The 72,089-nt window shown below is 34.4% G+C and overlaps 1 protein-coding gene across 1 annotated transcript; it reads left to right on the top strand.

Moving 5' to 3' along the window:
* The first annotated feature begins 44,934 nt into the window (after nucleotides 1-44,934).
* LOC149410163 (uncharacterized) lies at nucleotides 44,935-64,717 on the top strand. Its single transcript, XM_089648574.1, has 5 exons — nucleotides 44,935-45,701; nucleotides 49,608-49,744; nucleotides 56,047-56,183; nucleotides 60,651-60,804; nucleotides 61,565-64,717. Exons 1-5 carry the CDS (start codon nucleotides 45,277-45,279, stop codon nucleotides 62,104-62,106), a joined length of 1,395 nt encoding a protein of 464 aa, XP_089504700.1. The 5' UTR covers nucleotides 44,935-45,276; the 3' UTR covers nucleotides 62,107-64,717.
* The last annotated feature ends 7,372 nt before the right edge of the window (nucleotides 64,718-72,089 follow it).

Raw genomic sequence — 72,089 nt, 5'->3', positions numbered from 1 at the left:
ACGGGCTCGTTGAGTCAGCAATTCCAATGGTAATTGCATGGACACAGCGCGCGGTGGCTCCATGGTTTTTTTTTTATAGAGTCATCGTTCTGTCTTTTAGCGTGTGACAAAAAAAAACAACACGAATCGTACAGTAACGTTTAAAATAATATTCCGCGTTGCGGAAATGATAAGGCATTTCAAAATATGTATCATGTATTTCAAACCTCTTACCGTACGTAAGTAATCGTAATTGAAAGATATTATTTAGAAGTAGACCCGTGAAAAAACACGGGTTATTATAATTGCCTCCGCGTTCGAAGGGTAAGGCTCTCGATTAGCAAGCCGGAAATCGCGGGTTCAAATCCGGGCATGCAATTAAAACAATGCTTAAAATTCTTACGAGAAAAGGAACGTAGACTCTATTTATGTAACTCAATTAACAAGTTTACGAAATATAAAAATACAAATATCAAATAAGTAATTTCTCAGTCTATTATATTTGTGTTAGGTCTATTGTGTCTCCTAAATGTTGACTTGAGGTAAATGGGGGTCCGCTCGTATGTACCCCCATTTGAATTTCGTGGACCTTCAAATTTTTTTCTCGTTGACATAGACCCCCAGCATGCCGACATCGACCCCTGGGGGTCCATATAGACCAATTTGGGAACCTCTGACTATACGCCCACAAAAAAATTCTTTCAATATTATACATCTTCAGTGACTAGCGTACTATTACAACATTCCTCCAAGATTATGAGAATGCGGTACTTCATCAAATCTGATTCTTTTCGAAAAAAAAATGTTTACAACATAAAACGCAACGAACATAACCATAAAAATTAATGGGAAAATAAAGTAGCCAGTGTTGGAGGAGAAATGGCTCGCACCACTCGCGTGGAAATAGAACCGAGAAAAAAGATAATTGATTGAATAATATTATCATCCCAGGGATGCTACGGTGGACCAGAGACTCGGAGAGATTCGTCTGGGACTCAAGGAACGGCACCAAAGCAATTATGATTAGCTTAATCACAAGGAAAGTAAGAAGCCTTCTAGCACTGAAGAGATCAACCGGTAGAAATGTGATGTGGGTGTTGCCAGCTCAATTCTTTTCACTTCGGGTGATATAATAATCAAACACTAGCAGATAAAAACCCTCTGCCGCGGATTTTTGCTGCTTGAAAACTTCGACAGTTCTTTTTTTTAAATAACAGAGGGCGCCACTTCTGTTTACAACAATCCTAAACTATACAGTCATTAACATAATAATACTAAATTCGGTTGTATGCGACGATGTGAAATATTTCTGCGTAATGTAATGCGCAAAATTATTCTCGTTCAATGAACTTTTAAGTTTCAAAATTGAAACTGACTGTGGTAATCAATAAAACAAAGTAGGTAGAAAACTATATTTATTTTATTAAAAATAATTTGAGAGACTATCAGAAATTTAACTTTCAAATGAACAACGTTAATAAATAAACTTAAAAATCATTAGTGATTCAGATTAATATCTTTCAAAAATATTAAACATAAGAAATACACATTTGAAATTCTATGTGTAGAATTATTATTAAAACAGAATAAATTTGGTACTGACTATATTCCTTTGGTTCCCAGTCAGTTCCAATGATATAAATTAAAAGTTCATTAAACATGAATAATTTAACACATTACATACATTACGCAGGAATATATTTCATGCACATCGTCGTAGACAACGAAAATTAGTATGTTTGACATACAGGAAAATATAATAGGATGAAGACGGGCATATTGCCAGACGGCAATTTTTGCCGATCAATCCACTGTGGCTCAGAGGAAGCTATCCAAATTGTCAAAATTTTAGATATTTATAATTTTTTGTAATAAGCATTCCGAATCGGAAGGTTTAATTTTACATAGTGGCATTCCGAGGCAAGTCCATTGGTAAAGGAAATAACTAAATAAGAAGTTGTATACAATCGTATGTGCATTCGGTCTGGACGCATAAAATCACTGTTTCTGCTGTTCTCCTGTAAAATATGCCAAAAATGTGACACGCGATAGTTTACCTCTGTACTGCAGCCCAGTTTTCTGACTTTCACATAAATTTATCACGATGAATGCAATAGAATATCATCAGTAATCATCTCCTCATACCTCGAAAATCCAAACGTCTTGGAAGGTTTAATTCTACATAGTGGCATGCTATGGTAAGTCCATTCGTTCTGGGGGCATATAATCACTGTTTCTGCTGCTTTTCTGAAAATGTGACATGCGATAGTTTACCTCTGTACCGTAGACCAGTTTTCAGACTTTTACATAAATTTATCTCGATGAATGCAATCAAATATCTTGGAAGGTTTAATTCTACGTAGTGACATGCTATTAAAAGTACATTGATAAAGGAAATAACTAGTCACTTTCTGCTGCTCTCGTGTAAAATATGCCAAAAATGTGACATGCGATAGTTTACCTCTGTTCCGTAGCCCAGTTTTCTGACTTTCACATAAACGTATCTCGATGAGTGCAATAAAATACTATAAGAAAACACCCTCTCCTCGAAAAGCCAGTAGCCTTCCTCGACCGAATGAATTAAAAGTTTAACTCTCGGTGACAGTGTCAGTGTCACCCAAACCCCATTGGAACGAAGCCAGAACTACCGTCACCGGGGATAAAGCTGCCAGTGCAGATGTTCAGTTTTATTATTACTGGTACACAAGCTTATCTGTCCAACTGTTGCACCGCGAAGCTGTGACAGCATTTTTCACTTATATCTGCATAATCTTCTATTAGACTTGGACTTGTAACGGATTAAAATATGCAGTAGTTATATGAATATTTGAGTCTTGTCGTCGATAATGCACAATACAGCAATAAAATTATTAAAAAAAAATCTAAACGTGAACTAACAGCCTCACTAAGGAAAAAAACACTTGACAACCGTTGAATGGTATTTTTGTTCCACATTGTATAAAGACTGAATGTTTTGATTTAAGTTGGTACTAATAACAAAATATCTTTAACTGGGATCCGAAAGAACTGGCAATATTGGATTTTCCGCAGAGAGGTTAATTCAGACACATCTTTCTTTAATTGACTGTTACCACGTGAATTTAAAAAGAATTTGATGATAAATTTCCGGTTTATACAACATATAAACAACCTTTTTTGGCTGTGTAAACGATGTATATTTCATTCCATGAGCTATGTCAGTTTCTTTATTAGCAATGTTTTCACATAGGTACAAGGTTTTTATCGATTGATTAAAATTTTCACCGCGTTTTTTAGTGAATATTGAATTTATATTATTATTTAATATATTATTTTGTTTGCGTATTTTGAACTCAAATCCAAAATAAATTACGTTTTGAATGAGGTTAGTTGGAACCTTTTGGAACTAAGCTTTCGGTTATTTGAAATGTTCAGATTTCAACTATTGTTGAACCTTTATCAACCCAAACCTAATCTAAATTTAGGCGCAGTTATAAACGAAAAAAATACATTTATTTTATGAATAAACATATAGACTTACTTATAACGATTCGCCGCTGCAGTGCTGGTATAGCTATACGATGAAGAGGCTCGTATAGTGCTCGGGTTAAAATATTTACTCATAATAACATTCATGCAAGATTTTTTAGACTGGCACCACTTTGTTCCAATCCTCAAAAACACCGTCATTTTCGCATTTCGCGTTTAGTTGTTAACTTAAAGTATCTTCGGATGACATTGACCCGGTCTTCTTTGAATTGATTCGAAATTTGGGCAGTTTGATATTTGCTTTGGTAAATCGATTTAAAATATTCCTCTGATTGTGTTGCCAATGGGTATTACTGCTTTTTACATTTTCATTGCGCAACCGATCGATTTGTTGATCTAACAATCACAGTATGTATGCGCGTGATCATGAGTAACGTTTCCTACTAACCTGTTCTTATCCCTCCGTATTATCTATTATGAGTATGATGAAATATATTTATTTGAAAAGATGAAAGAATAGTAATTGAGAAGAGAAATATACCAGCGTGCGTGTACCACAGATTAAATGTGATAGGAATGGATAACGGATGGGGATGTCGTAAATAGTTATGGGATATTCAATTCCGACTTGCTTCATTGCAATTGACGTATGAATCGGATAAATATTTTTTTTTACAAAATGCATCATTCTTACACTTGGAAGTTATAGAAATGAAAACCACACGGAGAAAACTTACTGATATGAAATACTGTTAATTTATTAAAAATCTGGTCAAATTATTCGTTTCACTTTAAAAACGGGACTAGAGGCCAATAACGAATGAATTAACAGGTTTCCTGATAGACTTTTATTACATTTCTAAAATATTGTTTTCGAACACGTATTGATAATGTATTTGAAATTTACTAAAAGTTTATCAGGAAACCTGTTAATTAATTCCTTCGAGGCCTGCAATCCCGTTTATAATCGGAATTACCAATAATTTGAGGAGTTTTTTTAATAAATTAGCAATAATCATTTTTCTCCGTATGGTGTAATATGATATTGATATATCGATATCCATATAAGCACCTATTACAAGTGCTCACTAAAGTGAGTGAATATGTAGGTGTGTACCGAGTGACCGTGGGACCGCAATTAAAATTTAATCCACGTAATGTCGCTGCCACCACCCCGGTGACAAATTGCCACGCCTGTCATTACTGCCTAAACACGGTAAATATACATATACAACACATATTCAGCATTATAAGGGACTAGCTGAAGTCCAGGTCGTTTTTAAAAATCAAATGTAGATGTAATTTTCCCTTATTTTGATCGTCAAAAATTCAGAATTTCATCAAGAAGTGGCAAAATTCTGGTTTAAGGCGATGCACTACGTCGTGTAAATTGAGCCGCTATCAATAACAACCCTTACGTAGATGGCGATAAGGTTTAAATTCCCGCATAACACCATCCGCCTGTTTTGATTTATGCAGGAAAAAAACATGGCCAAAAAGTGCCTTTTATTTTATTTTGTGGATGTTCAGGCATAAATATTTAATTTTTTTTTCGATCATTTTATAGATAACTTAATTTGCCATATTATACAATAAAATCGTAACTGAAAATGGGTTCGTAAGTAGGAGATTTTGAACTTTAAAGCAGTTTTCATAGGTCTTATACATTATTTTTTTCTGGGCTTATAAAAAGACTTATCTAAAAAATACTCGATTATTTCAAAGGCCAAGATGTATTCTACTCGCAGTATTTAATTAAAGCATCTGAAACATTTCTAGGCGACCAAATTTTCAAACCAAAAACACATGATTTTGCATTACTACGTATGGCATCGCCTTAAGGGGGTGGGAAATGTAGATGGGAATGGTTTTCGAAATCTCACGTAGACAGTGACCTTCCTCTTGTTTTGAAAACCAAGCGTGCAAAATTTCATCAATAAAGGAATAAAACTTTAGATTTGCATAAAAACCAAAACCACCCCCCGCCCGCCACAGACACTCTTCTTTATATAAATAGACAGATAATAGATAAAAATCTTAATTTTATTTTTTAAATCAGTTACAGAGGTAGCTCATCTTACTAACACTATGAGATATAAAGGAACCGAAGTTCATAAAGATTTTTTTCGATATTATCAACGAACAAACAACAGTTTACGTCGACTAAATCTGCTTAATTTAGTCTACTTAAGCTGATGTTTTCTACTCGCGGATCGGAGAAGTATATTTAGAGTCAGTTATTAATATTATTATTATTTTTTAATGTTATTACTGTTTTATACTAGTAGTTTTACTACATATATATATAGGGTTTTCCAATAAGAGGTGTTATTTTGATATTCAATCGTAAAAGATCAATGGTTTCGTTGCTTGTGTGGCACGTAGCGCCGTCTTGTTGAAAGCAAACGTTGTCCAGATCAATACCATCCAATTCCGGCCATAAAAAATCATTAATCATCTCTCGATAGGGCAATCCATTCACCGTAACTGTTGCTCCAGCCTCATTTTCGAAAAAGTAAGGTCCAATGACTCCGCCGGACCATAAATCGCGCCAAACAGTCACACGTTGAGGATAGAGAGGCTTTTCAACAATAACTCTTGGGTTTTCCGAGCCCCAGATGCGACAATTTTGCTTGTTGACGAAACCACCGAGGTGGAAATGGGTCTCATCACTCAAGATGAGTTGCATTTGATTCACTCAAGTGAATTTTAATAATTTCAATGCGTTGTTGAAGCGTGTATCGTTCCATTTTTATTAATAGTTAGTTTATAGCGTAGTTTCTACTTGTCAAATGTCAAAAAATGACAGCTTCAAAAGTAACATCTACCGAAATAGCGGGCTATTCAAAATAACACCTCTTATTGGAAAACCCTGTATATTCTTATTTGTTCTATGTTACCACCATAATAGGGCATTTGCCTAGTTTGGGGAATTTCAAAAAAAAAATATATAAATAAATATTATAGTTAGAAGTTCTTGCGCTAGCGACCTCAAATATGCTAAGTTTTACCAAATATGTACGTTCTTTTTTTAAATTTTAACATTCATAATTCGAAAATCCAGTTTTGTTGTTGGTTGTTAAGCAAAACATTCGAAAAAGTTCCAAAAACTATAAAATGAAATATGTACAAATAAATTATCAAAGGACTTGGCTCAGTATCACACGGAGTCTGCGTATTTTTATTAATTTAATGCGTCTCCTCTGCGGCATATTGTCACGTACAGTCCATCCCTCCGGCGGACGTACAGTAATCAATTTTAATTTCCTAGAGCTGAATAAAAATCCAAGAACAGCCATAAAATAACGCATTAGTAAAAAAAAAAAAGTATGATTCAGCCATGAGAACTAGTGTTGAGTACCTCCTACAATATACACTACAAAGGTCCCGTACAAAAACATAAACTATCCCAAACAAATAATTCGTTAATATTGTAAAGCATATCTTGCAAAAAGCGTATTTTAATAAAATAATTTAATTAACGCCACCTATGAACACGTCGAGATTAACCTTAATGAAAAATTACAATAATAATTAACCAACAGACAGACCGAAAACCGGTGGTTATTGGGGATTCTTCAAAATATTATAAATAGCACAGACCGAAAACCGGCGGCGATTGGGGATCCTTCAAAATATTATAAATAGCACAGATCGAAAACCGGCGGTTATTGGGATCCTTTAAAATATTATAAATAGCAGTGATCGAAAACCAGCGGTTATTTAGGATCATTCAAAATATTATAAATAGCACTGATTACCGGTCAAATGACTGGCCCTAACATTTCCAACCGTATCTATCCATCGTGACTTTCTGACCCGAACGAATTAACAACAGTAATTAAACCTAGCAAATTGATACCAGGCGTAATAAAATAGTTATAGTTCAGTGTAAAAAACGGCCATAATTTAGGATTTGATGCAATTTACAATCGCTGCACGTCCGAAAGCTTTTAAGTCGAGATAAGACACGGTGGGAGTTTAACAAAAGTCTGGCCTTAGCTTTTTCACGGATTAGCGAAGCGGGCCGCACAGTGGCGCACACACTGCGGTGAGACGGACAATCTTAATTTTAATCTATAAATACTATGAATTAAAGTCGCTTTGCGCGTCTGTCTGTTTGTGCGCTTAGTTCTTCTAAACTACGCTGGCTAAACCTTATGATATACATCAAAATAATGTACTACGGAATTGGATATCTTAAAAGGCCTACAGAAAATTCCTTGACGGTATATGTCTATCTCCTAAGGATAACCCCCATCAACGCCGGGTACATGTCAGCTAGTATTTAAAAAATTAAAACTAAAATTTGATGTGAAATCATAAAATTTGCAAGTACTTATACCTACCTACTTGATTATAAACCATTAATTTTTATTTCAAATAAGGAATTATTATACCATTTGTCCAAAAACGTTACTATCTCAAAGACAATTAATTTTTCTACAAAAGTTTAAATTTTTTTCAAGCAGGCGGGTAGGTACCATAAAATTGAAAAAATGCTAATAAGATAGTCCAAATGAACACGACGATTTCCCATTTGAAAAAATAATCTTTACTAAACCAATAAAATTGCAATCTTAAGCCGGAAACGGAGCGTACAAACAAATTTACATACAGAATTTACAAATTTACAGAATAATGCAAATCGGTAGAGTTAAAACAGGATTTCGTTACGCTCAGTCTAAAAAACGATTGCATGCACGAAAAAAAAATATTTATCGATAAGAAATCAGAAAAGCAAATAGCACATGGTCTAGTTCAAATTTCGCCACACTGGGCGTCAGCAAATTTCACGCTTGCATTTATCAAAACCGCTACGGAATTTTCTGCTGACTGCACGCGATGTCAACTTTTTCCACCGTCCGCGTCCCCTTGATAATAAAAATAATTCCATGGAGCGCCGAACCAGGAATGACAAATGGAGAGGAAAATCACCTTATTTTATTTGACTACGGCACAGCCCCAACTGCTCTCAATCGTCTGTAGGAAGTATTGTTCTTCGTTAAGGCGAAGCTTAATGCCAAATCACTATTTTGATTAATCTTTATAACTAATTGGTGTACATTATGAATATCAAAAAATATGCTTTAAATAGATTGAAGGTTTTTCTATCGCTTCGCTAAAAATATGCTTTGGATAAATTGAAGGTTTTCCTATCGTTTTGCTTGAGTAGAATACAAATAAAAAAATAAATTACTAAATAAAAAATATAAATGTCAAGTACTAAAAAAAATATTTTTTCAATAGAAATGTATGAACGCATAAAGGAAACAACTTTTAAAAAACACAGTATTATAACTAAGATTATCTGTGACAGTTTCACTTGATTAACTTTTTTGCTTTCTTATAAAATTATTTACAAAATAAATAAAAACCAGTTTTGTGCTTGAAATCGAGCGTTTCTAGACTCCGTTTGTCAAGCCATTTTAATGTCTATTACCTTCAATATAAGGTATACTAAGAATATACACATTTTTGGCTTGTAGCTTCCTCTTAAGAATGTGACCATTTGAGATAATTTAAGGTTAGACCACTTTGCGTCAATGGCCTTTTTTATATTATTGCATTAGCGCAGACCCGTAAAAATCACGGGATATTATAATTGTAGGATTTCTAAAGCCGAAAGTATATATAAAAAAAGTATATATTTGCTTCAGGAACATTGCCCTTCTAAAGAAGAAATTTCCCTTTCGAAAAATAAGACATCTGTCAAACATTTCAAAGCTAAAGAAATACACATTTCAAATAAAGAATTATTGATTAATAAAATATTATTCTTGTAGAATACATTATACAGGGTGTATCGGCACGTAATTGAAAAAAAAATGTTACCGGACAGCAAAGTGCCCATAACATTTTTTACTCCAAATGTGCTAAGGAATAGCTGGTTAAAGTTTGTAGGGTACGTGCCGATACACCCTGTATATGTTTATTACATTTATTCCCCTTCCATTTTTACACTTGTTACTTATTTCGGCTTTTAAATTAGTTACTTAGTCCTGTTTTTTATATTTTAGTCTACATTCACTAAATACTTAGTGTATATTACCAAATCAACCATCTGTGAACATTTATAATTGGTCTGTTTCTTTTCCATCCTCTTTTGTATATCAAATTAATAGACTGTTTAAATTCCTTAAAATAAATTAATAAAATAATGTTGATACCTACTACATCACTTGTCTATGCTAATGATTTATACAACTTATCAGTTCCGATTTTGAAAATAAAAAGTTTAATGAACATCAATAATTATACGCACTATACAGGAATACAATTACAAATAACGAATTCACTGACAACCGAAATTAGTACGTTTAATCATTTGTAAGGATAATATAGATACAAAATACGTTTTTTGTTAATATTATTAAAAATGGCTAATAATTAAATATGTACATACCGCATTCTTCAAAATAAAGCACAACGGAACTTTTGCAAATATTATAAAATAGTAGAAGAACAACAAAGTTTTATTTTCCAAACTTTTGATAAAACAGATCACACGTCTCGGCGGACCAATTAATATGACGTGTATCCACAGCTGCTCCGTAAATCGTACTACTGGTATATTTAATTTTCCTGAAGTAAGTTCTAGTACAATATTTATTGTTTTCAATTGAAAGAAAACCGCAAATTATATCACAGAGTTTTGGTTTGGTATTCTCAACATTAGTCAAGTGAACTTTATAAAATGTTCTTAGAAAAACCAAATAATACTGCAGATAAACGGAACAGGGTCGCTGCCGCCAAACAAACTGAGCGACCGCCGACATTACTAAAAACTGACATTATAAAAATACAAGACACGTTATATTCATAATAATCGAACAAAAATGCGGTACGGCTTATGAAAAGGATAACCTATGAATAGATTTGTGTACGAATGAGATAGATATATGAACGGTTCACTAAAGTATGTGCACTGGACCTAGTTTCGTGAAACCACGAGCGTTATCTCAGTAACGCAACTGGTAAAGTTAAAATATTATTTATTTATAGGTATTTGGTTGTATTCTATTCTGCGCTTTTCCTTGATTTTTCAATTTTCTTTTCTTTGCATTATTAACAGATTTTTATAAATGGATTGTTATCATATCACCCTCATTCAAATTTTCATCCGCCGACAAGCAAAAAAGCTTGGCAGTTGAGCTTTTCTGCTGATAACAAAAAAATGTTCAAAAGCTGAAACGGGAAGAGAAATTTTTAATTCATTCTAATTTTCACACCCATAATGACGGTATTTTTTTCTTTCTTCTAATTTATTAATATTTAAGACGTTCTTAACATTATACGACGTAGTATCTTTATTTAATTTGATTTAACGTTTCGTACCTACGTATATATTTATAATTCGTTTAAATTAGTATTTCTCTCGTAAATGGCATGAGCCGTCGCTTGCGGTTGATTCGTTCCTTTCCCATAATTCGTGGTTCGGCTCGCAAGTGTAAACGCAGCATTATAAACTCGATGAATAGATCATTTTATTTATTATTTAATTTTTTCAACTTCACAGTCAATATGTTGATTTCCATATTTTTATGGGAAAATTCACTAGTCGATGCAACGAAGCAAACAACGTCATAATGTGGTTTCAACTGAGAGTTTTTTTCGCAAATAAATACCAATAAGATTCAGCGTATAATGTGGACCTTCAAAATGTGAAAAAAAATGGCGCTGATTGGTCATTTAATGACAATGTTACATGTGAATTTCAGTGAAAAATACCTCAACCTAGTCAACTGTCAACCTTACACGACCGCTAACCCAAAACATTCGTCTCGCTGCGTTTCAAACAGTCATTAGACGAGCACCAAGTCATAGATCACATCATGGCACAGAGAGGACCGAGGACTGGAGATGCACGGATCGGGAATGAAGCGTGAATCAGACGACAGGCTTAAGAATAGGCAGCCGCTAGGGCGGACGCGGCACAAGTGGGGTAAAGGCACCGCCCTTCGCGTCAAGGCGGTTCCGCGTACACAAATAACACACACTTAAGAGCAGACATGCTGTCAGAGATACTCAACCATTGGTATAAGAGCCATCACACATAATACCTATACAGTGGTGGGTACATTAAAAGTTATTAATCATTATATTATAGATTATATTTTAAATATGAAACCGCACAAGAGATACTCACAACCGTCTGGAGCCGGCGAGACTTGCATTCTAAAATGCGGTATGTTGTGAAGCTGAAGGTTGTGGGGAGGGGAAGGAGACGGGGAAGAGGAAGGTAGGGAAGTACCTGATCTGGTCACCAAACACAACCAAAGCCATTTTACAACGTTTTAATTCCGATTGGGGATACTTTGGAACGTGCCGCAAGTATACTATATATTATTTTAAATAAGTAAATTGTGAAATATTTATTTATTTATTGGACAGTTTGTATAGCACTGCTTTTGTGAGATATCACCTCAGGGGCGCTTTACAGTTAATGCAGGTATTACAAAAAATATAAATATTACAAAAATAAAGTGAAGCTAAGTTAAGTAAAATGAAGTATAGGAACAGGTGACACGAAGATAGAAAGTCTGCAGCAAGAAGCCTAGGTGGTGAAGAAACTGGACCAGTTGCTGCAGCGAAATAGTCCACCGCGTCCATCAATAGTGCTAGCACGAGGTTCGTCATCCGTCCAGGTATGTGTCTGCTGATAATTAAGCGCTGACAGAATATCCTCTCACAGATACCACACCTTGGCAGCACCGCATAATATAAATTAATCCAATAATATTTACTTGCGCACGCCGGGGTTCGAACCCGCGACCACGGAAGTCGTCAGATGCAAAAGTGGTCAAATAATTCATATTAAGTAAATTACAACACATTTATAAAAATGTCTAACTAAATAGTGTTACAACATAATCTCTTTTCAGTTGAGGTTTTTACGCAGCCAGCAATTTGCGCGGAATTGCAATTCTAAAACGGATTACTTATTCTTAATCAGATTTTATTTTCGAACACTAGATACTGCTAGGACAATGCCGAGTTACCCGTAAACTATTAGATTAATTTGTTGACAAATCATTTAAAAGAGTGACGGTCTCGCCGCCTCCCCGCTCCGCGCAACATGTTTTGGTCCACTTTCCATCGTGGTTGCACATGTCTATTGTTTTCTTATGTCTATGCATATTTATATAAAATCTTTAATTGAAACCAAAATGGCGACTTGTTTGGAGTGCCGTCAGGCAAAATCTTTGGCGTCAAAATAGTATTTAAATAATTCAAATAATAAGACAAAGAAATTTAAAAAAAGGTAAGCATGCGACAAAAGGTCGAACATTGAATCTTTCTCTACACAGGAAAATGCAATTGCCAGTTGTGCCAACGAAATGTATACCGTTTTGCATATCATGTGTCTGGAAATTTGTTTGAATGTTCCGCTTCTGAAAGATTTATTTTCACATGTAATCGTCATGTTTATTTGGAATTTCTTGTTTGCATTTTTTCAATATTATGGTACCTACCTGCCTGAAGGATGTTTGAAAAAAGAATTAACTAATTAACAAATTAATTAGACAAACAAATTGTACAATACTTTATTTAATTTTTTTAAATGTTACATTAAAAAAAATATTGCTTATAATTAAGTAGATAAGAATTTCGCTTACAAATCTTGTGACTTAACAGATTATTTTGGTGTTGATTTATTGAATAAGTATTGTTCATAGAACTACTAATTATAAAAGGTTGCAGACCTCTGTGAAAACATCTCGATGTATGTTGCAAGAAATATAGAATTGTAGGAAGATGTGATGCGTAGACGGTTCTAATTCATCTCCAGACGGGAAAGGAGAAAAGAGATACATAAATAGATGCATAGGTACTAAAGCGATGGTGTAACAGTGGCGTAACAATTGCTCGGTTGCCGCCCCGGTGTACGGTTCAAACTAAATATTAAATATATAATAATATCTATTATATACATATTCAATTGTAATTGATTAGCTAAGTTAGAATAAATACCTACTTATATTGAAGTTTGGATTAGTGTACTGTAGAAGAATCCGTGTGCCCGAAGTAACTTGTTCAGACGAATTTGACCGTGGTCTGAGACAGGCATAAAGCCTAAGACACATTACACTATACGCATCAACGCTTATTTGGGCGTGGCCTATGCAGATTATATATTGAAATGACACACCACGCTATTAGCTTTCTCTCCCTATGGCAAGAGAGGGGGTTCGATTAATTTGGGAGCTGCCGCGGAATATCAATTATTTGTATGGGATCTGTCACCTTGACAGCTGACAGCCGCGTGATCACGGCGACCTCCTCTCCTGCCTACCTGGTAGAATCATTTTCAAATATCGCCTGGCTAGCAGATCAGTGCATCTCATCGAGGCCACGTCCACACTTATAACACATCATCGCTTATGCGCGTGTTCGGATTAAAAAATGACCACCATCACAAACATTAAATAGAACAGCTAACAGAGCGGGAAGAAACAATAGTTTCGCGGTATGAGCGTGGAAAACGGTGTATAAATTTGATTGCATTGTCACAGCTGTAGAAACGAACAATTATTAGTAAATAAACGGCCTTGAAAGGTCGAAGACTTTTTCCCACATAGTACTTAGCTGAAGAGCTTATTGAGTGAGTGCTAATTACACTGGTCGACATTTATTTTTTTAAGTGCTGTCCCTTAAGCATAGCTAATTTTTTTATATGTATTTAGTATCCATAAACACGAAATGAAACAAAAAAAAATTTTAATTGGTCAGGTTTTTTTATTATTTAACAAAGTTTTTTTACATAATTCTTCCATAGTATGACGGGTACTTACTTAACAAAATTTCAAAACTAATTCAATTTAATTTTTTTGCTCCTGATTTGCGCTTGTGAGTATTTTGAGAGTCTCTCTGCAGGGTCCAGCAATAGTCTGCTAGCATAGATGGACTCCACTTTCCTTGGTATCACTTTTCCATATCCGCAATGTCCTGGTGAAATCGTTCGCCGTGCTCGTCACTGACATCTCTCATATTTTCGGGAAAAAATTCAAATGAGAGTGAAGGAAGTGTATTTTTAGTGACATGTTTTTATAGACTATGAGCATTTCAGACACAATGCTGATATAGTCTTCACTTTTATGACTTCCAAGAAAGTTCTCGACAACATTCTTGAAGGCTGACCAAGCGGCTAGCTCGACTGGTCTCAACACTGTTATAAAATTCGGATCAGTCAAGACCTCCCTTATTTGTGGTCCCACAAATATTCCTTCTTTAATTTTTGCGTCGCTGACCTTATGAAACTTTTGCTTTAAGTAAATCATGCCATTTCCATCCTTAGAGAAGCTTTTTGAAAAAATTTAATCAAACCCAATTTAACGTGTAAGGGTGTAAGTAAGATATCTTTAGATTTTACTAAGGGAGCATGTTGAACATTCTTCGTGCCAGGTTTAAGGTGCTTTCTAGTAGACCAGTCCTTCTTGGGAAAATGGTTTTTCCTGTCTCTGCTGTCCCACTTGCACAGAAAACATAATACTTTGTGTATCCCGCTTGCAGTCCTAGTAGGAGCCCTATTATTTTTAGATCACCACATATTTTCCATTCGTATTTTACAAATTTATTTTTTGTTAACAGCAGCTTCATGTTGTCATAGTTCACTTTCATGTTTGCAGCATGACCAAATGGAATGGATGGTCAAAAATCAAAAAATCAATAATAACTCACGAATAAAAATGAATTAATACACATTTTAGTAAAACTTAAAACCCATAAAAACCTGACGTGATAGAAAAAAACTAATCACATATCTGAAATCAGCGTGAAATTTCCTGTCAGATTTGGCTACTTTCGTTAAAGGGACAAAAAATGTGTTGACCAGTGTTATTGGAAATGTGAGAAAATATCGCAATTGCCCGACCAAATAACGTCCTACCAGAACACTTATGAACGAGCTGTTTATCGAAAGCACACACTTTTAGACTAGTGGTGTCAAGTTCGATACGAATTCGATACTTCAATATGAATCAATTCATTTGATTCGATTCATTCAATTGAAAAAAAAATCGTACATACGATATTATTATACTTTTGTAGATGACTAATCTATGCATTTATAATATCGACGTCGGAAAGGCAAAAGGGCGTAAGCGACAATTTAGTCAACAATGAGTTAATCATACAGTTTTGATTGGAATTTTTGTCTGATCAAAATTGTATATTCAACTATTTTTTTAACTAAATTGTCGCTTACGCCTTTTTGCCTTTACGGCGTCGATATTATAAAAATAATCATTTCAGTGTTGTGTCTCTGTGTACCTCTAGTACAATGACCTCTGGAACTGGGATTTGATTTGAATTTAAAAATTGGAACTGATCGTGAGAGCGATTAGGTGAAGCATTAAATGAGGTACAAACATTATATTATTAATTAATAATTTCATATTTGAAATGTCTTATACAGTGGGTATTTTTTCATGCCTATAACATAAACGTGTTTTTAATAATTTGGAACATAAAATTTAAACATAGAGAAACTTGTTATAAATCGGTAGAAATTGAGTGTGCGGGGGCTTAATAAATTAAAAATATTCAATATCTGTAATATTTCTTCGTGCAGTTTGTACAGGTTCCTATATAATTAAATTATAAAAATAAATCAACATTTTATTAATTGCAATTAATCATCACTTCATAATTCATAACATTTATGACAGCAGTGCACATTGAAAAATAGCAATTTAACTAAATACCTGCAATGCCAGGGGCGTAGAAGCAATAAAGAATTGTGCCACGTTACGCGATGTTGGAATTTAAAAAGGTTCAAATTCGACTTCCAGTAGACTTATAGAATTTCAATGAATAGATGAATAATTATTACATTTTGGGGTCAGAAACGAATGCATACCAATTATTTATTACTCCGGTTGAATCAATAAGGAACCTACCTAAGTATTGATTAAAACCTAACCTAACCTTACCCAATGTGAATGGAACTGGTAGAGTGTAGAATAAAGGTAAAAGCACTGAATACTTAATCCCAAGAAATGTGATCTAAACCAATTTGAAAGAAAGAGATTTAAATATTTTATAGTGGGACAACTTATTGGGTAAAACCTCAAATTGCAATATTTAATCATTGACAATAACATAAACCCTTTAACCCCCACAGTACTATCATCACATTTGTTCAGTTATTTTATTTTTTTTGATTTTCCGTAAAATCAAATACTGTCTAAGGCGATGCCATACGTAGCAATGCAAATTCACGTTTTTTTGGTTTGAAAATTTGATCATTTAGAAATGTTTTAGATGCTTTAATTAAATACTGCGAGTAGAAAACATCTTGGCCTACTAGATAATCCAGTATTTTTAAGATAAGTCTTTTAATAAACCTAGAAAAAATAATGTATCAGGCCTATAAAAACTGTTTTAAAGTTCAAAATCTCCTACTTACGAACGCATTTTCGGTTACGGTTTTATTGTGTAATGTGGCAAATTAAGTTCTTTATAAAATTATTGTAAAACAATTAAATATTTGTGCCTGAACGTCCGCAAAATAAAATAAGAGCCACTTTTTGGCGATGTTTTTTTCTTGTATTTATCAAGAAAGTCGGATGGTGTTGAACGGGAATTTAAAGCTTATCGCCATCTACATAAGGGGTGTTTTTGTTAGCGGCTTGATTCAAAATGTCACACGACGTTTGGCATCGCCTTAGAAACTAGATAAAATTATCTTTCCGGCGTATGCATTAAAAATAAATATTACTATTTCTAAATGATAAAAATTTAATATCAAACGTGAAAAATGTTATCAAAAACGCTAGCCACATTTATACTTAATTTTTTACTACATTAATAGAAAATTTGAGAGAACTCGATATTTCGAAAACACATTCGTTTTGTTTGGGGAATTTGTAAGAAAACTGTAACTTCACTTTTATCTCGTTCATATATAAAAAAAAATTGAAATAATTTTTAAAGTCAAACCGATTGTTACGATAGCGATGCGAAATATAAAAAAAATCATTTTGGATATTTTTTTGTATTTTAATAATGGATTCCAGTGTAAATATTTGAGGCAAACTGTAAACAATTATTATTTCTCTTTCTAACAGAACTTATAGAAAAAAAAAGATAAAAATACTTTTACAAAATATGGACGTCCGGTCATATATGACCCTCAAATCCGGAGAGGTTAACCACTCTTATCGAAACATGTTGAACCAGAAAAGATTCATTCAGAATCCCAGAATTGAACCTCTTCCTTGCCGGGGCTATGCTCACAGAGGTAATTCGAACATATCTACTTCAGTAATTTTTAACTGTATCATACCTCTATCATTATTTTCATTTTCTTAAAGCATATTTTTTGTCTGCTATCTGTATGCATGATTAAAGATTCTACCCGATTTAAATTGCAATCTAGATAGTGTCTTTAATAAATATATCTGACTTTTTCATTTTAATGTGCGACATCTGTCGACGTTTTTGCAAGTCTAGGACGAATATTCAATATTTTATTGCGGAACAACGTGATAAGTATTTTTTTTAATAAAACCTTTCTACTCCCAGGCTATTAAGACAAATGTTAAAATGAGCTTAATTTGGGCACGGACACGTCCTCAATACACTTCTATCGGTTTACTTCTTCAGTGGATACAGCGGAATGGTAAACGTATTTGAGAGGATGTTCATTCAATTCAAATTGTTAGATTAGGTTAGGTTTATGGTTAGAATTTAGGTTGGGTTTAGTAAGGAAAAATTGAGCTTACTTCAAGACGTGGCCATTATCACAACACACCTCTACCGGGAGGTAAAAATTGTCGGAGTGTATTAGGAAACGATTTGGAATTTGGTTGAGAGGATACCTAATTTAAAGGAAAATTTACAACGGGAATCTGCCACCAGCCAATTGGAACAAATTTTAAAAGATCTATAATAAATTATTATTAACGTTCAAGCCAAGGAGCGAAGGCGTACAAGGAAAATCTATAACAGAGGACGATATAGTGTCCTTAGAGAAGCAAATAAATGTAAACTGGGACGAGGAAAATGGATAAAAATCATAGACATTCAAATTAATAGACTTGCACTGACATGAAATCCGGGCATCATTTCGAAGAGCTTGAGGCAAACCACGTGACCGTATATTTGGCACCAGGAGGGTTCCAGAATGTTTTGAATAATCTACAACATCAATTGTACGTTGAACGCTGAAGAGTGCACAATGAAATAACCAGACCCTGCACAGAAAAGTAAAGATCGCTAAAGTAAGGCAACGGTTTGCAGCGTAGTTCATTGTGGGACTTTTCTGCTCAGGATCGGAATGTTCGTAAAAATGGTTAAAATATCGAACCACCTTCAAATCTGGTTGCGTAGCGACAGTAAAAATGAGTGAGGTGGGTAAATTATAACACATTTGTATAACTAAATAGTAACAAAATATTCAATTTTGATAAACAAGCCCGGACTTTTGTTCACCCGATTTGCGATTTGATTAGCGCCATCGTAAAAGGACTAGTAATTCGTAAGCAAAATTTATTTTTCGCGGAATAAATGGTGATATTACAATGCGAGTTGCCTGTACACGAAACGTTGGCTAAAGAAGGTGGTAGCGAAAAACGGCATAATACCCCAAAAACAAATCACTACAATACTTTTGGCCGTGAAAATCTCAAATAATACCCATAAAAAAAAAAAAAAACAAATATATCGTTAAGAATTAGTTGATAGCATCTCGTAAACCTTTATAAAATTATTTTACTACCGTAGAAAAACACGTTCCAAAAGTAAAACCAGAAAAATCCCAGAGGGCATTATTCGAAGTTGGTCTTAAATTCATACGCGTAATTGTTATTTACCGCTGCGACCTCCGAAGTAATAACATATCGATTGAAATCTAGGAGTACCAACTTACTTACTTACTTACTTTATTATTTCATGCTGTGTATATTAGATTGATATCTGAGTGTTCCTTGATGTGATATAAATAACACAGGAAATCGTTTAGCTATTCTACTGCTGCGCCGATGGAAGTCTTCCGTATACACTTTCGGAATTATTATGTTTACGGTTTTGACTATCGAAAATATTCATATTACGACTAGTTGACTGGCGTGTACCCGGCGTTAATAGAATTTTGTCTACTTTCTATAAATATAATATGCATGTATTATACATGTAAACCTTTTGGAAGAAATTCTCTAAATGATAGTGAAAACCCATAGACATATGAATATTAGTAGACCTGCCCTAAGTGATTAAAAGCGTATTATCCCCACTCCCCATACCGGTTCCATTGGAGCCGGCTGGGCTCGCGTATGGCCTCAAGTGAAATTTGAAAACGTGACGTCATCATTCTTGTGCGAACTATGGTCGAGGCATCATCGGTTCATTTTACGAAATAACACGGCAAAATGTTGACTTGTGATATGAAAACTTGTAAAAATAGATGTGAAAAAGAGAATAAACCCAATTGTCGTATTACATTCCATAAGTAAGCATTATTTTACTCTATTTTAAGCTTATTCACACCGTATTATATGGATCAGTTTTAGAAACATATAATATCACATCACAATGTAGCGATTCTCAAGTGTGCTCATCGTTGTTTACTGGGGTAAGTAAATTATGAAACATTTGTAAAAGTGTCTTAACTAAATACTCTGAAACTAACTACGACTCTGCAAACAGAAGAAATTTACTTTGCCGAATTTGGACTTCGCAAATTAGTTCATAACGTGGCGAGTAATTTGCGCTCCCATGTAAAAATGTCTATTCATTCAAAAGCAGATTTTACTTTTAAGAAGTAAATGGTGATATTATAATGCGAGATGCCTATTTACTGTCAGATTGATTTATTGACGAATCACAGTCAGCTTCACCCCCTTCGTTCTTCAACAGTTGATTTTACCCCTCGCCATTATCTTCTCGTCTATTAATTCCTATGTCTGTGTGTAGACCTTTTCAAGATATACAATTCCATAGTACATTATTTTTAGGTATCTCATAAGGTTTAGCCAGCGTTGGAAAAAAACTACATAATTTATTTGCATTTACTTTACATTATTCATACTATTAAATTTTAATATATATAAATAAAAATGTAAATGTTCGTTTGTTCAAAATCTTAAATCTACGAAAGTTCTTCAACGATTGCTTTGAAATGTTGACAAAACGTTGCATTCCAATATGCGTGTGTTTTTACATACCTTATATAGATCTCACTCAACTTTAACAGGTATAAACATGCTCGTTTAAAAAACAGCGCCATCTGTCATACGTAAAAGCAACACGCGCTATTGTTTCTCTATCTGCACATACATATTGAGCCAAAAAAACGCGTGGCGGGATACAGCTAGTTTAAAAAATAAAATAAAAACAATATTTTATTTGAAAAAATTTTAAGATTTATAAGTAGGTAAGTACTTAAATTCCTCTCAAATATAAACCATACATTTCACGTAATTTCTTTTTATTTCAAACAAGAAATTACATAGTTTGTCCCAAGAAATGTCACTATCTCAATTATAATTCTTTTTTCAAACTTTCATCAAGTAGGTACCATAATAATGATAAAATAATAAGTTAGTCCAAAATTTTTAGTTAGTCCAAAACACGATTTCACATTGGTTTTTTGAAAAAAAAATTTTTACTGAACCATCAAAATGAAAACCATCTTGAAAAACAAATTTGCAGACAGACGAAATGCTAAAACGATGGAGTCAGTCAATTAGCAAAAAAGTAGCGCCACTTTCGCAAATTTCAGATTACATGTATTGCAGACATCGCAAAGAATGCCCCGAAAATAATTTAAAACACATTTCGTTCTGTTATTTAATATGTTACAGGCATGAAATAATTCACAGTGTATCTTTAAAGGTAACTTAAGAATTTGTCGAAAGATGTTTGCTGTATTGTAAACGAGTCGAGTTTTATTAAATGTTTTCGTTATTTTCGCTTAATTATTGTCGTTTTTTTTTAAATATACGGTGCCATCACTCTAACATTCCTATTTACATATATCCCGTTCAAACCATCTTCTTCTTCTTTTTGAACGCTTCCTACGGAGCCTTAAAACTGACCGACCAATGATGAGTTTCGTTCTGAAATCTGCTCCCTTTAATTTTATCAGACGTATTCATTTCGCGTGGCTGAATTTATATTATTATTGCAATGTTTACTTTAAATTCGAGTAAATCAGATAGAAATAATGTTAAATAAATAACTTATCGTCAAGAATTATAAATTATGATGTCATAATATGTAAATTTTTTAATGTTTTGCTCACAATAATTGTTCTATAGGCATTTAAATTTTTACAGGAGTGATAAACTATTCACCTTTTGACCAAGATTTATTCGATCTATGCAAGTTTAAATTAGGCGTGCCCAACCTGCGGCCCAATTGAAGATTTTTTGTGGCCCAAAATGAAGTTTTCAGCTTTCAATGTTATGATTTTGGTATTCATACAAAAATCGCTCTCGTAAGTTTATCACATTTACATAATATTTTTTGATATGATTGAAAAATGTCTTGTTATTAGACCTCGGACTCTCGATGGGGGTTTTTGATTTATGATCGATAGCAATTGACCGGATTTTAATAAATGGAGGGTGACTGCAAATGACACACATTGGCGCGTGTATAGTGTGGAGAGAGAGAGAGAGAGAGAGAGAGAGAGAGAGAGAGAGAGAGAGAGAGAGAGAGAGAGAGAGAGAGAGAGAGTACGCCGGTTAAACACGTGCCATTTTTGAAAAATATTTATAACGCGCCAGGTGTAAACAAGTGGAAGATGCAATGTTTAATCGAGAACAATAATTCTGTGAAAATATAAAACGCATCACCAATTCGTATTTGGAGATGTTAAGCAATAAATCAAAACCCTCATCGAGGGTCCGAGCAATACTTGTTATGCTTATGCAGTTTCCAACACTTAGCGAGGATGTGGAGCCGGCAATACAATAGTGAGCAACTGTTTGTATTGTTTACTTGAGTTAGCAGTGATGCCATCCCTACCGAAATTTCGGTAGGTCTACCGATTTCGGCAAAAATCTACTGATCTACATAGAGATTGATAGAAAATCTATAATAAGTTGTGAATTTGTGAAAAACAACATTTTTTTAAATCTATCGAATTCAAAATCCACGACATATTCTAGTCCCCACCCCTCCCCAACTAATAAATAACTAACTATTCACAATCTGGCACCATATTCACATTTTGACGACCTACCGATTTTTGTCACCAATCTACCGATTTTTCCGTTCTACCAGCTCTTTGCCCAGTAAGGCTTTTCTTAGGCCCACCTAAGCTCAGTAATATTTGTTGGCTCACCAAATGATTTGGGTTAGGCACCCCTGGTTTAAATGAGCTAAAAAATGCACTATACTAAAAATACAAGTAAAAATAATTCTTCAAAAACTAGACTGTTTGAAATGGCAGTACTATTATTTTGATGATACTTCATAACAATAAATATATAAACAACATTACGAGGGCGATTACGTAGGTATCTAACTATAATCATTATAACTAAGTTACATAGAATTTGGATTTGCTTTGAATTTAAGTATCATTTAAAAAAAAATAAAAGTGTAGGGAGAATTCAGACATGCGATAAAGTACATACGAATAAAATAATATTTTTCATGGAAAATTATTTTAATTACCATTTTCAAAATTGGTACTGATTTGTCGAGAATTCAGACTATCCGTGACCCTTAACGGGTCTGCGCTGGTTATAAAATAATACTAAAGAATTAATTAATCGAACTTTAATAAACCTATTGCATTATCTTTAAAAATTATATTACGTAAATAACATCGTCCATCGACAAGTAATTCAAAATAGCTAGACGTACAGTTTTGACACACTAAAGAACGTATACTATGCATATAATAGAATTAGTAAAAAAAACTGGGTTAGCGTTTTGCAATTCGCAACAGACGAAATTGCACATACTATAATGAAATTCCTAGAAAGCCTGGTAAAATTCAACGGTCAGTCAAAATTAGCATTGAATGCTAACATTGTCTACATGATTAGAGTGTTAATTTCTTCATTGCAGTACCCAAATAAATTATTAATTTACATGAAGAGTTGACAACGGATGCGTTTTGAATATTATGTATGAATATTTAGCTGAATTTGAAAAAGTGAAAATTACTGGAAATAAATATTATAATTTTAAGTGAAAACTATTTTCACTTAAAATTATATATTTATATTTTTAAGTTCCGGTAAGGTTAAGTTATTTAAAAACGTAACAGCTGTTTCAACTTCCAAATCTTCTTAGAAACGTCGAATATGCACCTAAAAGTCATGTGAAAAAATATATGAATTTGATTCAGGTATTAAACGGAGTTCTACAAAATGAACACAATACAACAAATATGACACCTGAAATCCCAACACAATTGCGGCACCAAAAATACAACTGAAATAACTAAGTACAAGAACACCATCACAAAATAACACTGACGAAAACTTGATGTTTCAAGCTAAAACTAAACAGCACAGCGATAAAAAATCACTAAATACACGAACACAAAAACAATATTTAAAAACGTTTTATTTAATTGGAATTATTTTTAAAAACATTGTATTTAGACACTATACTAGTGGTAAAAAAAATAAAACGTTCCATTCAGAAAACTACTATTCTTAAAACAAATATTTAAAAAAAACGTTCTACTTAGAACACTATTCTCGGTTATTTAAAATAAAACGTTCTATTTAGAACACTATATCCGATGATATTTTTTTTTAAATCGTTCCAATTAGAACACTGTTCCCGAGGAATTTTTAAAAACCTTCCATTTACATCACTATTCCGGTTGATTTTTTTTTAAATTGTCTATTTAGAACACTATTATCGAACCTTGGAGGGGGGTTGTAGCTAGATAATGGGGTGTGTGTGAGATGCACGCGCGTGTTTGTTGCAGCGACGGTGGACGGGAGCGGAGACGCTTGACACTCACCACCGCGGCGCTAGGACTGAGGGAAGTAGCGCCGACGTCGGTGCAGCGGCGGCTGGACGGAGGGAGGGGGCGTGCCGCACTCTGACGTCGCTTGTCAAAATAAGAGGACAATCCCAGGACTCAAAGTTGAACGTACGTTATCTACATAAGTACAGGAGGAGTCTCAACACTAGTTGAAACCGAAAATATGATATTATTTAATGATTACAACAATGTAATAAAGAAAATCTACTTTAAACTAAATATCTTCTTTATTTAGATAACACTATAACATTGTGACCTGAATCTCGAATCGGAGGCGGTCAGCAAGTCAGGTGGTCAGTCACATGCCGTACCCATAAAAAATAACTAAGTTGAGTTCAAGGAGTGTTGAATGATAAACTTTTCCAAATAGAAGATTACATAAAATAAATTTTATTGGTAGTAATCCACACGAATGTGTCATTTGTAACTTTTAATTGAACTAATGGTAAAATTGCGGAATTCAGTCTCACTAAATACGCATTAATTACGTTTCAACTTAATTACTACAAGACACAACTATTTACGTAGGGGGAAATGGAAAAAAAATGCACAAAATAGGTTATTAGGTCCTCAGTTTGGGTTATTTTAATAATTTATTCGTATTTTCCAACCTTCAAACATAACCTACGACCAACTTCTGATCTTTTTTTTATTTTTAAAATATATATTATAGAAACAAACAGTACATGATTTACAGAGATGAAAAAATATACAAGAATAAGATACTTCATGTTGGGTACCTATGATATGTTTCCTTGTAATGTCTGCTAAGTGGTATGTTTATTCCTCAATTACTGGTGACGTGTTTAGTATATAGGTGCGCGTGTGACGTGTGTAATGTATGTGTGAGTGTTTGTGTGCATGTGTGTCTGTATGTATGCGCATTGAAATAAAAATCATACAATAAAAAATAAAATCGGTGATCGAAACTGTCAATACGCGTGAAATTTTGAACTTAAAAAAAACTTAAATGCACATTTTACCATCTACTCCGAAATAAAGGATTCAGCCCCATAACATACCCCGATTGAGGATGCCTTAGTCCCCACTGGCTCAGGGCAATTTTAACTCTTGTGTGGAAAGAATAAGGTATTCAAATATGGTCACCAAAAACAGCTAAAGTGAAACCAAGCAACTTTTCAATAATTCCGAACGGTGGTCTATCAACATGGCGATACTGAGAGTATCTAGTATCTACCACTGTGGAACGCGCCGCAAGTCGGCAGGGTAATTCGCCAGCGTGAAGATGACCCACCGTTTGAGGATCATCTGTATTCGGCACCATGTGGATTTTAAAACAAACTGTTTTTTTTTGCTGTCGTGTGTCCGCGTATTCAATTTATTCTTTAGTAAAAGAAGAAAAAAAGCGGAATATCTAATCCGTGGATGTTCCCGGTATGAAACGAACACAATATGAAAGTTTCAGGCAGAAATGTCCGGTTACTTTTCAGACAGCTGTGCAACTGAAAATATATAAGTATTTGCGTTCACGGCAACGAAATGCAATCTTTTCTAATATACTAGTATCTGTTGAGTCAATAAGGCGAGTTTTTTTTATTTTCTTTTTTATTTAGAAAAAAAGTAAATATTCACAAGAGATAGGAATATATTACATTTCATATCAGACATCACTCTTTTTTGTTAACCCAATTTGTAGAGAAATATTCTCGGGTCAAACTGGGGAGCTAGTCTATGTGTTTATATATACATATATAGATAATAATATGTATAGTTACAAAAATGGAAAAAGAATATTTTCAAAAATAGTTGATAAGAGAATTGAGTTAATAAGTTTACGATCTTATATAGAAACAGTACATAATTTTTTTCTTTGTTTATAAAGAGTTATAGGGTTACGTTGATAATTTCAAAGCGATACGACAGGTATTTCAAAAATATTTTTTGAATATTTTCAATTCAGTTAATATTAAGTTTGGTATTGGGGATTCCAAATGACAGATGCAAATTGGAGATGGGATCTTACGTATTCCATATACAGTAGTTCAAGTGTACAAGGTTTATTGAATGGTTTTGTGATGCGTAGAATGAACCCCATTGTTTGTGGGCTTTTTCCAATTTGTGTTTAACGTGATCTTTAAGAGGAAGCTACAAGCCAAAAATGTGTATTTTCTTGGTATACCTTATATCATAGGTAATAGGCATTAAAATCGCTTGACAAACGGAGTCTAGAAACGTTCGATTTCAAGCACAAAACTGGTTTTTATTTATTTTCTAAATAATTTTATAAGAAAGCAAAAAAATAATCAAGTGAAACTGTCACAGATAATCTTAGCTATTATACTGTATTTTTTAAAAGTTGTTTCCTTTACGCGTTCATACATTTCAATTGAAAAAAAAAATTATTTGTAGTTTACATTTATATTTTTATTGAGTAATTTATTTTCGTATTTGTATTCTACTCAAGCGAAACGTTAGGAAAACCATAAATTTATCTAAAGCATATTTTTGGTATTCATAATGTACACAAATTCGTTATAAAGATTAATTAAAATAGTGATTTACCACTAAGCTTCGCCTTAAACAATAATCTAGAGTCAAGTAATACTCTAAGGTTTCTGATATTTCAACTCGTTGAAGAGGATTGTGGTTCAGGTGGTAAGTCTGGATGATTGGGTGATTTTTACGTGAAAAATGTTATCGCGTTACATTTATTTATGTTTAGAAATAAATGATTTTTTATGATATATTTATTTTATTAATATCTTCTTGTAATTTTTTACAATCATCTACTGAGCATTTGAATATTTTCATATCGTCAGCGTAAAGAATAAAATCACAATGTCTGATAATGTGTTTGATGTCATTGGAGTGCAAAGTAAATAGCACTAGTATTATCCTCTTCTTCGTGATATATTTATCTTTTTTTCTGGAACTTGTTCTGTTTCATGTTTCGTTTAAATTTGTTAGTATCATCTTTGTCTTCAATGATGTTTTACATTGATGGGATCAATGTTAAAGAAAAGATGTTCCAGTAAAAAAATGGATAGGTATATATTTTGAAAGTTACACCTCACAAGAACGCCACCGGTTGGGCAGCGTTGTGAGGGGTTATGGTTTTTTGACGGCCTCCATGATCGAGGGTAAGGCTCTCAAGTACGTATCCAGAGGCTGCGGGTTCAAATTCCAGCGTGTGCAAGTAAATTTTATTACATTATTTTCGGTTTTTTTGCAATTTATTCATTTGAAATAAATACAAAAGTATATTGCATTTATATTTTATCTTTCAGTACCGCCCCAGTGAAAGATAACCATTCAGAATCGAAACGTTGCTTGAAATGACTTTAGCCGTGTTTGGTGACCAGATCTGAATAGCCAGAAACTGCATCACCATCCTCTTCGCCATCTCCTTCTTTTTCTTACTACCTTCAGCCGCACAACATACCAAAATTAGAGATGCCATAGTCTCACTGGCTCTAGACAGTTGGAAACAGATAGTGGGACTTTTGTGCGGTCCCGCATAAAAAATATTGAATAATAAACTTTTGGATCACGAAACAAGATCGCATTTCCTGCGGTATTCTTTATTCTACGCTAGAAGTACCCGGCGTTGCCCAAAGTAATCATTCGAAATCATATGAAGATAGTAATTTTCCTCTTATTTTAAGTGTGCAAAATTTCATCAATCACGAAATGAAATCGAAAATTTGTATAAAAAGAGAGGCACACCGCCACAGACACTCTTCTTTATATGTATACAGGCTGGTGCAAAAGTAATCACCCTATTGGAAAACGCTATAACTTGTTCAAATGGCGCCAAATGTCAATTCGGTTTTGACATTTGTGAAGTAAACAAACGCAGAATACAAATCGACAAGACATGAATCGGTTTACCAGAAAAAAAACAAATTTCACAAGCAATACCAGAGTTTATCATAAAAAATATTACGGCAAAATAACATCGGATGATTACTTTTGCCCCACCCTGTATATACTATTTGTTCTACATAAGATGACATCATCGATAACATTGACTGATAAATACTTTGTGTACACATTTTAAGTAACAAAAAGCTAACCGGTTTCGCTTCATCCGCGCAATTTTCTCATGTGCAATCCTGGTATGTATTATTTGAAACGTAGTAATGATGAGAAAGATTCATCACGCCAAACTTCAGAGTCTTCGTTGGCCACCTGACACCTTCTCCATGGGATTTAGTATTCCACCTGCGCGACGCTTCCCGGTTTGGTATGCGCGCGCGCAGGAAGTAACTACAGTGCTGGAGCTGTGGACAGGTGCGCGCGCACGTGGCATTTCCGCGGGAAACTGCGCCGGTGCGATAATGACATATGCGCATGATTCATTTCATCACAAGAATGAACATCCAAAAATAATGCAAAACTTAAAAATAATAACGTAATTAGGGTTGTTTAATATTTCACGACCATCAAATCGACAATCAGAGCCATTTTTTAAATTTCATATTTCTCGGCCCGTCTCAGCTTTTGATCAAATCACGATCGGCTGACGAGCATTAAAATACCGTTATACTTAAGGCGATGCACTACGTCATGTAATATTTTAAATTGAGCCGGTATCGATAAAAACCCTTACGTAGATGGCGATAAGGTTTAAATTCCCGCTTAACACCATCCGCCTGTTTTGATTTATGCAAGAAAAAAACATGGCCAAAAAGTGCCTTTTATTTTATTTTGTGGATGTTCAGGCATAAATATTTTTTTTTCCGATCATTGTATAAATAACTTAATTTACCACATTATATAATAAAATCATAATCGAAAATGGGTTCGTAAGTAGGAGATTTTGAACTTTAAAGCAGTTTTCATAAGCCTATACATTATTTTTTTCTGGGCTTATAAAAAGACTTAAATAAAAAAATACTCGATTATTTCAAAGGTCAAGATGTATTCTACTTGCAGTATTTAATAAAAACATCTGAAACATTTCTAGACGACCAAATCTTCAAACCAAAAATACATGATTTTGCATTACTACGTATGGCATCGCCTTAAGAAGTATAACCGTTTAAAATATGTTTTTCGAACGGTTTAAGATTATATCTAATTATGTCAGCAAGACAGTTGATCACGATTTGATCAAAAGCTGAAACGGTCCGAGAACGGGGACAATCAAAATTTAAAAAAAAATTAACATGACGCTTATGTTAGCGCAACACGGCATAACACCCCAAATACAAATACTTTTGGCCGTGAAAATCTTAAATCATATTTGTCAAGATGAGTATATTGTGAGTTTCAAAGACGACGCAGTCTTTTTACTTATGACGGCAGAATAACACTTTAACTAAAACATGCGAACACCACAGCACAGATTCTCTTGGTGAGGTTAACAAAATTACATACAGTTACTGATTATTTAACACTCTACCACCATATTAGTATAATTTTTTGTATTACTGGCACTTATCATCAATGTAAATAAACTGTTAAGGCGAAGCAACGAATTGGTTTACATTGTCAAAAAATATAACTGTAAACTTCTAAAAAAAATATTTTTTAAATAGAAATTAGATATGAACCCGTAAAGGAAACAACTTTAAAAAGTGCAGTATTATAGCTAAGATTATCTGTGACAGTTTCACTTGATTTATTTTTTGCTTTCTTATAAAATTATTTACAACATAAATAAAAACCAGTTTGGTGCTTGAAATCGAACGTTTCTATACTCCGTTTGTCAAGCGATTTTAATGCCTATTACCTACAATATAAGGTATACCAAGAATATACACATTTTTGGCTTGTAGCTTCCTGTAAACATCTGTAAACTGTATTTGTATACTAGTATAGAAAGAAATAAATGGTTTCAGCAGTTGTAGAAATAAATATATATGGTGATCTGATCCGTTCCTTTTCCCCACTTCCTTCCCATCCCTTCAGCCCAATTGGATATCCCACTTGCTTCAGCCGCATGGGAGCAGTCGGATTTCACATGAAAAAAAAAACGAACTAGCGAAGCTATGACGAGTCATACGTATTACTTTTTTTTTTAAATATTACAACCCTCAAAATATGGCAAGTGTCAACCAAGTTAAATCTATACAATATTGCACCTTGGCTAAATGGCGCCGTACTGTTCCGTTCCTCACAACAACATAGCGACAGCACCATAGGTAAGGTGGCCATCTTTTTATATAAACCAGTTTTCTGAAAAGCTTTGTATATCCCCGAATTGGGAGGATTTTGATTTTTACAACCGTCAAAATTTTTCCCGGTTTTATGATATGGAGGTGTTAACCAATTCTAATTTAATATCACGCGGTGATTGGTCAAGGAAGCGATTTAAGGTGCTTCCCACCACTGCCCCGATATTGCCTCCGATTGCAGGTGAGGCGTTTAAGGTCTTTAGCAATTAACCAGGATAGAGAACCAAAAACTGTATTAATTAAGAATCTCTTCTAATTATTCGTATTCCGGGACTGCAGGCCTTTAACGTATGAATTGAGAGGCTTCCTAATAAACTATTATTAAAACACGAACGTTTCATGGATATATTTCTTAAATAATGAATGTTTATAAAAATTATAATATTTTCGAATTTCGTCATTGTGTATTATCAGGACAAACGCAGCTTAACGTGAATGTACTAAAATTGTATTAGGAAACGGCATGCTATCCCACTTTTAACAGAATTATAATAAATCAGCAATACTCATGTTTGATTGTAAAACTAGTATAAATGGTCACCTTAACCATAGGAGATACAATAATGCAAGAATGTGTATGTATGTACGTTGCACCCTTACAATTCGCATTCGCGTCACGTCACGATTGGTGATTCCGTTCGCGCCGTATCCGCGAACATCTCTCGCCGCCTATGCGCGTTCTCTGGCTAGGCAGGGGTAGAAAAACTCATCATTTCAACTTTTCAAGCACAGATTTTACATACATAATTGACTCGAACCTGGAGCAACTCGTGGTCACTGCCGAAGTTGAAGGCAGGGGAAGCAGATAAATAATATCACCGCTAATCCGATTTATCAGGAGTCGGAAACATCTGTGTTCGCGGCTCTCCATGCGGACGTCACACGTCCGCATGGAGAGCAATATAAGATATTGCTAATTTATTGGGAATATCTTTAAGTTAATCCGGTTAAAAACGAGATTGCGGGCACAAAAATAATATTTTAAGCATGAAAATAATTTTAATGTGAAAAATGCTAAAATTGTTGGATTCATCAAAAAGTCAAATGTTGGAGTAGGATTAATCAACAAGTCAAATGTTAGAGTAGGATTCATCAACAAGTCACATGTTGGAGTAGGTTCATCCACAAGTCAAAATGTTGGAGTAGGATTCATCAACAAGTAAAATGTTGGAGTAGGATTCATCAACAAGTCAAATGTTGGAGTAGGATTCATCAAAAAGTCAAATGTTAGAATAGGATCCATCAACAAGTCATATGTTGGAGTACGTTCATCAACAAGTCAAAATGTTGGAGTACGATTCATCAACAAGTAAAATGTTGGAGTAGGATTCAGGAACAAGTCAAATGTTGGAGTAGGATTCATCAACAAATCAAATGTTTGAGTAGGATTCATCAAGTTAAATTTTGGGTTTGATGGTTTATACGTAACATGGTCCAATTAGTCCCAATGTTGGGAAAGACACAGAGGAGGGGGATGAAATGGGGCAAAAAAATACTTAATTTAATAGAAAGAGAGAGATAGAGAGAGTGATATTGCTAAATTGGCAAGCTTCGTCACGTTTTAGTATGTTACTGATATGATAAATCAGTTCCAATTTTGAAAAAGACAAAATTTAAAAAATCTGTTAAAATATAATATCTCCTGTCTGAATTCTTCTCACAATCAGTTCCAATTCTGGAAATGACACTACAATTCAAAGCATTGAGTGCATTGAACCAGAATTACACAGGACGCACAGGCAGCCTAAATAATAAAATTGATTTCGAAAATTTTAATTTAAATACACATAAATAATAAGAGTTCCAAGAGGTTGTCGATCCCTGTAGTAGAGCTAACACGCGGAGTCTGGAGGTATCGACCCGAGCGATTTATTAACCAGACGAATACTGATTGCCTTATCACAGCGATAATGTGATATTATATGTCAGATAGAAAATCTACGACTTTTGCACTAATCGCTAGAAGTGGGATCTGCATTCACTCGATAATATTTAGGTATATTCACATTCTTTCAACATAATAATATTTTTTTCGTAATTAAAAATATCGCCACTACTACTGCCATCTGTGAAACTGATTTTAAATTACTGTCCAAGAATCGCTCCTATTCAAATTTTCGTTTTTTTTTTTAATTATTTCACGTGTCGCAAAATACTGAAACATGTTTTTAGCCGCGTTTTATGACCAGTTCTGAGTAGCCATTTACTTCCCAACCTTCATCTTACAGATCTCCACCCCTTCTCCATATTCTTCAGCCTCACAACATGACGTAATCCGTGGTTACTCTGCTACCGAGTGTATTCCTTTGCACTAAAAACTGAAAATTTTGAAATTTAAAAAAATACATATTTTAAAGCACTGCAACATTTTTGCATTAATTTTTATTTCATCACTGGAAACACTCTGAATTTGAATATAGCAGTTTTCTATCTTCCAACCATTTTTTGTCCATGTTAATTCATGACATTTTTGTATTAATTTGTATTTCATAACTGGAAACATTCTGAATTTGAATATAACAGTTTTCTTTCTTCCAACCATTTTGTCCATGTTAAAATTCATGACATTTTTGCATCAATTTTTATTTCGTAACTGGAAACATTCTGAATTTGAATATAACAGTTTTCTTTCTTCCAACCGAGTATTCACTTTTTTTTAAATCGTCATTTGGCAAAAGAGAACATCGTAAAAGAATTGGATAGGTAAGGTTTGTTGTTGGCGTGTGCTTTTTCTTCAATGTTTTGTTTCGTCACTATTCTGTTTTGCCATTGAACCGTTTTTCAAAAATAAACACAAAGGGCGGGCGTTTTTAAATCAATTGCTTCGACAAAAGGACAACGAACAATGAAAAATGCGACTGTCAATTAAGTTCAATGGATTGATATGTCCCGATTTTCACCATAATCGACCACAAAATGTCGACCTATTGTACGATCATTGTCGACACAATCAATTATCATGGTGTTGTTATCGGTTCCATTGCACCAGATTAGTCACAATTGTTGCTTTGTCGCATAACCAAAATAATATGATATTATCTCATTTGTCTGCCAATTGAATATTGCTGATTATACATCTTCGTCATATTAATGTTGTTAAAGACGGTATCAACTAATGAAAATATTATTCAATTTAATGTTGTAGAAATCAACAAATAATATATTAATACAGTGGAAATCGTTTAGGACATAAACGTTTAATATGAAATATCGGTTAAAACGTAAAAATACTCTGGTCCTGGCGAAAGTTCTTTTAAGACCCCGTAGTAAGCGTAAAACAAGACTCGTTTGAAATAGAGCAAAAATCTCTCGACAAATGCTTTAGTTGCATTTAAGGCGATGCCATACGTAGTAATGCAAAATCATGTGTTTTTGGTTTGAAAATTTGGTCGCCTAGAAATGTTTCAGATGCTTTAATTAAATATTGAGAGTAGAATACATCCTGGCCTTTGAAATAATCGAGTATTTTTTACATAAGTTTTTTTATAAGCCCAGAAAAAAAAATGTAAAGGCCTATGAAAACTGCTTTAAAGTTCAAAATCTCCTACTTACGAACCCATTTTCGGTTATGATTTTATTGTATTATGTGGAAAATTAAGTTATTTATAAAATGAACGAGAAAAAATTAAATATTTATGCCTGAACATCCACAAAATAAAATAAAAGGCACATTTTGGCCATGTTTTTTTCTTGCATAAATCAAAACAGGCGGATGGTGTTAAGCGGGAATTTAAACCTTATCGCCATCTACGTAAGGGTTGTTATTGATAACGGCTCAATTTAAAATATTACACTACGTAGTGCATCGCCTGTGATACAAACTGTGAAATTTTCTGTGAAATCGGTCCAATAGTTTTTTCCAAAAAAAATAAATATTCATATACATATATGTATGTGTGTGTGTGTGTGTGTGTAACGCATACTTTGGCCAACGTTATATACATTTTTGGCGCCATTTTGTTAATATATAGATTATCATTATCACGAAGTAAATTCAAGAGAAATTCCATAGTAACTGGAAATATGATATTATGGCGGTCTGATATGAAATAATAATTATCTATTGGCGAAAATATTATTATTTAAGGTGTGTGTTTTTTTAATCTTTGAAGGCCGTCGTACTTCGTATATATATATTTATTTTATCACGCAAAGAAAATAGAAAATAAATTAAGACATTCTTTAATCTAAGATGCATCATGAACAGTGGCGGTTTTCTCTAAAGTGCGTTTGTGCGGCGAACCCCCATTAAAAAGATGAGAAAATAAAACAAACTTGTTTTATAATAATATAAGCACATTATAGATAGCACGCTATTAAAATTTCGCCTTCAAAACCCGCGCCACCGAAAAATACGATACATATTCCAAATTTTGTGCGAGTTGAAATCCGCGCCAAACTCTTCATACAAAAGAATTTTAGCCGGTACAGATCCCTATGACGGTGACATATACAAAATTTGGTCTTTCTTTGCAAAAGTAAGACAAATTGTGTGCGCCGAACACGCGTTATGTTATCACGTGACCTCCGAACATTGACGAATGTAACCGAAGAAACCCGAGAACTTCGCGGTCGACGTTTGACCTTTAGGGAAGCAAGTGTTATTTTTTATGTTATATTATGGTATTTAACTTTGTAGTCATTTTTGTACATATTTTTGTTTTCTTGTTTCTGCATTTCTCCAACCGTTTGCTTATGGCATTTGCAAATCTACTACCTATTGAAGTAGACTTAGTAAATTTATTTCGTGCCACCTTTATTTGTTTTTTTTTTATGTTTTAAATATCTATTATATGTATATTCTACGAAATTATTCTTCTCGAAAAAACAATAATAATTAGCAACATACATTGAGTGCTATAAAAACATTAAACAATTTAATTCCTATAAAACTTTTCTCATTATCTAATATTTGTGTCTAGTGAAGTGATTTAAAAACAAAAATATGTAGGTACCCCTCCCACTAACTTTATTTAAGTTGTGTGACTGCTGCCGTATTCGACTATTTGACGAAGGACAACAGTAAGTAAATTTTAATTAGATATGTTTATCTTCTCTTGAATTTCTGAACCCCCTGTTAAAAAGACCACGAACCGCCACTGATCATGAAATCAATCAATTTCTAATTTCGGTCGTGTGTGATGATGTGAAAAATTACTGCGTAATGAACTCAAATTGGCTTCGAAATTTATCAAAATTGGAACTGATGATTGTGTGAATTAAGACAGGCAATAAAGAAGAAAAATTCAGGTAATTCGCAAATTATGTTAATTTTAAAATTATATTCTATTTTTTAAATGTGTATTTTTGTTAAAATTATAAATTGCACTTGGTTTGACTACTACAAGAAATAACCATTTATGTAGTGGGAGATGGTAAAAGATGCATTAACATAGATGTACATAGAAAATAAGATATTAAATATATGTACAGTAAATTGTATAAGTTCTCTTCACTAGGGTGACCTGTGTTGCGGCGGACTAAAGCTGTTCATTTCTGTTTTATTAGTTTTCTATGTCGTTTTTAATGTTTTTTCATTAAGGCGATGCCATTCGTAGTAATGAAAAATCAAGTGTTTTTGGTTTGAAAATTTGGTCGCCTAGAAATGTTTCAGATACTTTAATTAAATACTGCGAGTAGAATACATCTTGGTCTTTGAAATAATCGAGTATTTTTTCGATAAGTCTTTTTATAAGCCCAGAAAAAAATAATGTATAAGGCCTATGAAAACTGCTTTAAAATTCAAAATCTCCTACTTACGAACCCATTTTCGGTTATGATTTTATTGTATTATGTGGAAAATTAAGTTATTTATAAAATGATCGAGAAAAAATTGAATATTTATGGCTGAACATCCACAAAATAAAATAAAAGGCACTTTTTGGCCATGTTTTTTTCTTGCATAAATCAAAACAGGCGGATGGTGTTAAGCGGGAATTTAAATTTTATCGCCATCTACGTAAGGGTTGTTATTGATAGCGGCTCAATTTAAAATATTACACGACGTAGTGCATCGCCCTTGAATATTATACAGGGTGCAAATGGCACCAAATGTCAATTCGATTTTGACATTTGTGAAGTTAACAAACGCAGAATACAAATCGACAAGACATGAATCGGTGTACTCCGCAAGAACGCGGAATAATTGTTTTTATTTTTTTTATAGAAATTTTTATAAAAATTACAACAAAATAACATCGGGTGATTATGTTTGCCCCACCCTGTATATATTCCTATACTTAATGATATCCTCACTGGTATCTCATTTACATATTATTAAAATTTAGTAGTATTGTATAAAGTAATTATAAATGTATTAACTAGTGTTTTTTTTCTGAAATAATTATAAATTTATTAAATGGCATTTTTTTATTTGTTTAGTTGAGTGGTTTCGGTTTCAGTGTATATTTGTTGTCAGTATATTTTCTATTTATGATCTACCTATGTTTTGTATCCAGCTTTTTATTTGAGATTTAAATGTTAAAATATAGTTTTGAATGAGAGTGGGATTTTTTTGTAGAGTTTAGTACCATAGTATAGGAAGCTTTTTTGCCCAAATGTTGTATTTGTAGTTTCTTGTTGGATAAGTTTTTGACCCTTATATCTAGTGATATTAATGTTGCTTAAATTGTCTTTAGCTACATGTTTAACGACCTGATCTGAATAGCCAGATACATCCTAATCTTCTTCCCTTTACTTACCTTCAGCCTAGAAGCATTCCCCAAACAAGGATGCCGTAGTTGAACTGGCTCTGTGCTTGGCGACTCACATTCGCGGTTTCACATTAATACAAAAGTCTAATTTTATTTATAAGACTCTGCGACTACCCAGGAAGACTAGTCGACTGTTACGCCACTGGTTTCCAAACATTTATTTTATTACCAAAACACACTGAACACACGATCCCTAGAAGTGTAATACAGGGTGCATCGGAACGTACCCGACAAACTTTAACCAGCTATTCCTTAGCACATTTGGAGTAAAAAATGTTATGGGCACTTTGCTGTCCGGTAACATTTTTTTTTTATAAAAAATTTACTATTCATATTTTCACCACATGTCACCAATGTTTTATCCTTTGTCAAAGTTTGAGAACCCGTCTGGCAATATTTTGTTCGAGTTTCGTTGAATAATGTACGTACGTACCTACATTGGCGCGCTTTTACAATCACAACGAAATGGCACGGCACCATTTGTCTCATTTTGAACTATTATTATTTAGTGTATGAAAGAGCGAGGACACTTTTTGACACACTTGAGGTGATTTTTCACAAAAACGGCGCTCTACAAATTATCCAATTATTATTATTATTATTATTATTACTACTTGCTAATAACAGCTGTTGAACACGAGAAACAATGCAAATGACAGTGACGGAGTGTGGATTTTTTTTTTTTTTTTTTTTTTTTTAATGGAAAAAAATGTTACCGGACAGCAAAGCGCCCATAACATTTTTTACTCCAAATGTGCTAAGGAATAGCTGGTTAAAGTTTGTCGGGTACTTGCCGATACACCCTGTATATACATTAAAAAACGAAGATGATATTTTATTACATTAACAACACACAGTAGGCCCGGAGGTAAATCATTAACCTTAAGGCCTACGTCATCTTTGGGGACGCTGTGTGGAGGGTCTTTTTAAGGAAAGGAAGGAGAGGAAGTTCTGAGAAGGAAAAGGTACGAGGGGTGGGTAGGAATCTATGGGTCATTGTGTCCAGGAATGACGGACGTATGAATCCATCTCTCTCGCTGCGGTGCGAGACGACGATCGAGAGATACCAGCTGGGGAGGGCAAAGGGTCTCCCCAAACCGTCTCTGCCGATCCGCAGCTGGCGGGCGAGCGCATCCGCCGTCAAGATCTGAACACACCTCACACGATGAACCCGGGCACCCCTGCTAAGTCACCAAACGTAGCAAACCACTTGGAGGTAACCTATAGCAGAGGTGTCGGTTATCCAACAAATGGTTCCCGGGGCGGCGGTACCCATATCCGCCTACAAATTGAAAATTGATTTAAATTAAAGAAAATTTCGAAATTTTCAAATGTTTGATCAATTTCATCAGAAGTGTGTAAAAATTGTGCTCATTTCGGGACGGACTCATCTCATCACGGACACGCCCACAAAACGCTTATATAGGTGTTTATTCGTTCAGTGGCAAATCCCAATATATATTGGCCTAATGCCAAAAACATTAAATTCAACCAAAAAACTGTGTTAAATCGAACCCGTCTGAAAATTGAGGCTAGAATTGATTATGTTGTGATCATTTTAATCTCCCTGTTCTATAACGTTGTAACGTTTTCACTTTTATGTCTGTACCACACCATAAATCAATGCGTTTCTTTCCCATAAACAACTCATTAAATAAAATAAAAAAATCATCCCAAAAACCTTTTATTGGGAAGGAATAAAAATGCAATTACATATTACAATATGTAATTCTATTCTTAATTCTTTTTTTATTCAATATATGTATATATATATATATTTTTAAAAATTATTTTTTCAGGCCCTGAGGAAAATAATTTTCCTCATGTTATTTTTGGGGATGCTGTGTAGAGGGTCTTTTTTTGGAGAGGATGGAGTGAACATGGGCCTTGAAGAGACCCACATTGTAGAAGGGAGGAAACACAGCTGTTGAACTCAATAATGAGTCGAAGAAACGACCCGTTCTCACGTGACAAATGTTGGGCGCGTTTTCACGACTGATGATCAATGACGCTGATTCTTCAGAGCATCTTCCATTGAAATACCGATAGAACAATGACAGCATTCAGACCTGAAGCTTGTGCATTAAAATACTGCAAATCCGTTTGTTAAGACAGAGGAATCTATCAAGCAGACCGCTCATTCTGCACAAGGTAAATTATTTTGGGGCTCCAGACCAGAGGTGACTACCGAATTCAACAGTGGGCCGCAATTACGATTTGTACAGGGTGAGCAGTTGTGTACTATCTGCAGTATCAGTAAGCCCTGTACAGTACTGGAGCAGGGATTGATGGAACGGCAAATATACTATAAAATGATTTTACACCATAGACATATGAATATTAGTAGACCTGCCCTAAGTGATTAAAAACGTATTATCCCCACTCCCCATACCGGTTCCATTGGAGCCGGCTGTGCTCGCGTATGGCCTCAAGTGAAATTTGAAAACGTGACGTCATCATTCTTGTGCGAACTATGGTCGAGGCATCATCGGTTCATTTTACGAAATAACACGGCAAAATGTTGACTTGTACTATGAAAACTTGTAAAAATAGATGTGAAAAAGAGAATAAACCCAATTGTCGTATTACATTCCATATATAAGCATTATTTTACTTTATTTTAAGCATATTCACATTGTATAATATGGATCAGTTGTAGAAACATGTCTGGACGCGAAACACAAAGCTGGTTGGTTGCTGGGAAGTAAATTATGAACATTTATAAAAGTGTCTTAACTAAATACTTAAACGAAATATTCGACTCTGAAAATAGAACCGAATTTTTTTGCCGAATTTGACTTCGCAAATTTGTTCATAACGTGGCGAGTAATTTGCGCTCCCATGTAAAAATGTCTATTCATTCAAAAGCAGATTTTACTTTTAAGAAGTAAATGGTGATATTATAATGCGAGATGCCTATTTACTGTCAGATTGATTTACTGACGAATCACAGTCAGCCTTACGCCCTTCGTTCTTCAACAGTTGATTTTACCCCTCGCCATTATCTTCTCGTCTATTAATTCCTATGTCTGTGTTTTACACGTGAAATTGCGTACATTTTAGATAATTAAATTAAATAAATCATGACAAAATTAAAATACAATTAAAAAGTAAGAAAATTGTGTTAGCATAATGGCATGCTGGCAGTATATTTACTTGACGAGGGTATTTTTATTGCCTCTTAAAAAGGTTGGAATGTTTTGTTTGCATTTGAGCGACATTCCAAGAGGGCACAACGCAAACACATTACAGAATTCACACTCAATTTGATATCTGGAGTCAGCGTTTTATGTCCCAGTTATAAAATATTAATATTTTGCAGTAAATCATTTTGAAATATCATAAAAAAATAATATTTCCTAGTATCCACTTAATACTTACAACAGATATATTATATATATATATAGGGTCAGAAATGGTTCTAAAATTATTTGAAATGGGCGCAGATCTATTGTGCTAATTGACAAACATCTAAATTTTATAACGCCTCTGGATCTTTTCAGATAAAATGATTTCCAAAAGTGGTAGATTTTCAGAGTCTCAGTATCACCCTGGCGAAAGACCACCATTCAAAATCGAAGCATTGATTGAAATGGCTTCAGCCATGTATCTTCCCAATCTTTATTCCAAATAATTGCCTGGACTCGCTTGAGCTTATCAATCATATAAAAATTCACATAGCCCATATCCGACAAACCGATTTATTTCATTTACACATGCTAGTCCATGTGCAAATGATTATCAAATTATAGGGTGACTTAAATAGAATAACCAGTTATTTTTATTGGTTCAAGAAATGACAAAAAAATATAAATGATTAAAAACGTTATCAAAAAGAAGTCAAAATATTAAAAGGTTAACATTTTTTCTGCAGAACGACTCCTTATGATAAATCAAAATTATGTATATGGCGACACATAGGATATATAGAAAGTATTATATATTGAATTCAATCAACTATACCAGCAGCAATGTAGCTTGCCGTCAAAAACAGTTTCATTGATGCTCAATATGTTGATATCCGAATTGATTCTGTTCAACAACAAGATTGCTCTCCCCTACGGCATGACCATTGGCAAGGTAGTCCTGCAGGCAGGGAGATTAAACAGTCTATCCTGCCGGTGGAGAGATAACCTTCAGTATCATAGAAATGTATGCTCTCCGTGATAGCCGAGTTTCAAACCATCCACAAATCAGTCTGAAGAAACGTGTAGCAATGTGCTGTTTGCACATCTCTTACCCTCTCAACCCGTTAATGTATCATTCTGAGCGTACCCGAGAGAAAGTCAGTAGAACAGAGCCAAAGATAGTAGGCTTACTACCTCAAGCAGAGAAATCTCATAAACTATATTAGACTAACTAATCATCAAGCCGTGTCCGCAGGGATAGGCAGAGAGGATGGACCGCCAAACAACTCGGTCCAAGCAAACACTACTTGCCGCATACGCATTCATACATATTCTTCTATTATTCTGACTCTTGACATGGTCCTACTCAAGTATCTGTTTGACTTGATCGTGCCATGTCTACTTTGGGCGTCCACGACTTCTTCTACTATTCACATACCTGTCATATATTATCCTTACACTCCTTTCATTGTTATTCGCTCCACATGCCTAAACCATCTAAGAGTCCCTTTTTAAATCTCACTCATTCCGCTTACATCAACCTTGCATTCTTTGAGAATCTACACATTTCTCACACAACCATACATAGTTTTATGGCTCATAGGCCTCAGGGATCTCATTTTTAGAGCATTCAATCTGTTTTCGTCCTTCTTCTGCTAGTTCCAACCGATAGTCAGTAGGACAGAGCCAAAGAAAGTAGCCTTACTCCCTCAGGTAGACAATCACAAAAACTATATATTATGAGTTAACAGATCATCACTGCTATGTATAATTTAAAGACAACCATTAAACAATGTATTTCACACGATTCAACCTCGTTTAATCTCGTTTATCAAGTTTCTATCAGCTATGCGTTCTTTTCGGATCTCCACACTCTTAATACAGTTGTAGGTGGGTAAATGGTTTTACCAAGCATACTCCTCAGGGCTCTCATTTATACTGTAATCAGTTTACTTAAGTTTTTCTTACACCAATTCCACACCTCTTTGCCATAACTGCCATACATCAGGGTTGGTTATAATTTTATTGCTTAATTGATAGACAGGTTTAGTTGATTTCAGAAGAATTTATTCTATGAATCAAAAAAATTATAATGAACTTGTAACTGAAGAATGACTAAGTGATATCATCACACACATCGCTATACACTAACTACTAATGAAAGTCAATTAGTTGTAATGGCCTGATTCTTCAAATCATCATCGTATTTGTCAGCACTGTTGCGAACAAACTAATGGATGGAAGGTCGTCTGTGTATCTTATTATTATATTGAATGCTGATTAAATTTAATTGACAATGCATTGCTAAATTAATGACAGCTTCTACGTTTCATATTTGATACTGAAGATGGAATTGTAACTTGAAAATTGTGCTGTTATGAATTAAATATATATGAAAATTTTGTTCGGAAGAATGTTTGGTTCTTAGTTTAAGCTTGTATTGCTTATTGCAAACATCAAAATACTGTGCAGATATCAATGACAATGCCGAGTTGATAATTGTCCGTAAATAACAATTATATTGAAACAATTGGTGTTATGATACAACAGAATATATGGAATCTTTTGTTAGAGTATAATTACAGAAAAATATTGAGAATTTATAACGTATAACATGGTGTGCAAACTCTAGGTACACAACATCTATAAAAAAAAAACAAAAATTTAAATACACCGATGGCATTATCGTATCAGTATCTTTTTATCTGCTATTTTTGTGTTTGAATGCGTCGCCGGAATAAAAAAAATTCTTAAATGTCAAATGCTCGATGAATTCATAAAACATATAACGTTAACTTTAGCCGTTTTTAAAGGCGTATAGTGTTATGAAACGGTCAATAATAACATGACAGTCCAGGTGACATGAAGATCACACATTACACAGAGAGTAAAAATACAACAAAAATATGTGTAATAAGGAGAGTGAACTTACAATCAAAACAGCCTTGTGACAGCTTGCGTTGTTGAGCACAATTTCACGAACAATTAGCACTTTCACAGCACAATTTATTAGAAAAATACAAAAATATCAATCTTCGACACAAGAACCCGACATTCCGCGACACCACAGACAATTTACAAATTGACAATTGACAATTTGGTTTGGTAAGATTTTTTCTTTGGCTAGAACACTCCTTTGGGGTGAAAAGCCATTAAATTTGGAGGAACTTTAGAATATTTGTGCAATTAAAATTATATTGAGAGAAAAAACGGACCATTATTATTTTACTTCTTCCGGTGCTGTCTATTATATTTTACAATCTCCCCAAGTTATTTTGTGGTATCACCGATGTTTTCGTATTTCAAAAGGTTTTGTAATAAAAATAGTACCTATATTGTTTTATGCAAATATATTATGTATTGTATGAAAAATAACGTTACTTTTATAAGATAGAAAAAATATCGTCTTTCATGTACATAATCTATCTTCTATCTATATATTAAAAAGAGAAGAGTCTGTGGCGGGCGTGCACCGGACGGGTGGCTTGGATTTGATTTGTTTACAAATCTACAGTAGTTGTATTCCAAGATTAATGAAATTTTGCGCACTTGAAAAACTCTGTGTCAAAACCGGGCAACGCCGAAGACTTCAGTTAGTATTTGATATAATATTATTATTGTTTTATTTTGAATTAAAAACATACTCTTTTCATTCTGGCAATCACGACATGAGCACGACCACAGACTATCTATGAAGTACATACTACAGTGATAATATATGTTTGGGGAGAAGTCCCCAGATTTTGAATCCCAGAGGGATTTTGAATTTCAAAGGGAGAAAATGAGTTTTCTTGAAAACAGTAAGAAATGTGGGGGATTTTGAGGATGAGGATTTCGTGTAACCATGCATTTTGTTCAGTGATCATCTGCGAGCGATGTGTTAAAAGCTGATGTAAAGAAACGTAGTTTGTCTGGAATGGTTTGTGTTTATGAAATATTAAAGGTTGGTTGGGAGATTTCCAATGTTTTCGGAAACTAATGCAGATATCCGGCTATTGCTTGGTATATCAGTATTTTTAGTTATGGTATGACTAGGCTTATCTTGCCAGGACTCCTACCAGAGAGTAACTTGACAGAAGTAAACCTTTCTCATAGCGAACATGAAATGGGCTGGTATGTCAGTTTCATTTTAAGCTTGGCTTGGGAGATATTTACGTCTGTCAAGTTGTTAGGGGCCATGGCAAGATAGATACACCTACTGAAATTATTTCCGACATACCGGCACCATCTTTACCGAGAGTCATTATTTTTCTTTGCTCGTGTTACATGCAATTGATAAGGTATAAACATTACACAATCAAAAGTTTTGTAGGAGGTATTAACTATCATTAAATAGTACTATTTTAGCCAAAATTTTGGGAAATAAAATAATAATTATTAGAAAAAAAACATCTCCCCCCCGCTCGTCGATAGCTGTTGCACCTGTTATAACCCCATATTTTGCATTTTTGCTTATTAGCAAGGTTGAAGTACCGAATTTTTCGATGCTGGCAGTTTTTATGAAATCTGGGGAGTTTTGGTGAAAAAGCTGGGGAGATTTATTTTTTCGGCATACCATCACTGGGATCACTGAGTACATGAAAAAGTTATGCGGAAAAAGCAAAAAAAATATGTCCACTGAACTTTAATCCAATCCAGTGGCTACCTCAAATGTCATAAAAACGATGGAAATAATTATTACAAATGTTGCGCAAAAGTGTCATCGTAATAATAATTTAAGATCTACCCATTAATAGCGGTGCAAAGTTCCTTTCTGCAACTGTCAACATCCGAAAGTGTCATTCGCAATATTCGCGCATCGCAGTTATTTTGACATTTTTAACTGTGTGGTTGTTATGATATCGTGCTCGTGAATTTCATTTAGTAGGTACCTGAATTACATGACAGCTCCAGCAAAGCCTTGGGAAATGGCAGGCGTTAATAGTCGTATGGCGAATCCGAATATGGATTATTCCGTCTTATCGAGTTCTGCGCCTTTGGGTGGACAAGTGACCTCGGGTTCTGTTAATCGCGTGCCAGCTGTTCCCGCCCTTCCTCCGAGGCCTGCAGCACTGCAGGGAGCCGGTCTAGGAATGGGTGGGGGCTATGGAATGCCTTATGGAGGATATGGATCAGGAATGGGCGGAATGGGAGGTCTGGGATCCTACGGCGGAAGCATGGGCGGCTATGGTGGTTACGGAGGCGGTTACGGGGGCTATGGAGGGTATGGCTCAGGATATGGCGCAGGATATGGTGGATTGGGAGGATATGGACAGACTATGGGAGGATACGGGGCAGGAGGAGCTTTCGGAAACATTGAAAGCCGGTGAGTAGCCAAAAAGTTAATTCTTTCCTGATAAGTAAAGCGTATGTGAACATCAACTGTAATGCTTTGCGTATACAACATGCTATGATGAAAGAATAATTGTAATTGTAGCTCAAAAACCGTTAAATTCTTATAACAGAACTATAATCTTTTTGCAAAGCCATATTTTATTTATTTATTATTACATTACATTAGATACATATATACTAACGTGCTAGCGGAACGAGTGCTAACCAGAACTGACGCACTGGCGCGGAAGTCCCGACTCACAAGTAAGTGACGTGATGATGGGACATGCCCTTTCTGCGTCACTCGTGCGAAATGTGGCTCATTAAGGGAGCATTTTTTCATCATTTGTTTTGATCTTTATGCTAATTACTCATTATAGGAGGTGCAAGTTATAAGAGGTTCCACTGTCCAATAGACCCCAGTGATTGATAGTATGCCTAAAATTTTAATTTTCCTAGAATTTGGGCCAAAATTTCCCTAGATCTAAAAATGGGTTTGTATAATAATTCCCCACAATATTTTCGTATCCTCTTGACGCATTTCAGATAAAAAATTTCCCTAGACATCACAGTGTTTATCTCTTACATTCGTATTCATAAATAAAGACTTAAACAAATTGTACAAGTTTGGTCAAACGCTGCTATTGAGCGTATGGACGCAACGCGTTGCTACTAATATCAAAGGTGCAAAGCAAGTATCAAAAGTCCACTCTCGTGGACCCCCATTTATATCTCATGCAGGTGACCCCTAGGGGTCGATATAGACCCCTGGGGTTCGTTATAAACACCTGGGGTCGATATAGACCACTTGAGAAATTACCGCTCTACATCAAAAAATTTTGTCAAAAGGTGTTTTCAAAGAAATAATTACCTTTATATATTCTATACTACTCTGAAAGGTCAAATCTACCATTTTCACAATGCCGTTTTAGGAAAACAAATTTTGACATTAAAAGACAAATTTATTTCCTGAACTTTCGTAGAGGCTACATTCATGAAATAAAAAGTAGAATCAACATTGTTATTAACGCAAGCGATTCTTTCTGATTTTTCAATACTACAGTTTTCAAAACATGAAGGTTTAAATCGCATCGAAAAAATTCCAGTGTGAATGGTATGAGAATGTGTCTCTAGAGCACCATCTGCAAGTTCCATCCTTTAAAAAATTCCAGTGTGGATGGTATTAGAATGGGTCTCTAGAGCACCATCTGCAAGTTCAAGCCTTTAAAAAATTCCAGTGTGAATGGTATGAGAATGTGTCTCTAGAGCACCATCTGCAAGTTCAAGCCTTTAAAAAATTCCAGTGTGGATGGCATTAGAATGGGTCTATAGAGCACCATCTGCAAGTTCAAGCCTTTAAAAAATTCCAGTGTGGATGGCATTAGAATGGGTCTATAGAGCACCATCTGCAAGTTCAAGCCTTTAAAAAATTCCAGTGTGAATGGTATGAGAATGTGTCTCTAGAGCACCATCTGCAAGTTCAAGCCTTTAAAAAATTCCAGTGTGAATGGTATGAGAATGTGTCTCTAGAGCACCATCTGCAAGTTCAAGCCTTTAAAAAATTCCAGTGTGGATGGCATTAGAATGGGTCTATAGAGCACCATCTGCAAGTTCAAGCCTTTAAAAAATTCCAGTGTGGATGGCATTAGAATGGGTCTATAGAGCACCATCTGCAAGTTCAAGCCTTTAAAAAATTCCAGTGTGAATGGTATGAGAATGTGTCTCTAGAGCACCATCTGCAAGTTCAAGCCTTTAAAAAATTCCAGTGTGAATGGTATGAGAATGTGTCTCTAGAGCACCATCTGCAAGTTCAAGCCTTTAAAAAATTCCAGTGTGGATGGCATTAGAATGGGTCTATAGAGCACCATCTGCAAGTTCAAGCCTTTAAAAAATTCCAGTGTGGATGGCATTAGAATGGGTCTATAGAGCACCATCTGCAAGTTCAAGCCTTTAAAAAATTCCAGTGTGGATGGCATTAGAATGGGTCTATAGAGCACCATCTGCAAGTTCAAGCCTTTAAAAAATTCCAGTGTGAATGGTATGAGAATGTGTCTCTAGAGCACCATCTGCAAGTTCAAGCCTTTAAAAAATTCCAGTGTGAATGGTATGAGAATGTGTCTCTAGAGCACCATCTGCAAGTTCAAGCCTTTAAAAAATTCCAGTGTGGATGGCATTAGAATGGGTCTATAGAGCACCATCTGCAAGTTCAAGCCTTTAAAAAATTCCAGTGTGAATGGTATGAGAATGTGTCTCTAGAGCACCATCTGCAAGTTCAAGCCTTTAAAAAATTCCAGTGTGAATGGTATGAGAATGTGTCTCTAGAGCACCATCTGCAAGTTCAAGCCTTTAAAAAATTCCAGTGTGGATGGCATTAGAATGGGTCTATAGAGCACCATCTGCAAGTTCAAGCCTTTAAAAAATTCCAGTGTGGATGGCATTAGAATGGGTCTATAGAGCACCATCTGCAAGTTCAAGCCTTTAAAAAATTCCAGTGTGAATGGTATGAGAATGTGTCTCTAGAGCACCATCTGCAAGTTCAAGCCTTTAAAAAATTCCAGTGTGGATGGCATTAGAATGGGTCTATAGAGCACCATCTGCAAGTTCCATCCTTTAAAAAATTCCAGTGTGGATGGCATTAGAATGGGTCTATAGAGCACCATCTGCAAGTTCAAGCCTTTAAAAAATTCCAGTGTGGATGGCATTAGAATGGGTCTATAGAGCACCATCTGCAAGTTCAAGCCTTTAAAAAATTCCAGTGTGAATGGTATGAGAATGTGTCTCTAGAGCACCATCTGCAAGTTCAAGCCTTTAAAAAATTCCAGTGTGAATGGTATGAGAATGTGTCTCTAGAGCACCATCTGCAAGTTCAAGCCTTTAAAAAATTCCAGTGTGGATGGCATTAGAATGGGTCTATAGAGCACCATCTGCAAGTTCAAGCCTTTAAAAAATTCCAGTGTGAATGGTATGAGAATGTGTCTCTAGAGCACCATCTGCAAGTTCAAGCCTTTAAAAAATTCCAGTGTGAATGGTATGAGAATGTGTCTCTAGAGCACCATCTGCAAGTTCAAGCCTTTAAAAAATTCCAGTGTGGATGGCATTAGAATGGGTCTATAGAGCACCATCTGCAAGTTCAAGCCTTTAAAAAATTCCAGTGTGGATGGCATTAGAATGGGTCTATAGAGCACCATCTGCAAGTTCAAGCCTTTAAAAAATTCCAGTGTGAATGGTATGAGAATGTGTCTCTAGAGCACCATCTGCAAGTTCAAGCCTTTAAAAAATTCCAGTGTGGATGGCATTAGAATGGGTCTATAGAGCACCATCTGCAAGTTCCATCCTTTAAAAAATTCCAGTGTGGATGGTATTAGAATGGGTCTCTAGAGCACCATCTGCAAGTTCAAGCCTTTAAAAAATTCCAGTGTGGATGGTATTAGAATGGGTCTATAGAGCACCATCTGCAAGTTCACGCCCTTAAAAAAAATATATCTTCGGAGCACCATCAGCACTCCACTTGTTAAGGAAAATATTAAAATTACCCTTTTTTATATAAATAAAAATGTAAATGTTCATTTGTTAAAAATCCAAAATTTCTTCACCGAGTGCTTTGAAATTTTGGCACAACGTTACATTTAAATAAGCGTGTGTTTGTATATACCTATATTATATAGATGTGACCTGTGACAGGTAAAAACAGTGCCATCTGTTGGACGTAATAGCAAAATGCGCTACTGTTTCTCTATCTGCGCACAGACAGACTGAGCCACAGAAACGCGTGGCGGAGTGCAGCTAGTCAATAATAAATATCTAATCTAATAATGAATCGACAATAAAAGTACGCATTGTGAAAATACCCCATTGTCGTCAACACCCAGTATGCTAATTTGAATGATTATATTTCTAGGTTTATCCAACTTGCTGAAGATAGTTCCCGGCCCGCCTTTCAATCCATCCAGAGTCTAGTGGGTGCGGTGGGGAGTGTGGCCATGATGTTGGACAGCACCTTCATAGCCATCACCAGCTCTTTTAGGGCTATCTTAGGTAGGTACACGGTACACCAGAACCAGTTGTTGTGCAGACACATTGCACAGGCGCTAACTTGCCAAGGCGCTGATAAAAACCTTGTGCCCTAGAGGTTTGGCCCAGGGCCGGTCCTGCGGTACACGTTGGACTCAATCAGGAGATAAACACCAATTACATTTGCCCATACCTGCTTTCTTTAACCTTTTAAATGCCAGTAGGTAGAAGTGTAGCTGTGCATAGCAGGCCAAGAATGCGAGTTAACTCGCTCTTGGCACAGAAGCGGTTAAATACGCCCACATCTCTAGCTCACTTGCTCATAGGAGTTGAGTGGGGCGGAACAGAGATAGAGATTCGAATCGGGTTTCACGGTCATAAAAACCCTCATTCCAGAAATTGAATTATTACAATAACAAAACAATTTTTTTTGAATAATATACTATCCTTTTGTTGAAATACCGATTTAAACGAAAGGCACGAAGATAAATATTAAAAGAATACTTGCATTACAATTCGATAATTAGGTACATATAATTAGGACCTTTACAAAGAGATTGGTATATAATATTCATATAAAAACATTGAATAATTCCATCTTTTCTGCCAAATGAGATGATTTCTTGAAATGAGGCCGGCGCAAAAGGTAGAACTACCCTTCCCGCCCGATGTGTCGTACCTTCTTTGAGGAATTATTTTGTTTGATTAGAGCAGAGGTTCCCAAACTTTTTTGCCCCGTAGACCGCTTGCCAAATATTTTTTTTTCCGTAGACCCCCTGCCTGCCGAATATTGAATTTTCCTAAAACTATTAACGTCCCATGTGATAATCATTTATTTTTTTAGTAAAAATATTCCCTTCCCTTGCCTGCCCAACAACCGTGTGGCGGTATAGTTGCTCTGTCTTTACATTGGGCAGACAGGGGCACCCTTGTGAGGTATTACACCAAATGAAAATGAAGCAGGATAAGCAATGGGAATTTCTTTCTGTAGCTAGCCCTACAGAACTGCCCCTTAAGTTCTCTGTCAGTGCTTATTCCGGTCAGTTCTTCTTGTCACATGATATCCGATTCTTCAACGTTGCATTTCCACAGTCAAAATGTCCTCAAACTTAGATTTGAAGTCTGTGTGAAGTGCATTTAAATGTTGAACATCATTATTACCCTGGACGTTTTTCAAAAACAATTTGGGGAACTAGGAAAATTCAAGGCTTCCAATGTGCAATTTTTTGCTTGAATATATTAATTCTGATGAGAAAAGGAATGTAGACTCTATTTATATACTTCAATTAACAACTTTACGAAATATAAAAATACAAAAATCAAATAAGTAATTTCTTAGTCTATTATATTTGTGTTAGGTCTATTGTTTCATTTACGAAACTCCTAAATGTTGACTTGAGGTAAATGGGGGTCCGCTCGTATGTACCCCCATTTGAATCTCGTGGACCCCCAAATTTTTTTCTCGCTGACATAGACCCCCAGCAAGCCGATATCGACCCCTGGGGGTCCATATAGACCACTTTGGGGACCTCTGGATTAGAGCAATGTTGGATTGCTGAAATTGTAGTTAAAAATACATGAATAATAATCAGTGATAGTTGTGTGAATGACAGCTGATATTATATTTTGGATATCAGAAATATTTGTAAAGATATGGTCGAAACATGAAGGTCGTTGACATCGAACTTTTCTAGTATATGAATTTAAGCATGATAAATAATTGAGTACCGCTAACATGTTCAGATAATTATCTTTGTCCTTACTAGAGTAATCGTTTACAATATTTAAATTCATATCACCAACAAAAATATTATTTTTATATATAAAATTTAATAAACTATTTTTTAATTCATCTATAAAATGTGGCACTATTATTGAAATAATATTTATTTTCTGCTTTAAATTCAATATTTGATACATTAACATTACTAATTTAATTCATCTCTTTAATGTTTAGTACATTATATTGGTTAGATACAAATATTCCGATACCAGAGTTTTTGTTCAATTTTGTTGTAACATACATAACACCACGGAATATTATAATTCAATTCACCAACAGAATGAGTTTCTGTTAACAAAATATTCCGTTAATAAAATGTTCCGTATAAGAAAGAACTATTTCAGTAACTGGAAATGGAAAATAATGCATTTTAATAGCTATTTCATTTGAAAAATTGATAATTTAAAATATTTTCTCCACTCCATGTTTTGACATAATAATAGTTTTTTCAAGTTAGTTTTTAAATTTATTATTTAATTAAACTCAAACTAAGAACCTATCTTAGGTTCATAGTTTGGGTTAAATAAGAGGAGAAAAAAAACTTTCATGTCGATAACACTGGGCCGCCAAGTGAACAATCAATTTTAATTTTAACGAAATATCTATTTTCTATTTCCGGTGACTGAAATACATAGTTATTTTTTATTCTCATTGAACTAATTCAAGGGTTTTAAAAATAATTTGTGAGTATTAATCGTGTCCTGTGTATATATATATGGACGAAAGCTCGATGTTGCCTTAATTGATGAAATATTTCAATCATTTCTTGAGCAGATGATGTATGTCTTCAGCTTGCTAGAAGTAGATAGGTCTCCACTTGACCACATCAGCCTTTCAAATCAATAATAGATTTTATTTGAAATTTTCCATACCAAAGTTTCAATACATATTATAGATTTATATGATTCAGGTGCTGTCATATATGTGTTAAGCTCCTGATATTGTATTGGAAATGAATGTTACAATATTTTCCAGGAAAGATGACGAAACCTTAAGAAATTTATTTGTATAAGTAACAAGAAGTTGCAATTTTTTAAAACTTTTCGAGTGCATGTGATAAGGGTTTCTCTAAATTAAATTGCTAGCTTAAGAGGAAGCTACAAACCATAAATGTGTATATTCTTGGTATAACTTATATTGTAGGTAATAGGCATTAAAATCGCTTGACAAACGGAGTCTAGAAGCGTTTGATTTCAAGCAAAAAACTTGTTTTTATTTATTTTCTAAATAATTTTATAAGAAAGCAAAAAAGTTAATCAAGTGAAACTGTCACAGATAATCTTAGCTATAATACTGTATTTTTTAAAAGTTGTTTCCTTTACGCTTTCATACATTTCGATTGAAAAAATATTTTTTTTAGTGGTTTACATTTATATTTTTTATTTAGTAATTTATTATTTTATTTGTATTCTTCTTAAGCGAAGCGATAGGAAAACCTTCAATTTATCTAAAGCATATTTTTTGGTATTCATAATGTTCACCAATTCGTTATAAAAATTAATCAAAATAGTGATTTGGCATTAAGCTTCCCCTTAAGGCCGATGTATGTGCTAAAGAAAAATGTGCTTTTCAAAACCAGGTAATTCTGCCCTCTTCGGTTAAGTGTATGCAAAAAAGCTATCTCGAGTGCGAAGATATAAAAGCACCCTTTTTCTAAAAACTTTGTAATTGTAAAAAAAATCCTTATCGACATGGCTGTCCAAATACTAAATATGAAGATTACGCTTTAGTAGTAAAGAACTTGAAATAAACTCCAAGAGCCATTATCAGTTTTTTTTTTTTTTTTTTTTTTTTTTTATTTAACGCCCAGAGGGCTTTTACATGGTTGGTAGTATAATTTTAATTTGACAAATACTTTCAAACATAAAAAATAAGAATAAAATTACATTTGATAAAAGCTATGTAACAAGTTATACAAACACAAGAAACAAAAACAGAAAATTACAGCTATTTGTTGGTTTACATGATGTGTTTAGGAGTATTGTTGAAATAAATGTTTTAAATGATCCACAAAACTTGCCAAGTTGGTATTGAATATGTCAACATCACCCAAGTAATGATTTCCCATGGTGTGAAGTCGTTGTATCGGAGAGTGGGCAATGTAGTTACGCTTATGTGTGCTGCTGTAGAATATTGTATTTTGTCGTGTTGTTATTGTGGGTGTATGTATGTTTATAAGTTGCAGGAGTTCACAACAGTCGAATTTAGAGTTAAGTATTTTGAATAAGAACGTTAAATCGTTTATTTTACGTCTATCTTCTAATGTATGTATTTTTAGAGTATTTAATAAGAAATTGTATTTTAAGTCTTCGACAGGGATATTTAATTTAAAATTTATAAAACGTAGAAATTTTTTTTGTATTCGCTCAATGTTGTTAATGTGAATTGTATAAGATGGAGACCAAACTACTGAGTTATATTCAATTAGACTTCTTACTAGAGATACGTATAATAGTTTAATGGCTTGCAAAGAATTAAAGTTTTTAGTTGTTCTTAATACGAAGCCTAGTGTTTTCATACCTTTGTTCACAATTTGATGGATATGATTGGTGAAACTTAGTTTTTCGTCCAAAATAATTCCAAGATCTCTCATTTCCGTGACTCTTTCTAAAGCTATGTTATTGATGGAATATTCGAATAAAACAGGATTTTTGTTTCTGAAGAAAGTCAAGGTTTTGCACTTTACTACGTTTAAAAATAAATTATTTTGAACGCACCAATCTCTAAACTTACTAATATTTGACTGTAGTATATGGCAATGATTTATATCAGTTATTTTCTTGTATAGTTTGACATCATCTGCAAAGAGCAATACCTCGACATCGTTGAAGCAATTGGTTATATCATTGATGAAAATGAGGAACAAAACCGGGCCAAGGTGACTACCTTGCGGTAGGCCACTGGTAGCCCGGAAAGCTTTCGACATCCAAGATTTTATTTTAACGAACAGTTTACGATTTGACAAATAGCTACTAAACCATTTTAGCATGTTATCCCTTATTCCTAGAGCAAATAGTTTTTGGATTAGTAGTTTATGGGATACTTTGTCGAATGCCTTCGAAAAGTCTGTATATATACAGTCGACTTGTTTATTTTCTGCAAATGATTGTATAATGAAGTTTTGAAATACCGTTAAGTTAGTTGCGGTGGATCTTCCTTTGATAAAACCGTGCTGTTTTTGATTAATTAATTTTATTAATTTGGGATAGATTTCATCAAGGACCAATGATTCAAAAAGCTTTGGCAGTACTGACTGTATACAAATGGGGCGATAATTAGCTATGTCAGTATCGTCTCCTTTTTTGTAGATCGGTGTAATGAAGCTAGATTTCCAGCGGTCTGGAAAATGTCCAAGGGACAAGAGACGGTTAAATAGTAATGTAAGTGGTTTAGATAATGTATTAGAGCATGTTTTGAGGAATATTGGTGGAATTTTGTCTGGGCCAGCGGATTTGTCAGTGTCTAAGGAAAGTAATTTTTGTTCGCAACACTTTTGTTTGATTTGGCAGTTTGTTAAGTTTGTGGTCATATTAAATTTGTATTCGGGTATTTTATCATCTGGAGTGTCTTCATCATATACATTTTTGAAGAAGTCCGAAAAAAGGTTTACAATATCCTGTGTATTGTTTGCACTGATTCCATTCATATGCATTATTGGCGGGTAGTCTGTGTTTTCAATGTTCATTAACTCAATTATTCAAATTGATGCAAATCCGAAATGAAATATTGTGAAATATTATCATGTCAAAAAAATTCTCACCGTTTCTGGTTAAAAACATTATCTTATCTTGTTTTTAAAGATAAGATATTTGATTTAATATTATGAATGTGTTTGATGTTCGGCAGCTATATGCAAAAACTATCCTAACTCATCTATACTCAAATATACATAATTACTACGAAAAAAGTTCAAATACACAATGTACTCGAAGCAATAGCAAAAACTTACTACAAATACCGATAACACATACTACGTTTGGTCAACAAAACTTTAAATACTTTGCGACGAGACTACAACATTCTTCCAGACAGCATAAAACAATGTGATTCACAAAAAAATTTCAAAGATAATGTAAAAACCTGGATCAAAAATAAGAATAGGGCCTTTACCGGTGCATTCACCCAAATTCGCAGTTATTAGCGAGCGAATACATCTTAATACAAGTATAGGTATGTTCAAAGGTATTAGGAACTAACACGAAAAATTCTGCCTCAACACAGGCTAGCCTAGTGAGGCGGTATTTGAGAAACCTCAACTAACTATACTTTTATTTTCTTTTTACCTTCACCATATTATGTTTGTATTTTTCTGTTAATTTTATAACCTTAAAAATAAAAGTTACAAATCAATGTACACCATAATATCTATTTATAGTTGTAATGTGTAAACTTTCCTAAATAAAGATATTATTATAAAACCATGTAAAAAAAATAAATTAATATTAAATAAAAAAATTGTCAAGACATCTCCATTAGTTCCAATTTTGAAAAGTTCATACTCGCAAAGAAAATGATATATTTGTTAAATTTTGTTTGTCCACAGGAGTTGCGGATAATTTTGCCCGTCTCAGGGGGATGTTTGCCCAGGTCTGGTCCGCCTTTGCCCTGTTTCGGGGATTAAACTGGATTATAAGAAAACTGTTGGTGCTGATGGGCATCAGGACCGAAGCTGAATTCAAGGTACAAATTAATTAACAATATCTGGGTTCATGGCCGTTAACACAATGTATTAATATGGACCTGAAACTTATAACCTACGCCAAAACAAGACAATGTTTGATGCCGCGCGCCGGCAGCTGAACTTTGCACTACACAGATAAAAGTTAAATGTTATTTCTCTTTATTAGTTTGTAGTAAATTTTTATTTTCTTGTTCCTGCGTTTCTCCAACCGTTAATGACATTTGTAAATCTACTAGTAAAACATATTTTGTCTTAATTGGCTTAAGTCGTTAGGAATGCAATATTGTGTTTCATTTTCCAGAGTTTGATTTCGGCCTTCGACTGGAAAGCAGTTGCATTTATAATGATTTTTACGCAGTTATTCTTGTTAGTTATACCTAATATTGTACAATGGCGAAATATATTGTTGCTTACGTTAAAAAATATGGTGCGATTTGGTGTGAAAAAGGGCACATAATTAAAAATGAATGAAATACAAATATAATAACTACTGTACTACTTATCTTCAAAACGCTAACAAAATATTGCCAGTAAGGTTTTTTTCCATACTTCAATTACACTATTATTAAAATATTGTCTAATCTAATGTTTCGAACCTTGCTATGTCACTGGACAGCGAAATGATTTATACACGGTGTCCGGAAACTCGTTGTACAAGTGGAAAATGGTGAATCTACATGTTTACGTTACCCCGACAACTTTACAAGAGCGTGCAGGCACAGGACATTTTTGTTGTTACTAGATGCAGAACTAACCTACCATTTGTAATGCTGTTAAGAAAAAATGATTCTGCTGCTAAACAACGTCCCCGGACGTAGATATTTTTTAAATGAAATTTGAAAATTGCTCCTGGGATTGCAACACCCTCCCCGAGATCTGGAATAAACAAGAAAAAAAAATCGTATTATTACTTAACTAAATATTATGTACATTTATTATTGGTTATATGAACTGTAAATGTACATTTAAAATAAAATAAATAAATAAATTAAAAAAAAAAACAATTGGAGTCGATTTTGGGGTACAACTTTTTTGAAGACCCAAAATATGATTTTGATTTTGGTTAAATTAAAAAAAAAAATGGTATCTTGTGGTTAATATCCACTGTTTAATGTATTTTGTGAATGTGTATATGTGTATCTAGGGCTTAATATCCACTGTTTAATGTATTTTTTTGTGTATGTATATATGTGCATCGAAGCATAGGCCCGGCCCTAAATATTATTTTAACCCAGTTGCCGAAAAGAAGGAAAAATGTAAAAAAAAATAATAATCAAAATGCTCAGATCAAAAACAGAGAAGTTTCTTTGGGTTCTCTATAAATATTATGTAAATCCATCAGTTTCCCGCTTGTGCTACGAGTTTCTGGACACCATGTACAATTATAACTGATAATATAGTTTCACATAATATTATGTTATTGATTATAAAGATTGATGTTGTTTTTTTTAACTGGAGAACATTTTTGACACTATCAACTAGTTCAAGGAAAGAACATGTACGGTAAGGTGGAGTGAATTTTTTTTTTTGAGAATTTCGAAATCGGCATAGTTGGGAAAGATGCTCCATATATTAAAAATTACAACTAAAATAATAAAAAAAATATATTCACAATACCTGGACATCGCCAAAGCTTTATATTTTATCATTTTCACGATTTTACCTAAGTATTTATAGCTCATGTACGCGAAATAAAACACACATAAAATTTGTATTTTACCATTTATTTTACAGATAATACATTCGTAGATTGTTAGAATGGAACAAATAGTGGAAATAAAAAATGCACATATATATTATTTACCGCATTGAAAAACTTGAAAATTACAAAAGTTACTATGAACAGTACTGCATTTTGGTGTTAAAAATAGGCAAAAGGCGTCGTGACTCTAACCTTGTTTTTATTAATCCATCTTGCCTCAAGGGTCCACAAACAACTGCTGAGGCTTCTGTTACAATTTTCACACATCTCTCTGTAGCTTGAGTGTGGCAAGGAAAATTCTTTATCATTGGTAGTATGACATCCTCAATTATCGTGTGATCGGTAATGGCTTGTAAAATTGTCTCGTCACTTACAAATTTGGTTAGTGGTGGCTCTGTTATATTTTCCCACTTTAAAACATCAATATAATCATCTGCTGAAAAATCAAAAACAGGCACTTTGAAGTTACGAATAAAGTCTGATTGCATTTTCATTTGCCGAGCTTTCAATATTCTTCTCAACGCCAACTCTCTTACGTATTTTCGGTTGTCGTTTAACATGGCTAACAATATATTTTCGTGATGCCCAAAAAAGCCACTACGCTGGATTACTGGATCAATAATATCTTTTAAATCACTGGGCAAATACAGTGAAAGCACTATTGTTTCGTGTAAATGCCTAGCACCGGAAATACATAATGGTTTGGTCTTAATGTTGAACCACACAGGTGCATAAACTGTTAATACAAATGTCGTTAAAGTTTACCATATTTTTTTATGGTTTTAGGGTAGAAATGTAAAGCCGAATAATCCGATTCGCTGTAGTGAGCCACCTGGATTGTACAATTTTACCGGGATTTGTTTTTGATATATTTTCATTGCAGAATCCGGAGTCAATAGTTTTACACATTTTCAGTAGGTACAGCTGATCTGTACTTAAATCCTGTGTATTTGTCATACTTGGTAATGAACATTGAATGATTTTAAATTTCACGACAAGAAGTTGTTCACACTTATTTAAGGATTTACCAATAATTCCAGTGAAACTTTGCGGTCCAGTCGTGGTTCCGTCGATGTTCTCAAAGAGATGTCGCAAAATGAGTTCGTTTGCATGTAATTGACAGACAATCCACTGTAAAGGCCGTTTGAGATGTGATTCAAGGCGCCGAATAACACCTCCTTTGTACCCCGTATTAACTGCAGTTCCGTCGCATCCAATTGCAACAATTTTTTCTAAAGCAACATCTTTCGAAGACAGTAATGATTTAATTCCATTACTTACTGCTTCAGATTTTCCGGTTTTTAATGAAATGTGTCCCATGTACTCGCTACCTAGTTCTTTTACTAAACTAACGTGTTCTTCAGTTATTATTTTTCGCCGGTTGTCCTCCATGCTTAAAGTTTTGTCCTTCCATCCGTCGAAGTATAAACCAAATTGATTGGAATCGATTACTAACGGCTTACTAGTAAGGGCAGTTCTTTTCTTCATTCGAGCTCGACGAATTTTACTCCTATCCACAACGCGAGATGTATCGTTCTGTGAAATTAAGCCAACATTTTGTAAAACAGCGGAAACAATTGCAGCTCCTGCTCGATCTGAAATACAATATCTGTCTAATGTTCTGGCCACAACAGGGAAGTCTTTCACCTCATGGTGAGAATTATTTGGTTGTGCTTCACTTTGCATTATTTCTTGAGGAATTAAAGACGAAGCACATTTTTTTGAGAGTCTAAAGTTTAAACTACAAGAAGGAATAGTGTCAGTTAATTTGTTTTTGCACTCAAACTCATCATGATGACGTTTCCTTGTCAATAAATTCATGGTTTTTTTTGTAGCATCTCGGTCCAGACCTCCTATCATCATTTTTCGATCCGTTCATTGATCCAGTAAGAATTTTTGTTCTTTGATAGGAATTTTTCGCTTCTTTTAACACAAACATAAGTCAAAAGATGTGCATCTGCATGTCGCTATATCAAAAAGAAACGGGGTTTTTTCTTTGAAATGTTAAAGTTTTTGACGATAAGCCGTAATATTTTTTCTGATTTTGGATGACTTATTTACTAAACTATAGTACTTATTATAATACGTACGAATTCGTTTCGTAATGCTCCTGTGGTCAATAATGGGAATTGACGCTCTATTCCAGATATCCTCTAACTTCACGGAAATTTCTTCATATGTATCTTTACCTACCTATGTAACATATTTAACCTAATTTTTGTTTTTTTTTTGTTATTTGTTTTTGGGGTATTATGCCGTGTTGCGCTAACTCCTTCTTTAGCCAACGTTTCGGACAGCATTGCAGTGTCCATCATCAGGGCAGATGTCTTATCAAATAAGTCCGAAACGTTGGCTAAAGAAGGAGTTAGCGCAACACGGCATAATACCCCAAAAACAAATAACAAAAATACTTTTGGCCGTGAAAATCTTAAATCATAATTTTTGTTTTGTTTTCATGATTTAATATCACTTTTTAAAGGTGTGTTGAACTGTGTTGAGTTTACTGGTTACCAAGTTAAACATAACCTCGCATTTGAATCTAATATTATTTTTGTTCTAAAATCGGTGTTGTTTTGTAATAATTGCCATAATTAAATTTTTTATTTCAATTTCTAGATTTTGTTGACACACTGTATTATATTCCGTGTTTCTTAAATGAATGATTATTAGACAGTTACCCAAATCCTTGCTCCATATTGTTCCGCCAACAGTCCAAACAATTGTCATTTAACCTTATTTTAAATACCTTTTTGTGTTATTTCAGGCATGGGCCGAGGCCAGTGCGGTTCCGGGAGGGCCCCCGGGCCAGACTCGCTCCAACTGGCCCGTGCTACTGTTCCTGGCCGTCATCACCAGCGCCCCATACATCATCATGAAGATGCTGGGCTCCATCACAAACACCATAGCAGAAAAAAACGGTGAGATCTTTCTTTCTTCCTTGTGAACCTTCTGATATCCATCTTTGGACATTTTCCTTAAATATATCCTCCACACAACGATAACCGAATAAAATAGAAAATGTGACAAAGGGGCCGTTCAAGTATTACGTAAGCAGATTTATTACAATTATTTACCCCCTCTCCCCCCTTGTCACCAAAAGTAAGCAAAGCTCTTACCCCCCCCCCCTCCCATGCTTACGTAAAAATTGGTACCTATATGCATTTTTCTGTTAATGTATTCTGTTTTTTTATTGATTCATAAGCAGCACTTATAAAATAGACTTAGGATAGAAGACTTTAATGCACATAATATTCATTTAAACAAACTTTATTAACACAGTGGGAATCCCCGAATATGTATTCGGTTTTCAAACATAGACAATGTGTGGGTTGCCAATGTGTAAAAAAAAAATAACTACTGCTGAGCAGTGCTGACGTAATCACTATCTCGACCCCCCCACCCCCCCATGTCATCAAAAATAAGCAAAGCAAACACCCCCCTGCCCCCCTATAGTGCTTACATAATACTTGAACGGCCCCAAAACAAAATGTTGAAAATGAATAGGTTAGGTTTTATCGTTCTTTTCTTTACTTTACTTCACTTTTCCGAAAATGAAACGACGAAAAATACAACTCCAAACAACGTATCCAAAGATTACATGAGCCCTGAGGGAAAACTCGGGGTAGAGCCGGTAGAGAGTTAATATAAAAAAACAATGTAACTTTCTCTTTTTTTCAGAGTCTGACCCCACAACCTGGCAGAATCCACACCGCGCCCTCGCGCAGTTTGACTTTGTGGCCACCACGCCCCAGGAGATCAGCTTCCGCGCCAACCAAGTGGTGACAATCGCCCCCGAGGACCAGCAGGGCACCCTGTGGAACTCGGGTTGGCTCCTAGCTACCGTGGACAACATAAAATCCGGACTTATCCCCGCCAACTACGTCAAACTGTTTCGCACCGCGCCGCTCCCGCAACCAACCGTAAACAATGCACATATCCAACAGCAAGAAAGCAATTCGGAAGAAACTGATCAATCTGAAGGGAGCGAGGAATCAGATGATAATAATATACCGATAACAAGCAATATTCCAATCAGTAGCAATTTGAAACCTTTGCCTATTTTTCCAAATCTCCCGACGGCATCGATTAACCAAGGTATCGATATGTCACATAATAATACGGGAGACGCAGGGGCCAATTTGCAGCAACTGATTCTCAATGCACAGCCTGAGGTGGTAGACTTTGAAAAGTGTTTTGAAAGTTCAAAAAGCAGTGAATAATGCATTTTTTCGAAGTTTCAAAGTTTTAGCATTGGAGTTTTATTTTAAATTCTGAAGAAATTTGGTCAATTCAGACTGTTTCATTCATAAATAATAGAAGCGATGACTTACGCCGAGTTACAACCTAATTGCACACGCCATCGATGCGGCTATGCAAAAACTGAACACAGCTGTGCGCAGATGCGATTTAGGGTAGTATGGGTGAATGATGTAGGCGACATTATTGTGCACTCGGTTTCATACTAATAATGACACATGACCCGTCTCCCGGTTTTATCAGTAATGTGGTTAAAGCGTTGATTAACAGCTTTGGTCTTTAAATTATACGATTGATAGTGATTAGCGTCTGTCACTCGATGTTTGGATGGTTTTAAATGTTATAACGGATTAAAAATTATATGAATATCTGGTTCAATCACCATAGATTATATGAATATCTGGTTGAATCACCATAGATTATATGAATATCTGGTTGAATCACCATAGATTATATGAATATCTGGTTGAATCACCATAGATTATATGAATATCTGGTTGAATCACCATAGATTTTATGAATATCTGGTTGAATCACCATAGATTATATGAATATCTGGTTGAATCACCATAGATTTTATGAATATCTGGTTGAATCACCATAGATTATATGAATATCTGGTTGAATCACCATAGATTATATGAATATCTGGTTGAACACCATAGATTTTAACCACCGCTTTAGCCATCAATTATTTTTTGATAAAGATCAATCAGATTTTAATATTGCAATTATTAAATTCAGATGTTCGAAATATTATCAATCAACAACTGGCAATTTCACATACATAATTAGATTTTTTATTTAATGGTTCGGATTTCCAATGATTTTCTTAGTTAAGTCTATAGTGAAACTATTTTATACGGATTTTTAAGGGTTAGAAAAATCTAGGAAAGTCTTATACAAATTATGCGGGTACCAAATTTGGACATTTTTTTATATTAATTTTCAACGGACTGAAGAAATAATTTTTTTCTTTAATTTGTAAACTTTTCATGTGGTTTTCTTATAAAGAAACATGGGCACTGAGAAATTAGAATATTAATTAGTATATAACATTTATCATGTCTATAGGTTTTTCTTTCTTAAAAATACATTGACAAATTTGCATACAGAACGTATGTTGAATGCGTTCTAACTAGTGAATTTTAAGGATTTTTTGAGGATGCTAATGCCTATAAGAATGAACTCTTAAAAATTTGGGTGACATTTATGCCGCCGGCCCGGATGTCATTTATTGGATCACCAACACCCCTGCCAAAGGTCACCCCAAGTGTTTTGGTACGTTTGATGTCATAGCAAGGGCGTCCGGGTTCGTGGGGTGAGGTTTGTCTAGGTCTTGGCAGCGGATGCGTACAAATATGCAAATGAATCGGGCGTGGCGGATCGGATCGGGAGGGAGACATTTTGATCTCCAGCAAGACTCTCTCTCGACTCATCGCATTGGGAGGGATGGATTCATTCGTCCGCCATTCCTGGACACACTGACCGCCAGATTCCTACTCATTCCTTATACCTTTGTCCTTCCCAGAACTTCCTTTCCCTAATATCAGATATGTGCAAAACCATTTGAAATGCAAAATGGAAATGGGTCAAAACTTTTCCATTTGAAAAATGCAAAATGCAAAATGGTTTTTAGAAAACCATTTCAAATGCAAAATGCAAAATACTTACCTATTTTCAAAATGCATTGAAAATGCAAAATGGTTCCTCAGGTCAAACAATTAAAATAATTATAGAATTTTTTAAACAATTTTGTCATTTAATAATGGACATCAATGTAGAACAAACATTGCATGATGGTAAATCCAAAAACACTACGACTACAGATTATGAAACCACAAAAAATTTGCACGGGACTAATGTTGCCAACGTAAAAACATAGAAACTGCTATCTAACATTTAATATTACAGCGTCATGGCCCCATGTTCAGTATTTCAATCAGTATTTTTTGTAATGGTATCACTCAATTGCCAGGGCTCCTACCAGGGAGCAACTTGACAAATGTAAATTATCTCTCATAGCGAGGTTGAGGACCGACTGATATTTGGGGCTTATGAAAAAAAGATGAGTGGAGATAGTAGGAAGAATGTTGCAAAAAAGCATTTAAAATGGAAAATGCATTGAGAAAAGCATTTAATTTGCAAAATGGAAAATACCCATTTTGCATTTTGCATTTCCATTTGAAATGGATTTATTTGAAATAAAGCACATCTCTGCCTAATATGATCCTCCACATAGGATTTCCAAATATGACATAGGACCTGAGGAAAAAATATTTTAAAATCCAGAGAGGAAATAGCGGAATACGTTTGTATGGACAAAACGTCGCCCGTTCTTCATCTTAAGTGCAGCGTTTACTGTATTTTAATTATTGTATGTAAAACAAAAATGGTTAAACAGGTCACAGCTTTTACAATAAGGTGATGTTTCACCATCTCCGAGTAAATTGTTTTGTAAATAATCATCAAGTAACTTTATCATCGGATTAACATAGCTGTAAAAACAGGTTTGACTTGATAATATATGCTACTCAATGATTAGCGCTAATCGACGGTTAGCTCAGATATGAAGAAATACCCTTGAATTCGTAATTAAATTTACATACATTATATTTAGTTGGTTTTATATTATTTCTTAGTAATAATATAATGGTGATATAATTAAATTAATATTGTATTTGATATATTGAAAATTAGTTACCATATGCTTAGTCGTAACACATTATTATTAATGTATATTGTATCTGCCCCGAAGAAGGCACGGTTGTGGCCAAAACTTGTTGTTTTGTAAATTAAACATTGCGTCCTTTTCGTTCTATGCGGTTACTACAAAAAGTGTTTGAAAAACTGCTCGGAGCCAGTGGGATTATAACATCCCAAAATTTTAGGAATGTTGAATTTTCTTGAAAATATTGAAATTTAATTGAATTATCTTGAAAATATTGAAATTAATTTAAAATTTCTTAAAAGTATTGTAATTAATTTGAATTTTCTTGAAAATATTGAAATTAAATTGAATTTTTTTGAAGATGTGGAAATTTTTAAAAATAGTAATTTGACCAAAAAATTGTCTTTCTGATGGACGTGCACCCATAAAATATATATACAAGCGTAAAATACTGCCGACTAAATCAGCATAAATTGCACCTATGTACAGTGATGCCATACAAATTGCGTAACCATTTGTAAATTGAGCATGGGGGATCTTAGGGCCAGTTGTTTCACAAAATTTGAACAATTCATCAAATTTCAAAGTTAAAAAGAAAGTTCTGTCAGAGTTCTATACAAGTTCTGTTAATATCTACTCATGGGCCGATTGTTTCACAATACTTGGATAACAACAGAACTTGAATAGGACTTTCACAGAACTTGAACAACCCTGTTATTTTTAAGGTTAAAAATATTCCAAAATTATTCTCCATTTGAAATAGTGGTGTGTACAAAGTTTTAATTTTTTTTTTTTTGATGTACCTACGTATTATGTACATTATTTTTGCCATATATTTTAAAATAGGTACTATACAGTGTGTCTGGTACTTGATATAAAATAAGGACGTAAAGAGCAGACATGTGTGTAGAAACAAAATAGTACACAACAAACGTAGTATCAACTCTGATGGTACAGTAGAACCTCGTTAATTCGAAATCCACCGGACATCAAAAATCAAATTTCGAATTAACGAATTCCCACGTAATTCGAAATTTTATGAAGAAAAAAAAAAAAAAAAAACGCCGAAAATCGATTTTCTCGGCCGCCTCTTCAAATCCAGGTGGAATTTTAGTTGTAAATTCGTATTAATACCAATTATTTCTTTATTTTCGCGGCCGATTACCGTAGCGGCGGGCCCTTTAAATTCAGATATTCGCAATAAATTCGTAGAAATGCTATATATTTACGCGAAAATCGAGATTTCGCTGCCGATTTCGGTCGCGGCCTACCCTTTAAATTGAGATATTCGTAAAAATACGATATATTTCCGCGTAAATCTAGATTTCGCGGTAATTTTCCGTCGCGGCCGGCCCTTTATTTCAAATATCCGCATTTAAATTGGTAAAAATACGACATATTTCCGCGTAAAACGAGAATTCGCGGCCATATTCCGTCGCGGCCGGCTCTTTAAATTCAGATATTCGAAATAAATTCGCAATAATACGATATATTTCCGTGTAAATCGAAAATGCGCGGCCGATTTCTGTCGCGGCCGACCCTTTAAATTCAGATATTTGATGTCAATTCGTAAAAATATGATATATTTCCGCGTAAATCCAATTTTATTGGCAGTTTTTCGTCGCGGCCGGCCTTTCAAGTTCAGATATTTGAAGTAAATTCGTAAAAATATGTCATATTTCGGCGTGAATCGAATTTTTTAGGCCGATTTCCGTCGCGCCGTATTTTTTAACTCGGATATTCGAAGTAAAGTTAATAAAAATACGATATATTTCCGCGTAAATCGAGATTTCGCGGCCGATTTCCGTCGCAGCGGGCTATTTAAATTCAAATATTCGAAATAAATTCGTAAATATACGATACATTTACGCGTAAATCGAAATTTCGCGGCCGAGTTTCGTCGCAGCCGACCCTTTAAATTCAGATATTTGGTGTAAACTCGTAAAACTACGACATGTTTACGCGTAAAACGTATTTTCTCGGCCCTTCAAACTCGGATATTCGAAATAAATTTGAAAAAGTATGACATTCCAGTGTAAATCGATTCAGATTTACAAGATAATAATACTAATTAGGACGATGTATAACCACGTAAAAATACATTTTTCGGCGTTTTACCGCCACGGCTGACTTTTAGATTCAGATTTACGAAATATTATGATTTATTTTCGCAAAAATCAAATTTTTTCGAATTACACGAACAAATTTTCGTGCGCGGACAAAAATAAATTTCGAATTACGAATTAACGAATTTCGAATTAAAAACATTTTTGTATGAAAAAATTTTTCTGCGGAAATTTTTTTGGCGAAAATTTCGAATTACGCGTTTTTTCGAATTATCGGGGTTCGAATTAACGGGGTTCTACTGTAACATGTTTTTAAGCCAGAAGTCTTGGGACTATTGCGTCTTCTATTTTGGTTATGTTACGAAGCTGAAGAAAGCGAGGAGAGGAAAGATATGGGATATAGAAAGGTTGCTAAGGTTTTGTTTCTGAATGTAGTCTTTCACCAGAGCGATACCGAGGGTACACCACCATGGAGTTGTTTAGTCGAGTCTGTCTCCTCTATCACGTCAAAGAATTGTTTGCTCTGTATAGTCTAAATTTATTAATTGTTTAACCCCTTGGGTCCTTCTGTGTCCTTTTGTACACAAAACACCGACAGCAGTAGAGTATTCTTGTGTACTTTATGACACAAGTTGATATGGACTCATAAAAGTCATTCTATCTCATTTTGTATTTCTGTGAGATAAATGATTTATGTTTGAAAGTGGCAACACCAAGCTTTGTGTTTGCATTTAAAACTTAACCATAGACACTATATTCCGAAAAGTCATTGATCGCCATTGCTAAATATTTGTGATTTTTTTGTTAATTATTTTTGGATGAAACAAAAAAAAATGTAATTAAATATGTGTTTTAGTTTCGTATGAAGTGGCATTTTTACAGTTTACAAGAAAAAAACAATCGGTAAGCGGCAAAATAATCCTAAAAAAAATCAATGTTTTAATATTCTTATTTGCATATTATGACCGTTTTTAACATTATAATCTGAAAAAGTGTTTCATCTGCTTTCAAAAACAGTATTTAATTTTGGGATACGTTCAAAAACAGCGAATCTATTTGAAAATGAATGCACGTGGGGATATTTCAAAATATCATGAATCCTTTCAAATAACTTTACGAAAAAATCTCAAAAGACACGAGGGGTTAATAACCATATCTTGCCAAATTGATGTTATGTAGTGTAACATTATTATTGCCCTCTTTTCTTTACTATGAACTACTCATAGATTTTTTTATTTATTTATCTATATTGTAATTACAAACCCCACGGCATAACAAAACACATTCCTGGACTGTTTGTACATAAAGTAATAAATAGCCTTAGAATACTTTAGTAAGCTATCTGTCCAATTTGATGAATTGACTTCTCTGATATATTATTATTTATACAAATTAAAAGTACATAATATGTATCATATTGTTGTTGAATTTTTACGTCGATTCACTTAGGTCAATGGCGTTTTTATTGTATAAATAGCATACAGCAGGTGAAGATCTGGTATGCGGTAATCTAGATACATAGTAGAATGACAGGTGTTTGATGCAAAATTTTGGGATGTTGTAGAGGAGACCGGTTAGTTGGTCTGGTAGTCCAAAGCTATGGCTTCCCACCTGGGCGTCGTGGGTTAAATCTTATCAAATTCCTCCTAGCAACATTTGAAGGAAATTAAAATGTTGTCAGGTTATTTCTAACCTGGAATGAATTTTAATATTATCAACATAGTAGCAATTCTAAACAGTTATTGAGACAATTGTGATGATTGCTTCAATTAGTTCAGCATCTGTTATTGTACATACACAATCACATTGGTCAAATAATAAAATTATTTTGATTAATTTTAGGGTTGTTATGCCGTGTTGCATTTCCTCCTTCTTTAGCTAACCCTTCGGACAGCGTTAAAATGTTCATCGTCAGGGCGGATGTGTAGATTGTGGTGAAGTGTGGATTTCTGTAATCTTCTTAGGGCCAGTATTTCACTTTAATAAATAATATTTTATTAAATCGGTTTTTGTGGATTTCAATTACCTTCGTAATTATGAGTGCTCAATATGTTTTGGGTCTTCCCAAGATTACAAGAAAAATCCAAAGTAATGGCCGATTTCATTAAGTACACGGTAATTGCTGATTTGTCCGGATGGCCGAGTTTGCACGCTCGAAATCCTTTTGGAGATGCTCCATTCTGTCTGTCGTACATACAACTTGTCACATCACGAGTAGCTGAGTTGGTTTTTTAGTAAAAGTAATAACCACTCGAGCGATAGCCACCCAGTTTTGGGTAGGTAATTTATATAAATTAAAATTAAATATAAACTTACCGTTTTTTTTTTAAATATTTTAATAATACCTAAAAGTACGGGATAAACGATGGAATCTAAGTGGATTGGCCTTAAACTGCAGTAAGCAATTTGTATGTTTCCTTATTAACCGTTTGAGTGCCAATCGTCGATTTTCGTCGATTCCGTCGATTGCGTCAGTCGTGTTCTGATTCGCGCGTACGTCGGTACGTAAAATTCTCATTTTTTCGAAACGCCTGGACTTTGGGATCCTCCTCCGCATGATTCTAAACCAATATTCTTTAATAAAACACCGAAAAAATCATCGAAATCCTTGAAAATTCAAAAAATTTATGGGGTTTTAAAAAAATATATAGTTTCATAAAAAATAATGTTTTTTTGGTGGCATTTTACAAGCAACTGTATGAATTTTTTTGGCACTCAAACGGTTAATATTTGGATATATTTTAGTAACTTAATGTAAGCATAATATTGCAACATTAAAAGAACGCATATAATTCTTGGTCAACGGACTAGTATATAATGTAAACCCTGCCTCTGACGTCGCTTCTTCTGTATCAAAACGGTATATCTAGAATTTTTTCACATTTATATTCTCTGTAAATATGACTACACACCTTCTTTGTACTGATAGTAATAGAACATAACATTTGCATAATTTTATGTTATTTCACTTTAACCCATTTACGCCCAAGACTAAAGTAATCGTAGAAAAAAGAATAAATTCATTTTATGTAGTAGGAAATAGAGTTTTTTAACAAAAATAAAAAATATATATTTAATTTTTTTTTATTTACTAGAAAAAAAAGTGCCGTGCTCAAATGGGGACACTGGGCACATTCAGTATGGTATTTCTCGAAGGATGGTTTTTCAATACACAAAGTTTTTTTGCATTTTTTGCACTCCTCACGTGCCTTACTATGGCAAATAGTGCATCGCAACTGTTTTGTCAACTTCTCCGGAAAGTGGCCAAAACCATCAAACTGTAAATTGAGCACTACAGAGGCTGATGGGTGAAATTGTAGGTGGTCCATCTTCACGTCGTTACTAAGTATGTGTAGATCGAACATGTATGTAAATAACACCCACCACCACTTCTTGCCTCGTATTGAAGTTCGATACGTTGAAGTCGACTGATCAGCTTGATCGACACCGTCCATGCCTCTGTTGTAATTCATAAATACTTGAGGAATTTTTTCATTGATTTTCTTCTTTTCGATTGAGCTCGGAAGAAAATTATCGTAGTTTGTTCCCATTGTACAAACGCTGTTATCCAGCCAGCGAACAAGCAATATTTTACTGACCGTGTTGAACCTGTCGTCAAAGTCAGCACGACTTTTCTTTTTCATCTCCTTGACGGGTGTGAGAGGAAATTTGCAGGTCCTACCCTCACGTACAGTTCCTGTAGCCAGATTCCCATAAATCCCGCAGCAATGCATAGCTAGTGAAAAAATTATCGAAGAACACAACATGGTCTCTAGGATCTGTGTTTAGCTTGTTCAACAGGTTTTTCACAACTCGTGTACTCAACGGCTCATTGGTGGGTATTTGCGACTTGCCGCAATAAATATCAAAATTGTAGCAGTAGCCATCAGCACTAGCGAGCATCCAATTTTTATAACCGAAGCGTACAGGCTTACCTCGAATAAATTGTTTCGACGGATGACGTCCAAAATATTTCACCATGGATTCATCTATTGACAGATTTGTGTGAAACACTCCCCATTGCATAAATTTCTTCATGAGAACCTCATCAAGGGTTCGCATCTTGAACATTTTAACTGATGTTTCAGCAGCTACAGTATTATCACAAAAATGTTGGTACTTTTTGATATCTAAAAATCTGTTTCTCGTCATTGCCTTAGAAACAACAGGTACATTACAGTCCTCGTCTAAAGACCAAAATAGACGTTCGCGAGGCAAAGTATGATAACCAGATAGAGATAGAATGCCCAAAAATGTTTTCAACTCACCAATGGTAATATTGATATCATGTTTATTGTTTTGTGATGCATACAAATCAGAATATTGAAGAATCATATCGATTACTTCCTGATCAAAAATCTTCTCGAAAATTGAAACAGGATTTTTACCTTTGAGATAAGTAATTAGGTTTTTGCATCGTTGTTGTACATTATTCTCATCAAAAGGCATGTGATCGTAGATAGGCTCGCATTTACGCCAACGGGGCCCAACATTGCATCGTTGCCTTCTAGCGGAATTCGACAAAGGCTCTTCATCAGAACTGTCCCAATCTTCTTCGTTTCTGTTTAGAAAAACTTCGATATTTCCAGGAATATCTCTTGGCATGTCATTGGTAATAATATTGTCTTCATCGCCTTCTTCTTTGTCAGTGAGGATACTTGTTTCTGGGGGAAGAACAACGATATCAAATTCAATATCTGAGTCCTCTTCTGCCATAATAGCATCAAGGGCTTTCTGGAGTCCATGATAGTTATCGCTTACTTCAAATTGCCGTTTTGACATATTTATGTGCAGTCAAAACTCTGTAAAAAAAAGAATATTTTACTCTTTATGTGCCCACTGTCCCTATTTGGGGACACCAACAAAAAAAAGTAGTTCACAGTTCAGTAAATTATATATTTTAACTTATCAAATTTTTATTCCAAAGTAAACAAAGTGTTCAATAAGATTATGTAGAAAAATTAAAAATTTACGAACGTAAACATATAAAAAAAATTACTTACATTTGGTAATCACCGCGACTCTGAGATTCACTTTATTTATGACACTAAAATACTTTTTATAAATGGTGTTATCCAAAATGTTTGATATAAAATGTAAGACACATCAATTAACTCGACAATAATGCACTGTTAGCAAAACTTACCACATTAATAACAAAATGGTGGGTAGATTTGAAGGCGTCCTCGTTTGGGCACGGCAGGCGTAA

The sequence above is a fragment of the Hesperophylax consimilis genome, chromosome 28 (genome assembly GCF_061612785.1).
Source record: "Hesperophylax consimilis isolate HC1 chromosome 28, BYU_Hcon_1.0, whole genome shotgun sequence".
Lineage (NCBI taxonomy): Eukaryota > Metazoa > Arthropoda > Insecta > Trichoptera > Limnephilidae > Hesperophylax > Hesperophylax consimilis.
This window is presented reverse-complemented; position numbering and strand designations above follow the sequence as displayed.

Coding starts and splice junctions, on each gene's coding strand:
- LOC149410163 (XM_089648574.1), top strand. CDS start 45,277: ATGACAGCTCCAGCAAAGCCTTGGGAAATGGCAGGCGTTAATAGTCGT. Junction 49,745..56,046: donor CTCTTTTAGGGCTATCTTAG/GTAGGTACACGG, acceptor GTTTGTCCACAG/GAGTTGCGGATAATTTTGCC. Junction 60,805..61,564: donor CACCATAGCAGAAAAAAACG/GTGAGATCTTTC, acceptor TCTTTTTTTCAG/AGTCTGACCCCACAACCTGG.